Raw genomic sequence first — 69,635 nt, 5'->3', positions numbered from 1 at the left:
CGCCTCATCTAAGGGGTCCTTTTAGGTATATATCCTTGGCGTTTGTCCTACTCGCCCACGGAAATCTTGGAGGTCCCGCAAGGCTAAGGTCACACTCAGGTGTACCACTGAATAGAACCTTAATGCTGCTGAGAGCAGAGGAATCCAGGTTCAAAGAGCAGATCTCTTAACCCCTCACCCATGTCATCATATCTGAGGAGGATCTCAGCTCTCTGCTCTTCACCACGGACACACAGCGATCATAGCAGCTGCCCACATACAACCATTCAGCAACATTTCTATGACCTTAGGACTGATGTGTCTTCTCCATGGATAGATAACACAGAGCTGCTAGGGCAGAGCTGTGCCCTTCTGCATGGACACACGCAGCCCAGCAGAAGCCCCATGTAAAGAGTCAAATTTCCTTAGATGTGGTGTCCTGAAGGGAGAGTCAGCTCCTTCCCCACACACAGCATTTTCCAGAGACCCAACAGTTAGGAGGAAACATGTATGCCTTTTATTCATGGACGTATTGAAGAGATAGGAACATCATCACCAGTTTTTGAGCTGCACACGAATTCTCCTCCCCAAAGCTCTAGTTAGTCAAAAGAAACTCATGACATTATTATTAGATGAGAAAAGAAGCTAAGGAGTTTGTATGAAGAAGGCGTCAGCAGGGCAGGTGCCCAAATCCTCCGTCCCATGTTGCTTCTGGGAGCAGCTCCCACTCACTCCCTGACCAAGGCTCTGCTGCCTGCAGCTGTCCCTGCCTGCAGCTGGGTCTCTGTCCCCACGCCTCCTGCCTGCAGGTCACAGCCCCCATCCCACCCGCTGGGTGCTCAGCTCTGCCCTGCAGACACCTCCTGGCAGCAGGGCTCTGCCCAGGGGCAGCTCGCTGGGGACACGTCCTAGAGACCAGGTCACACAGACCCTGCTGGCATTGCACGTGTGGTGGTGGAGCTTTCTAGGGGTTGAGGAGAAGGAAAGGGACTTGATGGGAGTCCTTGTTACCCTCAGTAGTATGGCTTAGGAGTGTCAGCTTTTCTTGGAAATAACAGTCTCTATTTCCATTCCCACAGAGCCAAAGAAGCAAATAGTCTGGAAAGCTGAGCCTGCAGCATCTAACCGCTGACTGCCTTCTCGCCTTAATACATCCGATGGGTGCTGTGGAGCTGTGAGCAGGCAGCAGCCTCCCGCCAGCAGCAGGACCCTGCCCTGCCGGGGGGGCTCCTTCCACCCGCAGCTTCTCCCCGCAGCCCCTGGGCAGCTCCCCGGGCAGGCTGAGTGCTGAGCCTGGCAGGCGGCAGAGGCCCTGCCCCGCCACACAGACCCTGGGGCACAGCAGGGACCCTGCTCTGCACCACAGCCCTGGGCACCCCTGCCTGCACCCGCGGCTTCTCCTTCCTCCAGGAGCTGCGGCTGCATTGCCCTCCAGCCAGAGACTTACCGGGGTCAGGGCTGGCAAGTGTTCTCCCCCAGCGAGCTCTGTGCATCCTGCCACTTCTGCCTGCCTTTACCCACTCTGTCTCTGCAGGCAGTGCCCCCAGCCCTGCTGCGCTGGGCAGAGGAGCTGCTCCTGGGCAGAGCTGGCTCTCTGCAGCGCTGCCCGCTTGCCAGGAGCTCCCCTTGGGCCCAGGAGCCCGGCCCAGCTCAGCAGCACAGGCCCAGCCCAAGGCCTCCCTTGCTCTGCCCCCCACCAGGCTCCCTGCCCATGGCCCTGGGGCTGCAGGGGAACCTGCTGGGAAACAGCCTCAAGGAATCCCTGGGGTTCCTCCCTCCCCTGGCACACACACTTCTTCACACCAGGGTCATTTCTCCTTACAGAAAACCAATTAAGTGTAACAATCTCATCTTGTTGTCCCAGTATCAGTTTGGACATGAAGTCATGGTCAGGGACTGATTTCCTTCATCCCCACTTGAGGAAGGAATTCAGCAGAGTCAGTCGAGGCATCTCATGCTGCTTGTTATTCCTGGAGCTGGGAGAGGTCTCAGCTCCCTCCCATGTCTGCCAGAGACCCGCAGGAGCTGGGATTCCTCCGGCCTCAGTTCAGGTGTCCACAACATAGGCAGCTTAATGCGAATTACTGAGCCACAATAGCTCCTTAGTGGAAATCGAGGACAGGCAAGAGCTGTTCAGATGCAAACATCTCGTGAAATTTGTAGCTGATCCTCTGCGAGTCAGGTGGAGGCATATGTCCTTTGGGTAACTGAAATGGCAGCAGATGCCACATGTAGGACAACTGAACCTGTCCCTACCCCTTATGTGCAGGGCAGCCTGCAGAGGCTGTCAGCAGAGCAAAAGGAGTCATGTGTCACAGGGAGAGCTAAACCATTTTCTTTGTCTTCTATATGCCCCATGGCTGTAATGGCTGTTGTGTCTCAGACATCTCCACAGGGCCTCAGCTCTCACCAGCAAGGTCTCCCTGCCCTTTGTGCCTTGAGGCAGGACTCTGCAGGGGTACAACAGGCGGTGGGTGGGGACAAAATCAGTGGTTACTTTGCAAACTACACCCTTAACAGTTCATGGGACCTTAGGGCATGCATCCACGGGTACAGGGAGAGTGTTCTGGCCTGGAGGTACTGGTTCCTTATGATCCCAGGAAGGGATCGGACAGCAGCATTCAGATACTGTAAGGGATCATTTAACTGCTCTTAGAACTAAGACTGTAAGGAGAGAAGACTATAGATGACCTACTGAATTTGGTGTGACTTCATTCTAGACACAGTACTCCACTGTTAGTTGCAGCTCTCCACTAGACATTTGCACTGACCCTATGGGATTATTAAAGGGTGAGCGAGTTTTGCTGATCAGTCCTTGGCTCTCCAGTTAATGAATCAGCATATATATGGTAATCAGGGAGTCTCGGATAGTGCCATATTGCCACTGGTGCACCGTTTGGATTTCTAATGGCAATTTGACCCTGAGCAACCCCACAACTGAAGGATCCTGTGAGGGACCGGGCAAGGTAGAAAACTGTTTAATGTGCATAAATCACCATAAATCACCTCCAGCGTGGCCAATTCCATCAGATATGGGCTGCCTCTCTCCCTGGTGGTCCATTTGCCTGGGTGACATGCAACATCTTCCTTGAAGGGATACCTTTCCTTTACACCTGACAGGAGTTGCCTCAAGAGAGTGAGGCTTTGTGCCCCCTTTCCAACTGCTTTGTCAATGCCCCCTTCCCTGGGGAGGGATCCCAGCTGCTTGGCTTCCCTGCCCTCTAATTCCAGGCTACTGGCCCTGTTATCCCCGTATCAGATCAGCGAGGTGACAATGTGCTGGCCTAGATGATGGATGAAATCTTTTCGCACATCTCACAGCTCCCCAAGGAACAGTGATCAGGTGCTTACTGATGATTTTATGTTATCTCACTCTTCATCCATATGTCCCTCTGATGGCCCTGCTTGGGAGTAGCCTGCCTCATCTTCTTCTTCCTCCTTCCCTGTATGAGTAGGAGCTTCTTTCCTTGCTAAACAAGCTGATATTGTTTTTTTCTCACGTATATGTATGACTGATACAGGCACAGTTTGGTTCTGTGGCCCAGTCGCAGGGCTTGGAGTTGTGTAGATTGCAACTCAGTAAGCAAAGGCCAAGCCCCAGCACTTTGCAGTGATTTCTGTCTCTTTGGAATTGCCAGGGTGATGACACTCCTTTTTCAAGCATTCTGTGATATTTTTTTTTAGGATTCTGAACTTGTTCATGGGTGAAGTAACAAAGCATTGCAGGTGCCTACAGTTCTAGGTGCCCGCCCATATCCTCCCACATTCCCTGCCACTCATAATTATCTTGCCTCAAGGCACATCCCTGTGTGGCATTCTAGAAATAGGTTACCCTAACCTTAAACAAAACCTGAAACACGTTCAGGAGAGGTAAGAATAAGAAGAAGTTGGTTTGAACATCCCAAGGACATTCAAAGTTTTGAAGAGCTATTGTAAGTAGCCTGGAGGAGAAAGGGGGAGGTGAAGGAGAAAGGGAAAGGGAAGAAGTGGGGAGAAGAAGTGTCCCCCCTCATCCATCCCATAGATTGGCTCCCCGAGGAGAAAAGGTAACAACTGTTAATTATGAATAGTTTCTGGGAGATGGTTCCTCAAGTATGGAGGTGACAGCAATGCTGAGTACAACTACCAGATTAGTCTCATGACCAGCAATTTTATCACAACATAAGGCAGTGTTAGGCTGTAGAGTAAACTAATAACCATAAGCCAGCCCCCAAAAAGGATAAACAGCACAACAGGGAACACGCACAGTATGTAATGTGCTATCCAACACAATTCTGAGGGCAAACAGAGCTACTACATCGAGATAAAAACAAAATAAACATTGTGGCCAGCAACTATGAAGGTGTTAGAATGCTTATAACAGGTTTATTTTAACATGATCCAGTCATAGCTGTCATTATCTCAATCCTTTGGTCCCCACGCAGGATCCATTTGGGAAGGACGGCATTCCATGGGAGGGACGCAGGGGCAGAGATTGACCGTCAAGGAGTGGTGGAGACAAGTGCCATGGACTGACTGCAATCCCCCTTTCCCTGTTCCACTCAGGGGAAGGAGATAGAAGAGTGTGGATAGGGGGAATGGTGTTTTTAGTTTGCTTGTAATTCCTCACAGTTGTAGTCCACCAGTGATAGGCAATAAATTATATTAGTCTGCCTATGCTAAATCTGTCTTGCCCCGATGATAACTGGTGCCCATGAGGATGTTCGGTGGGTGACCTCCTATTCTACCTGAACCCTTGATCTCTTTTCATCATATTTCTCCCCCTTTTCCTTGTAGGTGTGGAAGTGAAAGAGCAGTTGCTGTGGAGCTCACCTCCACAGCCGGGTAAAACTACCATAGCAGAGATACAGGAAGGGTTCAGCACCAGGATTGTGGCCATTCAGGGATGGCATCTCAGCATCCAGGACATGCTCTGCCAGCCTGGCGGAACAGGAGGGAAGGAACAGAGGTTCCCCTGAAGGAGAGCAGTACAAGGGGAAGGCTTGATTTCCAACTCAGGCATGGCTGGAACATTCCTGAGAGGCCTGTGGGAGCTGCAGGCCACACCAGTCTCTGGGACAACAGAGGTCTTTCCTCCCAGAGACAGATCTCAAAGAGGCACCAGCTCCCAGGAAAACCTGGCCCTGGATTGTCCCCCATCACGACGAGGCTGAGCCATGCCTAGTGGATCCGTGGGGCTCAGGGCAGCCCTAGCATCAGGACCTAGGAGTCGTGGTTGCTGCAACGTCCCCTGAGCCCATTGGAATCCTCAGGCAGGGCTCTTGCAGCAGACACTTGTCCTGCCCAGCTCCCCAAAACAGCCCAGGGCTTGCAGCTTGGGACAGCTGACAGCCCCTGGGACACCCCTTGGGAAGGGGCTCCTGACACCCTCACCTTTGGAGGAGAGCTGCAGGAGCACTGGAAACAGGGAAGTCAGGTTGGAGGTGATGGTCACCCTCCAGCAGCCCTCCATCTCGCTTGCTGCTGGCCCTCAGCTCAGGACAAGGGATGCCCGCCCTGGCTCCTCAACCACAGCTCCTCTGCAAGGTGCCCCTGCTCCTCCGCCCATCAGTGAGGGTTGCCCAGTGCAACCTTGCTGCCTGCTGCCCCCACTCCTGGCCACAGAAGGACAGCGGTGGGGAGCATCCAAGCAGTGCCCAGCAGGGACCAGGCCTTGCAGGGAAGTGCCGGCACTGCCGCTGCTCCAGTGACGATATCCTGGTGATGCAGTGCATCCCCCTGTGACATCAGCACGTGTCATCTGAAGGCCTGGGAGGTCAGCAGCATGGAGATGGCACAGCTTGGGAGAGTGACGAGAGATTTCCCTTCTTGTCCTGAGAAACAGTCACCTCCCTTCTGCCCAGTTCTTTTCCACAGGATCCTGACAAATCCACCAGGAACATCTTGAAATGGTGACAAAGGCCACGGAATAAAGGATGTGGAGCGCTGGAAAAGTCACCCCTGTGTTCCTGCACCAACACGCCTGTGCTCTTGGGAGCTGTCCCCGGAAGGTGGGTTTTCAGGCTTGTCCTGGGCCTGGGCTTTTTTCAAAAGATGGGAGCGAAGGCAGCTCGGTATGCGAAGACAGCCCCTCGGTATGCCTGAACTCCTCTTCAATGCATGTCGCTCACTTGGAGAAGTAGGATGTGTTATATGGAGGGAATTGCAGCACATGCCAGTGCCTTCCTTCCCGGACATCTCACGGGGCTCTGAGATTTGAGAAGGCCTCAGCAACATCCCCCAGTCTGCCATGCAGGAGGCAGAAGTAGTACACGAGGGAATGGCAAACATACTCTCAGCACCTCATGGCAAGGGAGAGGGGTAGGGCAGTGCAGCAGACAAAGGGGAGAGTAGGGAGAACAGCTTGGGACAGATGCAGTGCACTCCTTAAGGCTGACGCAGCTTCCTTACGGTGGGGATTCAGCTCCTCCTGCCTGTGCCCCACGCTGAGGGCATTGGGGCACATCTGGGCTGCAGCACCTCAGCTGTGGCACAAGGGCCAAACTCAGCCTTGTCCCAGATCCTGTGCCCAAGCATGGGCATGCAGAGGCTTTCCTTCAGAGCAGAAACCTGCTGCCGTGGATGGCAGATGGCCATGGGAGGATGAAATGAGGGGCCCGAAGCAGAGCACGCCCTGGTGTTCCTGAGGCCAGAAGGAAACAGGCCTGGGCTGTGGCGCCCTGACAGCAGAGGGCCTTTTGTGGTGTTGGTGCAGCCCTGAGGGCCAGTGCTGGAGCTGGGGCTGATCTCCAGGCAGGAGAAGGGGCTGCTGCCAAAGTCCTTGGCTATGGGCATCCTGTGATCCAGGGACACAGAAAAAATCACTGGGCTGTGTCTTGAGTAAAGCATGGGGGTAAGAAGCAGTAGCAGTGTTTGCAAACACAAGTAGAAACCCCGGTGTGATGTGCCTCATATCCATGCACTGCCTGCCTCTACTGGATAGAGGAGGGCCAGACCTTGGCTTGCTGCAGCCCTGAGAAGCGGCCACTTGCTCATAAGCACCAGATCTGTCGGAGATGCCATCGGGGTTCCCGTTAAGTACCAGCTATGAATGGCCAGAGCTGTCCTGTGGGTCCTGTGCTGCCCGTGTCAGCTGCATGCTCCAGTGGTGCTGGGCAGCGCTGGCATCTCAGGTAGCACTGCAGGCCTGGAACTGGCTATTACATGGAGCAGCTGCCCTGAACGAGGTTAGGCAATGTAGGGATGTCCGTGAGACAAGTGCCGTTACAGTCACCGGAGATGGAGGGAAAACTAAATGGAGAAGAGGGAGAGAGACTCAGGTCTCCCTGTGGCACAGTTCTCCATTGGGTCAGGTGGATGCCTCTACAGGCTGCCCTGAGCCTACTGAGGAGGGACAGGTTTAGTTGTCCTAAATGTGTGCATTTGCTGTCGCTTCAGCTGGCCAAAGGCATTCCCCACCAGCCTCCAAGGGGATGCCCCCAGGTGCTGCCCTGTCCCTCAGGGTTCCTCCATGAGAGCTTGCAGATACCTGCACGTCCCTCTGCCCCCTGACATGTCACCAGGTGTTTTCAGCCCCCTGATTTCCTCCATCTCCATTAATGATGTTGGAGCTGAGAAAAGGAGCTCACCTTCAGGTGCCCATGTGGTGTACATTAAAGGGAGGGCAGAGGAATCCCAGGTCCTGTGGGTCTGGGGCAGGCACGGGTGTGAGCTGAGCCCCGTTCTAGTCCCAGGACTAAAACCCTGAATGAGATGCCTTAACTGACTCTGCTGGATCCCTTCCCTGAACAGGGGATAAAGAAGAAGATTCCCTGACTTTGTCTGGATGCCCAAACTGATAGCGGGACAAGAAGATGTGATTGTTACACTTAATTGGTTTTCTGTAAAGAGAAATGAGCATGCTGTCAAGAAGTGTGTGCGCCCAGGGGAGGGAGGGAACCCCAGGGATCCCTTCGGGCTGTTTCCCAGCAGGTTCCCCTGCAGCCCCAGGGCCATGGGCAGGGAGCCTGGTGGGGGGCAGAGCAAGGGAGGCCTTGGGCTGGGCCTGTGCTGCTGAGCTGGGCCGGGCTCCTGGGCCCAAGGGGAGCTCCTGGCAAGCGGGCAGCGCTGCAGAGAGCCAGCTCTGCCCAGGAGCAGCTCCTCTGCCCAGCGCAGCAGGGCTGGGGGCACTGCCTGCAGAGACAGAGTGGGTAAAGGCAGGCAGAAGTGGCAGGATGCACAGAGCTCGCTGGGGGAGAACACTTGCCAGCCCTGACCCCGGTAAGTCTCTGGCTGGAGGGCAATGCAGCCGCAGCTCCTGGAGGAAGGAGAAGCCGCGGGTGCAGGCAGGGGTGCCCAGGGCTGTGGTGCAGAGCAGGGTCCCTGCTGTGCCCCAGGGTCTGTGTGGCGGGGCAGGGCCTCTGCTGCCTGCCAGGCTCAGCACTCAGCCTGCCCGGGGAGCTGCCCAGGGGCTGCGGGGAGAAGCTGCGGGTGGAAGGAGCCCCCCCGGCAGGGCAGGGTCCTGCTGCTGGCGGGAGGCTGCTGTCTGGGGTAGCCTGCTCTCAGCTCCAAAACACAACTGGGATGTATCTAAGGCGAGAAGAAAATCAGGGGTTAGATACTTTAGGCTCAGCTTTCCAGACTATTTGCTTTCATTTTTTTCTTTTTTGTCTCTGTGGGAATAGAAATAGAGGCTGCTATTTGCAAGAAGAGGCTGATACGCCTAAGCCTTCCCATTGAGGGTTACAAGGACCCCCAACAATTCCCTTGCCTGCCCCTCAGCCCAGAAGAAGCTCCACCACCACACGTGCAGTGCCAGCAGGGTCTGTGTGACCTGGTCTCTCGGACGTGCCCCCAGCGAGCTGCCCCTGGGCAGAGCCCTGCTGCCAGGAGGTGTCTGCAGGGCAGAGCTGAGCACCCGGCGGGTGGGATGGGGGCTGTGACCTGCAGGCAGGAGAACTGAGGACAGAGACCCAGCTGCAGGCAGGGACAGCTGCAGGCAGCAGAGCCATGGGCAGGGAGTGAGAGGGAGCTGCTCCCAGAAACTCCGTGGCAGAGGGGATTCAGGCACCTCCCTGCCATCCCTGCACTGGAGACGCCTTCCCCTGAGCAGCTGCATGGTCTGCTCTCCCATCCAGTAAAGCCCCTACCCCCACAACCATGGAGTCTTTAAACGTTAGCCCCTTGGCTGCCCAATCTTCAGGACAAGAGGTCACCCCAAATGCCCAGCTCTCACTCTCATTCTTGGCTTCTTCAGCAGAAGCAATGGGGCATTTCTTTGTGTTTCCCCTCCCATCCATCCTGCCCTTACTATTCTCCTCAGACTCTGGGCAGTGGGATTAAAGCCAGATCTCAAACACCAGAGTACTGAGTCCTGCTCTGGAGGTGTATCCCTGGGAGCAAAGTGCCCAAGTTGTTCTAGCCAATATGGCTCTGGGCACTGTGGTGCGTAGGGCTGGGAAATGAGCTGGCTCTATTCAGCTCACTCTGGTTTAAGGACATCCAGCGGTGTCCCTGGGGTTATCCTGCTGGAGGTTGTTGAACAGCCACTCTGCGTTACAGGTGCACAGCATCTGAACCAAACTATGAGTTTCAGAATGGGTCACCAGCTTTCCCAGGTACCCACTGCTGCAAAGCAGGGCTGAGTCCTAGAGAACTCATGGGCAGAGGCTGCTGCTCCAAACAGCACTCAGCCAACACGAAGCAGAGCTCCAGCCAGAGAAGAGAATGAAACTGCTGCTGAGAATGCGTTTGTGTAGGTGAGTGAGAAAGGAAGAGTGTTGCTGAAAGTACAGAGCTTTGCTCAGAGAAGTCTGCCCTAAATTCTCTGTGTCCTTTTGTCTTTGGACAGGCTCCAAGGCCAAGAGTCAGCACATGTCCAACAGCAACTCCATCAGTGATTTCCTCCTCCTGCCATTCGCAGACACGCGGGAGCTGCAGCTCCTGCACTTCGCGCTCTTCCTGGCCATCTACCTGGCTGCCCTCCTGGGCAACGGCCTCATCCTCACCGCCGTAGCCTGCGACCACCGCCTCCACACCCCCATGTACTTCTTCCTCCTCAACCTCGCCCTCCTCGACCTGGGCTGCATCTCCACCACTCTCCCCAAAGCCATGGCCAATGCCCTCTGGGACACCAGGGCCATTTCCTATGCAGGTTGTGCTGCACAGGTCTTTTTGTTCCTCTTCTTCATATCAGCAGAATTTTACGTTCTCACCATCATGTCCTACGACCGCTACGTTGCCATCTGCAAGCCCCTGCACTATGGGACCCTCCTGGGCAGCAGAGCTTGTGCCCAGATGGCAGCAGCTGCCTGGGGCAGTGGGATTCTGTATGCTCTGCTGCTCACTGCCAATACATTTTCCCTGCCCCTCTGCCAAGGCAATGCTGTGGACCAGTTCTTTTGTGAAATCCCCCAGATCCTGCAGATATCCTGTGCACACTCCTACCTGAAGAGTTTTTGGGTAGTTGTGACTGGTGTCTTTTTAGCATCTGGATGTTTTGTTTTCATTGTTTTTTCCTATGTGCAGATTTTCAGGGCTGTGCTGAGGATGCCCTCTGAGCAGGGCCGGCACAAAGCCTTCTCCACCTGCCTCCCCCCCCTCTTTGTAGTCTCCCTGTTTATCAGCACTGGCTTTTTTGCTTACCTGAAGCCCCCCTCCATCTCCTCCCCATCCCTGAACCTGGTGGTGGCAGTTCTGTACTCGGTGATACCTCCAACATTGAACCCCCTCATCTACAGCATGAGGAACCAGGAGCTCAAGTGGGCTATTAGGAAAGTGATTTCATGGACGTTTCTGAATAGTGAGAAATTTCCCCTCTTTTTCCAGAAATGACTTAACTTGGTACCTCCCCTCAGGCCTGGTCCTTCTTTCATTATCGTTATTGTTATTCTTATCTTTGGTATCATTTGCATTTATTATGCTCTTAGAGTAATATTTCTTTTTCATCTTACTTCTGCTGAGGATCGACACTGCTCTGTTTGCTCTTGAGGCTCTGTAAATTTGTGTCTAACAGAAGGTCAGAGCTGACTCTTCCATAGCATCTGCAAAATAAAACGGGATCTCCACAGTGCACTGTCTGAAGCCTTGGCTCTTTTTTCAAGGTTGTTGCCAAGCTTTCCAGAAGCTTGTGCCGCTTTCCATCACCTATCAGACGCTTTCCATCATCTGTCAGTGGTCATGGTCATCCAGAGAGGTCCCACATGACTGGTGACTTCCTAATGTGAAGCCCATCTACAAGAAGGTTTGTAAGGAGGACCCGGGGAATTACAGGCCTGTCGGCCTCACCTCAATGCCAGGAAAGGTGATGGAACAGATCATCTTGAATGCAGTCACACAACGTATGTGGGACAACCTGGGGATCAGGCCCAGTCAGCATGGGTTCATGAAAAGCAAGTCCTGCCTGACCAACCTCATCTCCTTCTATGTCTGGGTGACTTGCGTGGTGGATGAGGGAAATCACGTTGATGCAGTCCACCTAGACTTCAGCAAGGCCTTTGACACGGTCTCCCATAGTATTCTCCTGGAGAAGTTGGCAGCCCATGGCTCGGACAGGTACACACTTTGCTGAGTTAAAAACTGGCTGGATGGCTGGGCCCAGAGAGTAGTGGTGAACGGAGTGAAATCCAGCTGGTGACCGGTCACTTGTGGTGTTCCGCAGGGGTTGGTGTTGGGGCCCATCCTCTTTAACAGCTTTATTGATGATTTGGATGAGGGAATTTAGTGCACCCTCAGTAAGTTTGCAGATGACAACAAGCTGGGGGGAAGTGTCAATTTGCTGGAGGATAGGAAGGCTCTGCAGGTGGACCTGGACATGTTGGATCGATGGGCAGAGGCCAATGGGATGAGGTTCACCACGGCTAAGTGCCGCGTCCTGCCCTGTGGCCACAACAACCCCATGCAGTGCTACAGGCTTGGGACAGACTGGCTGGAAAGCTGTGCAGAGGAAAAGGTTGGATGTAATACTTAGGGACATGGTTTAGTGAGTGATGTTGGTGGTAGGGGGATGGTTGGACCAGATGATCTTGGAGGTCTTTTCCAACCTTAATAATTCTATGATTCTGTGCTTCTTACGATACAGAGCCACAAGTCCACGGTTTCCTGGTGCTTCACCAAGCCTAGGAAGTGGCTGAGGAAGAACTGGTGCCCTATATTCTCCAGCCCTTAATGCAACCATCTTTCTTGCTGGGTGCTATCGAAAGCAATGCCTGTGCCCTGTGTCAGGGCTTTGACTGATGGAAACAGGGCCCAGCAGCCATAGCAGTTTGCTGCTGTTCCTCTGGCTGTGTCCAGCACATGGCTGTGAGACAGTCTCCCCCAGTCTGTGTGCTGAACCTGAGCCCAAAAGTCCTCAGCAAGTCCTCAGCTTGGGTCCTCCCCAAGGACTGGAGTGCGGTTGTGACTACAGGAAGGACGATCCCTCTCCTTGGGCCTGTCCATGGCTGGATGCCTTTGCATGCTCCACAGGAAAAGGGAGCATATTGATAACATGCTAACACCCCTTTCACCATCTCTGTGTCTGTGGAAGCATCAGAAAACGTCCCTCAGTCCTAAGATCCAGCAAAGCCCAGCTTCTTCTTTCGTCAGGAACCTGGAGAAATTCTCTCAAAATTTCAGACACTCTTGTGCACACAGGAAAAATACATATGTGCATGCACAAACACACACTCTCATACATGCAAAGATGTGCACACAGGGCATGGACACAGCCGACCACACACAGAGCAACTCCAACAGGGAGCAGCACCTTCACAGCCACCACACCACCAGCAGCACACACAGAGCCATGAGCAACACACCTGGCCCCATCCCATTCCCCACCTCAGTCTGATCTGCTCTGAAGGTCACCAGTGCTCCACGCATCCCCAGCAGCAATTACCCATGGGTGCAGACGCACACATGGCTATGTGGTTCCATGATTGTATGATTCACCCCCAACACACCCAGGAGTGAGCACACTCACACAGGAAATAGCCAGCAACAGACTTGAATAAGAAGGCAGGACAGTGATCAGGCTCAGGGCCTGAGCAGACCAGCCCTGACCAGCCCCATATCCACATGCAGCCGGCCCCTTGCACCCCTCTCCCCTCCTCTTCAACAGCATTCTTCCTCCTTGAGACACTTTAATCCCTTCCTTTCTTACATGCAGTGCCCTGCTCAATTACCAGTTCTCACCAATCACATTTTCCACCACTGATCCCTAGTTTGCTATACCTGTGCCCACATTTGGTAATTCAGATACCATTGCCTACATCATCTGGGCCTCTAACAGGCAGGAGAGGTCGACATGTCACAGATTTGCTCTGCGGCAGGAGTGAGGGGTGGCATGAACAGTCCTGAGCAGGGAGTGTTTTACGGTAAAGGCAGGACTGAAAATCGTCATTTTATGGCTGTAGGCCTGAGTATTGCCTCCACTTTTTTTAACCATTACAAACATTTCACTTCAATCAGCACACTTCAATCAACTGAAATGACTGAACACTTCTAATACAATGTTTGAATTGTCCCATGACATTTTTTTTTCTTGAATGTTTATTACAGCAAAAGAAAAAAATACCAATCTTCCCCTGTACTTGCATTGCCAGAACTCTGTCTCTTATGCACCGCACTTCATCTCCCCAGTCTATCTGGTATTTCCACCTGGCTTTGTGAAACAGACCATGTTGGAAGTCACTTCTCCAGCAGACTCTCTGGACATGTGCAGTTTCCATTCTTCTCCAGATTCCCCTCCCCTCACCCTTTGATCATTCAGATACCTCTCACCTACGCAGTTGGTTCTCAGAACTTGAGGGATCTCAAGCTTGCCCATATTTCAGTTTTCGATCTCATCATCCCTACAGCCAACTCTGTAATTGCATTTCTATTCATTATTTCCTACCCATGTCAAACATTTCTTGTATAGTCATCCCTTGTGGAAGTTGCACCTCATTGGAGGCAACTTGGATTTGGCTCACAGTTGGGGACTGTGGGGTTTGCTTCTTTGTTGTAACATGTTAATAACAACGACATCAAAAACTGTGCCTGTGTGCAGCCAGTTGTCTGAGGAAAAGAGGTGGGACTTGGTGCAAAGTAGCTATAACAACTGTGGACTTAACAGCTATAAGAGCTGTGGACTATAACAGCTATAACAGCTACAACAGCTGTGAACTTAAGTGGAGAAGTTTGGTGTAAGGCAAAGTGATGCAAGTCCCAGGTGCCTGATGAGAGAAGTGCTGGGGATGTAGAGGTGAGCAGCAAGGTTGTCCATACAGTCTAGGACTTCAAGGGACTGCTTTTCCACTTATACAGACCTCCTTAGGAGGCACATTGGATCCATGACAACTAGAGAATGATGCTATCAGTTCTTCTGAAAACTCTAAACTAATGGAAACTAACCTTAAATAAGGAAAATGCTCTTAGTGAAGTGGTCATTGAAAACTTCCTCTTTAAACTGCATTCTTGAAACCTCACTAATTAATTGTACAAGTCTGGGAGACTGGATGAAAATGACTGAATTGTAATGAGCCCCATGGTGCATTTGGTGCTGAGACCATAAACTTCAGGTAGTGATAAGAGAATGATGTAACTGCAGGAGAAGTTAAAGTCAGAAGGAAACCTTGAAGTGTCTAGGAGTATTAATGGGCCCCAGTGAGGGTCATTACTGACAAAGCCTCCCCATGGACTTGTTAGAGCAGACAATTGGAGGCCATGATTGCAGGTAGGCAAAGGCACTGGGCAGGAGCCTCTGATGCTGAGTAAAGGCCTTGGTTTGTTTGGTGAAGCACAAAGGCCAAGCCCGGGCCCCCAGTCCCTGGGAAGGGAGGTTCTGTCACTCACCCATGGCTCAGGGCTCTTCCTGGGGCAGTGGGATGTGGGGTGTGTGATGCTGTGTGAAGGACAATGTTATAACACCTCCTGGCCTCCCCACTGGGTTGCAAGGAGGCAACAAGGCCCCAGTGTCATGAGCACAGTATGTCTCCTCATGAGCCTCAGTAGCAGAGACAACTGCCATCGGCAGGGGGACAAAGACCTTGGATCTGCTGGGGCCTTCCAGCCTTGCCAGTGCTCTCGGTCTTCTCCACCACAGGGCTGTCCTGCGCTGTCCTATCCCTTCCCACTTTTCCCTGAAAGCTGTAGGCACCCACCTTGCTTCTCCACCTTGCTCTCATCCAGGCATTTCCTTACTTTCACTGATGTCTCCCCACCCTCCACGGCAGTTGCTTGAAACACAATGGCATGGGCTGACCACAGACTCCTTCTGGGTGACCTCTGACACCACAGCACTACCCTTTCAGTGACATTTCCTCCTCCTCATGCCCAGTCTTAAACTTCCAAGAAGCACATTGCAGCAGCTTTTACTCTCTCCTGCTGTTTCCCACCACCAGAGAAAGCTCCATCATCCACAAACCGCTTTTTTAGCAGATGTCCCAAGCCATCAGCCTTCTGGAGCCCTATGGCCTGACCAGACAGGAGAAACCTCACCATGGTCTTCCAGGCCATATACCTGCTGCTGGCCTTCCAGCTTCTCAGGTAGATGTGACCAAGTTGTGTGCCTGTTGTGTGACTTTAAGTTTCTGAGGTACAACAGACCACATAAGAACACATTCACCCAGCACCCACTTGTGGGCCAGGACATGAGGACACAAAAAGTAAGCTTTTTAAATGAAATTTATCAATCAAATTTTCTAACACTTTTTTAAATATGGAAACATTCTTCACAGGATCTACTGTGTTCATAGTAAGACACGATGTATCTGTACCTCTGCCTCTCTCTCTTTTCTTCTTCTTCTCCCTATTATGTCTTCAGAGAGCTCTCCAATGGAAAGAGTCATTGAATCGCAAAATAACTCATGTTGGAAGAGACCCCTGAATGGCATCCTCTTCACCTGTCCTGCTCAAGGCAGACTAAACTAGATGCGGTTGGTCAAGGGCTCCTCTGAGCTTGGCACCATCCAGAAAGGATTTGAAAGTGTGCTCCATCCTGTAATTCAGAGAGTTAATAACGACATTCAGCAGTGTTGGCTCAAGTACTGATCACTGAGGGATGGTGCTAGGAACTGCCTGACAGGAGAACTTTGCACCATAGATGACAACTGGGCCTGATTGTCCAGCCAAATTCCCACCCACAGCCTCATCCATTTGTTAAGTCCACATAGCACCAATCAGGCTGTAAGTAGTCTCCAGGAGACAATGTCAACGGCCTTGCTAAAGTGCAGGTAGACAGCATCCCTTTCTTTTCCCTCACCTAAGGGTTCAGCAATCCCACTTTTGTCCTTCAAGTGCCCGGAGGTAGCTGTGGAAAAACTTGCCCCACCACCTTCCCAGGGATGGAGGTGAGGCTGACCAGCCTTAATTCTTCTCACCCTCTTTTTTCCTCTTCTGGAAGACAGGTCTGATGTCATTCCAAGTCTCCAGAAAGCTCTCTGGTCCCCCTGGTACATTTGCTGACACAGTCCAGGAAGGCAGGGGCAGGTGATGCAGGAGACAGGCAAGAACACACAAGTCCTACCCTTGTACACCCAAAGGCAGGGCATTGCAGTGCTTGTGGTGTCCCTCTGGCTCCTGCTGCCTCTCCCAGATTCTGGGAGGCACCTCAGCCCTGCAGTGCATGACCCTGCTCTGCACTTGTCTGAGATACCGTACAGCATGAGGAATGGACACTGGGAGAGGGCATTTGTGCTCACTCATGTTCGCCTCACATGCACATGCACACAATGTGCACACTGAAGCCTCATCTGTACAGGGCACACATATGGACTACTGACTTCTCCATTAAGTGTCCCATTAAGTGTGGGGGCATAAACCACCTCTCTGAGCTGCGTTGAGAGCCAAAAAAAGTCACCCAAGAAGTAACCAGGATAATACTCACCCCTTATTCTGTACCGTTTATACCATGACAGGTTCCAGACTTTCCAATATGTCTTCATTAATCAGCCCCCTGCAATTAGAACACGGATATCATTCCCTTAGTCTATGGGCCACCTCCCAGAAATGTCCATATTAATCAAATATTCAGTGAATCCATTTAGTTCATGAAATGGTTTCTATCTGTTGTTGAGGCCTCACAGGACAGGAGAAGGCAGTTTGGCCCACACTGGCCAAAGGGATATCCCATGCCACATGATTTAATGCTAATCAAGAGTGCTGCGGGAATTGGCCAGGGGTGTCTGGGCATTGGTCAGCAGAGGTCAGCAATAGCATTCTGCATCACTTTTTTTTTTTTTCCCCTTTGTTACAAAACACTTGTTTGTTACACCAACAAGTACCTACACTTTTACCATTTTCAGTCCTCTGCCCTATTGCGCTGGGGCAGGGGATTTGAACCAATGACTGTGTGGTGCTTATCTGCCTGCTGGGTTAAACCACAGCACAGACCAGGCCGCAGAATCTGACCCTGCAATGAACTCCTCCCCTCACCCCTGCTCCAGCCTGGGCTCATCCACTGGCCACAGTCCCTTAGGTGTGTACCTGTTCCAACACATCCTTATCCATGAGCCACAGTCCCTTCAAGGCTCTACCTACTGTGTCGTGGGCTTACCGACAGCCATAGATGGTTGCAGGTGTGCCTTCAGAGGTGTGGACTTATCCATTTGCCACACTCTCTTCAGAGGTGTACCTGCTCTAGTGTGGCCTTTTCCATTCCAGAAGGATTATGTTGAGTTCAGGGCGGCAATGTAGAGATTCAGTCCAATGACAATTCAAGCAACTGTGGGTCTGGGACATACTGGCTGATAGAGTTCCAATAATGTGAGGCTTTGGAAGAATCCTGATGTGTTGTGGGGAAACCACAGGTATTGGTAAATCCTCAGGAAAACACAGGTTTGTGTTTGAAGCCAAAGCTAGTAAGGATGGAGAGAAATTAGGAGAGCTTTGGCAATCATGGGGTCAGAGGGAGGTTGGAATGTGAGTGTGTGGTAAACGTCTGCAGGAATGCAAGCACAGATACAGGAAAATGTAGGACAGGATGTGGAGGGGCATGGCGGAGGGCCAATGTGGGGCTGGAGCCCCCCAATGGAACCGGTGTCTTTAGGGCTACAGATGCAGCCTCTTCCACTGAGGCCCAGCAGAGGACACCGGTCTCTTACAGCCCCTGGGTCTTGTTACCTCCTCAACCCCACAGAGCCTGGCAAGTGTCCTACCAATGTCCTGCACTCGGAATTGCACACCCCCACATCACACTGCCCCTGCCAGAGCCCCGAGCAGCCCAGGAAGTGCAGGATGCCCCTTTCCAGGGGATGCGCTCAGGCCTTGGCCATCCCCCTTGGTGAAACACATCAAGGGCTTTCAGAGCCACATCCCCACTTGATTTTCCACCTGTAACCAGTGCCTCTGATTTTCTCCTTCACCATCTCCCAGGGACAGGCACCTTGTCCGCTTGTTCCCATCGTGGTCTCTTCAGGGATGGCCCTCAGTGGAGCTGGCCAACACCCTCAAACAGTTGGAGGCTTGCTTGTCTTTTACTTCTTCAGAGGCTTGCTCGTCTTTTACTTCTTCAGAGGCTTGCTCCAGCTTTCTGGTTCTGCAGTTCAGGAACTTGGCAGCAGAAGGCCAATCAACATGCAAAACTCCCTCAGAAGCCAAGACTCTGGGCATAACTCTCCTGAAGTCTTCAATTCTTATGGGTTAATTAGGGAGATGCCAGGAGTCTTCTTAAAGGGAAAGAATTCAATAATAATAATAATAATAAACAACCTTCTAGGAAAGAATCTCTTCTTTCTTCCTTTTTTTTTTTTTTTCAGTTGTCCGCCTACAGATAAAATGATATCAGCGACCTCCAACTGATATTAATTCTGAATGTCTTCTAAGGGACTCTGAAAATGTTTTTGTAAAGACAGAAGGTCCCGTGTCATATCTCATAGCCCCAAATGGGTGCTTCAGCTATTCCAGGGTATCCTTGAGGCAGCAGCAACATCTTTGTGGGCAACTGAATCAAGCCCTGAAGGATATTGTAGGCCAAAATGAAATGTATGTGGAAAATTCCTTAATGTAATAAATTTGTAAGAAGACTTCAATTTCAGAATTTTTTATGCTTGTCTACAAGTTATCATTTTTTTAAAAGGTGATGTACATGGAGCAGTGAGTTATGACACTTTCTCCCCCTTTATGTGAAGAAAAAAAAATGTAACTCTCTCCAAAAATATATTTATTCCCAACACTTGAAAGGGAGATTATGTTCCCAGGACATGCACATATTGGCACATTTCACCTTTACATCTCAGGTCTAAGCAGAGCAGAGAGCAATGAAGGTTAGAGAGGTTGGACACATCCTGCTTTTATCTCTTTGCTGTCAAGCAGCGGCCACACCTGTGCTAGGAATTCCCTCACACATCCTTCCTGTTTATGAACCAGCCAAATCTTTATGGCACAAGTGGCAGACTCCAACACCCAGAAGCCCGGAGCACAGAATTATCAGCAAATCACAGAATCATTTAGGTTGGAAACGACCTCTAAGATTATCCAGTCCAACCTTTGACCTAGCACTGCAATGTCCACCATTAAAACATGTCACAAAGCCCTACATCTTCACGTTTTTTAACGACCTCCAAGGATGATGACTCAACTACTTCCCCTGGCAGCCTGTTCCAATACTTCATAACTCTTTCAGAGAAGAAATTATTCTGAATATCAAACCTAAACCTCTCCTGGCACAACTTAAGGCTATTTCCTCTTGTCTCATCACTTGGTCTCCTGGCGCAACTTAAGGCTATTTCCTCTTGTCTTATCACTTGGTACTTTGAGAAGAGACTGATCCCCACTTCACTATAGTCGTTTTAAGGTGATTGTAAAGCATGGTAAGGTCTCCCCTGAGACTCCTTTTTAAGGCCCAGGGCACAGCTGAGGAAAGCAAATGTGACCCCTGTCTTAAAGGAATGCAAGATGAAAGACCCTGGAAACTATAGGCCAGACAGCCTTTCCTCAGTTCCTGGGAATCGGATGGGGTAGCTAAACATGGAAAACATTTCCAAGCACACGGAGGATAACAAAGTGATCAGGAGTCAGCATGGATTCACCAAGAGTTTCTTGAGACTTACCAGCTTGACAGCCAGTGATATCCCTTTTGGGAAACTGGAATTCCTGGGCATCTCCCTGAAGTGCCAGGGCACTGATGTGTATAGTGCATAGAAAAAGAGGAAGAACCAGAGGTCTGTGTGTGGTTACAGAGCTCTCATTTTGGATAGCAGAGATGGTGTGACAGCCCACAACAGGGGTGCGTCCAGGGGTGGAGAGGATTGTAAGGCACGGAGGGAGAGCAGACCTTTCAGGGGGAGAGCAGCGGCAACATAAGGAGCTTTGCCCTGGTTTTGGTGATGAGAATTCATGGGTCTGGATTAGCAGGCACACGAACATGGGTGACCTTGTAGTTGGTGTCACCTAGAGACCTCCTGTAAGGAAGAAGCAGCAGGTATGGCCTTCCTCAGACAACTGGAAAATGCCTCAAGTTTGCAGGAAATGGTCCTCACGGGGGAAGTTGAAACACTCAGATTTCTGCTAGAATACCAGTACAACAGAGCACAAGCCATCTAACGGGTTTCTGGAGGGCATCAATGCTAAATTGATGAGCATGCAAAGATATTGTTAGGACAGCCAAAGCCCTCCTGGAGTTGAATCTGGCAAAGGACGTGAAGAACAACAAGAAGGACTTCTACAAGGACATCAGCATTGAATGGAAGGCTGGATAAAATGCAGACTCACTGCTAAATACAGAGAAGGCCCAGGTGGCAGAGGACATAGAGAAGGCTGAGGCACTGCTCACTGTCCTCTTTGCCGCATTCTTTCCAACCTTGGCCTCTGGAACGGCAAGTCCTTGAGATCAGAACAAAAAAAGCCTGAAGCAAGGAAGTCGTACTTTGTGAGGTGGAGGACCTTGTTAGGGAACCCTTGGGCAAACTGGATTCCAAAGAAGTGGTGGTTAAGAACACGACTGGGAGGAGTAAGTAGGAATTTATAAAGCGGAAAATGTGTTTAACAAACCTGACTGCCTTCCACTAAAAGATGTCCTCAGATCATGGAGGCTTGTGGTTGCTCAGGGAAGTTGTGGAGCCTCCATCCCTGGAGGTATTCAGAACCCATTTGGACATGGACCTGGGCAACCTGCTCAGGCTGATCCTGTTTGAGCAAAGGGGTTGGCCTAGGCAATCTCCAGAGCTCCCTTCCAACCTCAAACATTCTGTCATTCTATGATACCTGGCAGTGTTTCTGGAAACTTTTCCGTGGTACCTCAAACCAGTCTGAGTCCTGGTGCCCATGGAACAGAGTTTGCTTTTAGGATGACCTCACTCACTAGGTAACCCTGATGAGCAGAGATTACAAAAGCAGGCAGTGTCTCAACCCACAGCAGTATTCCCAGGTCCAGACTCCACTGCCTTGAGGATTATGAATTGGAAGAACCTTTTGAGGCCTGTACCTTGGCCTGCCCTCAGCTGGGATAACTTGGCAGCTAGATCACGTTGGTCAGTGCTTGGTTCACCTCTCATGCCCAGAGGTGATTTTTTTTCCTCCTTTCATTTGATATCTTTCTGCTTTTTCTATCTTCTCTGCCCCAATTTGTGCCCCTGCCAGATCACCACACCTACTCAGACCAAGGGCAATCCCAGCCTGCTCTTGAAGCACAGCCTCACCAGGATCCCATTACTCTGCAAGCGGGCTATGAGGGCCTGCTCCAGGAAGAGATGCACTGCATGAGATCAGAGGAGGGCACGTGAGAAACCCAACAGCCAGTGCAGAGGGACAGTGGCAGTAATTGCGAGCTGATGTGGGGCCAGAGCCAGGGGCTGCAGAGATCACCAGTGAAGCCCTCCAGCAGCTCCTTTCCACACCCAGGCAGGGAATAACACACCCAGCGGTGCTCCTGAGAGAGGTCAGGACACGGGACAGGAGGCACTGTGAGCTGTGGTGCCAGGCACTGACGCTCAGCCCTGGCTCTGGGGTCTCCCAGCAGGTGCTGCCAGTGCCTGCAGCCCCCAGAGCCCCCCAGCCCTGTGGGCAGCACTGAGGCCCGTCCTGACCTTTGGGAGCTGCTCTGGCTGCAGAGGGGCTGCCAGGAGCACTGGGGCTGGTGCTGCCCACCCACACATCCTGCCCCAGGTGTCTCTTGGTCCCTGCAGCCATGGCTGTGACTGAGGGGAGAGGCCGGCCTGGCTGGGGCGTGGGGCCTGGCAGTAGTTTGGGGGTGGTGGCCGTGTGAGAACTTGCTGCAGTGCTGTGGCTCCTGTCCACAGGCCTGTCTCTGGGCTGGCCCAGCATCACTGACCCACTCACAGCCCCATGTCCCCTCTGTGTCGGCACTGCTTGGGGCAGAGGGCATCAGGGCCAGGGAAACAACCCCCCTGGCACGGTCCCCACAACAGAGCTTGGTGCCTTGTCCCCCCACAGCCCTCCTGGTCTGGCTACTTTTCCCAGTGCCAGGCCCCAGACCAGCCCTTGCTACGTCTCACACAGGGGCTCGCTGACAGCCCCACTCTAGAGTCTGTAGGGTCTGGGCATGGGTGACAGGGCTGGTTGTTCCTCTAGTGCAGACACAGATCATAGCATGAGGAAGGAGCCAGACATTTCCAGGACCAGTTCCCACCTGGGATTTTATACTTTCCTTTTGGTTGATGCCAGCTCTGCTGAGCTTTGAAAGAAAAGCCCAGCCTTCAGGAAGTGAAAAAATCCCATTTATTATATAGAGAAAGCAATTATGTTGCTATGAGACAGTCTGCACTGCTACACACTTTGAGACTGACTTTTATCCAAGCTTCTGCTGAGACAATGCAGGTTCATTCAGCAATAGCAGTGGGAGGAGTGAATATATATTTTGGGGGGGGGGGGGGGGGGTGGGTGGAGGGGAGAACAGCAGAAGAACAGTTAAAAATAATGAAATTAAAATAATGAAATATGGAAACAAGAAAAAATATAATGGAAAAGAACAAAGCACAAGGCTGGAATGGGATATATTGAGAGTCACCTGTGGAGAGATACGGGAACTTTATGATTCCTAAAAAATATAATTAAAAACACTTTCAAAATAGCATCCTTTAGTGCTTCAATCCTCACACTGTAGATGAGGGGGTTCACTGCTGGGGGAGCTGCTGAATACAGAATTGCAACTGCCATATCTAGGGATGGGGAGGAGATGGAGGGGGGCTTCAGGTAGGCAAATATGGCCATGCTGATAAACAGGGTGACCACAGTCAGGTGAGGGAGGCACGTGGAAAAGGCTTTGTGCCGGCCCTGCTCAGAGGGCATCCTCAGCACTGCCATGAAGATCTGTACATAGGACACCACAATGAAAGAAAAACATCCAAACCCCAAAAAAGCACTGAACATGAGAAATCCAGCTTCCCTGAGATAGGAGTCAGTGCAGGAGAGCTTGAGGATCTGAGGAATTTCACAGAAGAACTGGTCAACAGCATTGCCTTGGCAGAGGGGCAGGGAAAATGTATTGGCGGTGTGCAGCAGAGCATAGAGAACCCCACTGCCCCAGGCAGCTGCTGCCATCTGGGCACAAGCTCTGCTGCCCAGGAGGGTCCCGTAGTGCAGGGGCTTGCAGATGGCAACGTAGCGGTCATAGGACATGACGGTGAGAACATAAAATTCTGCTGATATGAAGAAGAGGAACAAAAAGACCTGTGCAGCACATCCTGCATAGGAAATGGCCCTGGTGTCCCAGAGGGAATTGGCCATGGCTTTGGGGAGAGTGGTGGAGATGCAGCCCAGGTCGAGGAGGGCGAGGTTGAGGAGGAAGAAGTACATGGGGGTGTGGAGGCGGTGGTCGCAGGCTACGGCGGTGAGGATGAGGCCGTTGCCCAGGAGGGCAGCCAGGTAGATGCCCAGGAAGAGCGCGAAGTGCAGGAGCCGCAGCTCCCGCATGTCTGCGAATGGCAGGAGGAGGAACTCGGTGATGGAGCTGCTGTTGGACATCTGGTGCTGCCTCTGGGTATGGAGATCTGGACAGGTCGGAAAACAGCATGACAAGTCAGGGGAGTCTTCTCTGAGTTAAGCCTATGCCATTCCTTGTAGACCCTCCCCCTGCCAGACTCAAATGGTTCTTCTTTCTTTGTTGAAAAATGTCATTCAACTTCATGACATAAGCTTCATTTCTAAAGTTCAGTGTGCCGTGAGAAGCAGGGACCTCTGCTCCTGGACTCTTGAGGGAATCAGTCCTGACTCAGAGCAGTGAGTGCACAGGAACATGACAGCTGGGCAAAGTTTTATTTTCAGATTTTTTTCAGATGAAATCCTTTCTTACACAGAAGGCCATGTCAGCATCTGCATTCACAGTGCTACAGAATTGTTGTGGTTTAACCCGGCTGGCAGCTAAACACCACACAGCCGTTCGCTTACCCTCCCCCCTCCCTCTCTGGGATGGGGGAGAGAAACGGGAAAGTGAAGCCTGTGAGTTGAGATAAAGACAGTTTATTAAAACAGGAATATAATAATAACAATAATAATAATAATAGTGATAATGGTAATAGTATTACCAATAATAATGTGTAAGAAACAAGTGATGCACAACGCAATTGCTCACCACCCGCTGACCGATGCCCAGCCTATTCCCGAGCAGCTGGCCCCCCCACCCCGGCCAGCCACCCCTATATATTGTTTAGCATAACGTCAGATGGTATGGAATACCCCTTTGGCCAGTTGGGGTCAGCTGTCCTGGGTCTGTCCCCTCCCAGCTCCTGCTGCACCCCCAGCCTGCTCGCTGGCAGGACAGAGCAAGAAGCCAAAAAGTCCTTGGCCTGGTGTAAACACTGCTCTGCAACAATTAAAACATCAGCATGTTATCAGCACTCTTCTCATCCTAATCCAAAACATAGAACCCTACCAGCTACTATGAGGAAAAATTAACTTTGTCCTAACTGGAACCAGGACAAGAATGAAGTTGGCAGAAAGGAGTTTTAGAGACATTTTTTTCTACATACCCTTTTCCCCCTCTTCATGTTGAAGCAGTGTTCTCTGAAGTCAGAAATCCTGAGCATTTCTGCTGCACTCACAGGGAATGGTTTTGAGACCTGAGAGGCAAAGGGATTCCCTGTGGCTCAGAGCAGAGTGAGGGAGCTGGCTGGACTTGTTCCCAACTGCCCTGAACCTGCAGCTTTTGGACAGCAATCACATTTCTGTTACCTGAAAAGCTGCCAGACACTGCTGAGAGCAAAGGAATCCACTGCCAGTCACTGAGTGCCCAGCCTTTCTCTAGGTACCTGAGCAAGGTCTCAGCATCACAACTCTAGCCAAGGACACCTATCACTCATTTCACCAACCCAACGGCATGTTCTTGCATGCAGCATCTCTCTGCTTCTTTCCTGGGCTTTCAAATAACATGAAGATGCTATGGAAAATATTTGCATCCTGCAGGGCAGCTCACCACTTGAAAGGACACCTCAAGGAGATAGCCAAGTGTCCTAATGACGGTGTCTCATTAAGGGAAAGTCAACTCATTCCCCAGCCTCACAGAATGCATTGCCCGTGATCCTAGGCAGCCCCCCTGCACCACAAAGGAAAATGGGCACATGGCTGGAGAGATGCGCCTCTGCTCTGCTGGAGGTGTGGCTGCAGAGGACGTGCTTCATGCCTTGGAGCCACGGCCACCAGGGCAGGGGTTTTCCTGGGTGGGAGAGGAGACAAGGGGACTTGCTCAGAGGAAGGGCTCTGCACTGATTCGAAAAAAAATATGGTCGTTTCTGATGAATTCTCCTTCTGACAACGTTTTTGGTTTAATTGCTTATCATTCCTTGATCGTATCCCTGGAGGTTTTATTTCCAGGTTTCCCTGTCTAATATCTGAGTCCTGTTTTTGCTCACAGCCCCAACCCAATCCCTGTGCAGTAAGCTTTGCCCTTCAGAAACTTGCCTGTATGCAGGGCACCAGCTAGGGGCACGTGCATCTTTGAAGGTGTAAAACAACATGTCAGAAAGCACTGATGGGTTCAGCAAACTTGATGCTGAACCTGTCCATGAACAAAATGGAGGTTGAAGGCAATTTATCAGCCCCCTCAAAAACCTTCCGATGATCAAAGTTACAGTTCAGGAATCCCAGAGATGTGTTCAAACCTCACAGTTACTTTTCCATTTCATTCTGCAACCTCTCTCCATCTCGTAAGTGTTGGAAAGTGAAAACAAAGCAGAAAATTCCTGCCTTGAAATTCCTCATGAAAAGTCCCCTTGGATACAACCAAGGGTCAGGAAACCCCCTTGGGTTGTGCTGCGGATCTGTGAGCAGGCTGCCCCAGGCAGCAGCCTCCCGCCAGCAGCAGGACCCTGCCCTGCCGGGGGGCTCCTTCCACCCGCAGCTTCTCCCCGCAGCGCCCTGGGCAGCTCCCCGGGCAGGCTGAGTGCTGAGCCTGGCAGGCGGCAGAGGCCCTGCCCCGCCACACAGACCCTGGGGCACAGCAGGGACCCTGCTCTGCACCACAGCCCTGGGCACCCCTGCCTGCACGCGCGGCTTCTCCTTCCTCCAGGAGCTGCGGCTGCATTGCCCTCCAGCCAGAGACTTACCGGGGTCAGGGCTGGCAAGTGTTCTCCCCCAGCGAGCTCTGTGCATCCTGCCACTTCTGCCTGCCTTTACCCACTCTGTCTCTGCAGGCAGTGCCCCCAGCCCTGCTGCGCTGGGCAGAGGAGCTGCTCCTGGGCAGAGCTGGCTCTCTGCAGCGCTGCGCGCTTGCCAGGAGCTCCCCTTGGGCCCAGGAGCCCGGCCCAGCTCAGCAGCACAGGCCCAGCCCAAGGCCTCCCTTGCTCTGCCCCCCACCAGGCTCCCTGCCCATGGCCCTGGGGCTGCAGGGGAACCTGCTGGGAAACAGCCTGAAGGAATCCCTGGGGTTCCCTCCCTCCCCTGGGCACACACACTTCTTGACAGCAGGCTCATTTCTCCTGGGAAAAAGTGAATTAGCTGTAACAATAACTTCTTCATGTCCCAGTATCAGTTAGGACATGAAGTCATGGTCAGGGACTGATCTTCTTCATCCCCCCTTAAGGAAGGAAGTCAGCAGAGTCAGTCGAGGCATCTCATGCTGCTTGTTATTCCTGGGGTTGGAAGGGGTCTCAGCTCCCTCCCATGTCTGCCACAGATTCACAGGACCCTGGATTCCTCTGGCCTCAGTTCAGGTGTCCACAACATAGGCAGCTTAATGCGAATTACTGAGCCACAATAGCTCCTTAGTGGAGATGGAGGACAGGCAGGAGCTGTTCAGATGCAAATATCTCGTGAAATTTGTAGCTGATGCTCTGCGAGTCAGCTGGAGGCATATGTCCTTTGGGTAACTGAAATGGCAGCAGATGCCACATGTAGGACAACTGAACCTGTCCCTACTCCTTTTGTGCAGGGCAGCCTGCAGAGGCTGTCAGCAGAGCAAAAGGAGTCATGTGTCACAGGGAGAGCTAAACCATTTTCTTCATTTTCTACATGCCCCATGGCTGTAATGGCTGTTGTGTCTCAGACATCTCCACAGGGCCTCAGCTCTCACCAGCAAGGTCTCCCTGCCCTTTGTGCCTTGAGGCAGGACTCTGCAGGGGTACAACAGGTGGTGGGTGGGGACAAAATCACTGGTTACTTTGCAAACTACACCCTTAACAGTTCATGGGACCTTAGGGCGTGCATTCAAGGGTACAGGGAGAGTGTTCTGGCCTGGAGGTACTGGTTCCTTATGATCCCAGGAAGGGATCGGACAGCAGCATTCAGATACTGTAAGGGATCATTTAACTGCTCTTAGAGCTAAGACTGTAAGGAGAGAAGACTATAGATGACCTACTGAATCTGGTGTGACTTCATTCTAGACACAGTACTCCACTGTTAGTTGCAGCTCTCCACTAGATGTTTGCACTGACCCTATGGGATTATTAAAGGGTGAGCGAGTTTTGCTGATCAGTCCTTGGCTCTCCAGTAATGAAGCAGCATGTATATGGTAATCAGGGAGTCTCGGATAGTTCCATATTGCCACTGGTGCACCATTTGGCTAGCTAATGGCACTTTGACCGTGAGCAACTCCGCAACAGAAGGATCCCATGGGGGACCGGGCAAGGTAGAAAACTGTTTAATGTGCATAAACCACCATAAATCACCTCCAGCATGGCCAATTCCATCAGATACGGGCTGCCTCTCTCCCTGGTGGTCCATTTGCCTGGGTGACATACAACATCTTCCTTGAAGGGATACCTTTCCTTTACACCTGACAGGAGTTGCCTCAAGAGAGTGAGGGTGCCCCCTTTCCAACTGCTTTGTCAATGCCCCCTTCCCTGGGGAGGGATCCAGCGGCTTGGCATCCCTGTCCTCTAATTCCAGGCTACTGGCCCTGTTATCCCAGTATCAGATCAGCCAGGTGACAATGTGCTGGCCTAGATGATGGATGAAATCTTTTCGCACATCTCACAGCTCCCCAAGGAACAGTGATCAGGTGCTTACTGATGATTTTATGATATCTCACTCTTCATCCATGTGTTCCACTGATGGCCCTACTTGGGAGTAGCCTGCCTCATCTTCTTCTTCCTCCTTCCCTGTATGAGTAGGAGCTTCTTTCCTTGCTAAACAAGGTGTTTTTTTCTCACGTATACGTATGACTGATACAGGCACAGGTTGGTTTTGTGGCCCAGTCACAGGGATTGGAGTTGTGTAGATTGCAACTCAGTAACTAAAGGCCAAGCCCCAGCACATTGCAGTGATTTCTGGCTCTTTGGAATTGCCAGGGTGATGACACTCCTTTTTCAAGCATTCTGACATTTTTTTAGGTTTCTGCACTTGTTCAGGGGTGACGTTCCAAGGCATTGCAGGTGCCTACAGTTCTAGGTGCCCGCCCATATCCTCCCACATTCCCTGCCACTCACAATTATCCTGCCTCAAGGCACATCCCTGTGTGGCATTCTAGAAATAGGTTACCCTAACCTTAAACAAAACCTGAAACACATTCAGGAGAAATAAGAATAAGAAGAAGTTGGTTTGAACATCCCAAGGATATTGAAAGTTTTGAAGAGCTATTGTAACTAGCCTGGAGGAGAAAGGGGGAGGTGAAGGAGAAAGGGAGAGGGAAGAATTGGGGAGAAGAAGTGTCCCCCCTCATCCCTCCCATAGATGTCTCCCCGAGGAGAAAAGGTGAAGACTGTTAATTATGAATAGTTTCCGAGAGAAGGTTCCTCAAGTATGGAGGTGACAGCAATGCTGAGTACAACTACCAGATTAGTCTCATGACCAGCAATTTCATCATAACATAAGGTAGCGTTACCCAGTAGAGTAAACTAATAACCATAAACCAGCCCCCAGAAAGCCCCCAGCACAACAGGGAATACACCGAGTACGTAATGTGCTATCTAACAGAATTCTGAGGCGAAACACAACTACTACACCGAGATTAAAAAATAAATAAAAAAATACACCTTGTGGTCAGCAGCTATGAAGCAGATATAATGCTTGTAACCATTTTATTTTAACATGATCTGGTCATATCTGTTATTATCTCAACCCTTTGGGCCCCACGCAGGACCCATTCAGGAAGGAGGGCATCCCACAGGAGAGACCCAGAGAGGGCAGAGATGGATTGTCAAGGAGCGGTGGAGACAAGTGTCATGGACTGACTGCAATCCCCATTCCCCTGCACCACTCAGGGGAAGGAGTTACAAGAGGCTGGATGGGGGGAATGGTGTTTTTAGTTTGCTTGTGGTTCCTGATGGTTGTAGTCCACTGGTAATAGGCAATAAATTCTATTAATCTGCCTATGCTAAGTCTGTCTTGCCGGTGATGATAATTGATGCCCATGACGGTATTTGGTGGGTGACCTCGTGCTCTACCCCAACCCCTGAGCTCTTGTAATCATATTTTCTCCCCCTTTTCCTTGTAGGTTGGAAGTGAAAGCACAGTTGCCGTGGAGTTCACCTGCGTAGCTGGATAACACCACCACAGTAATGGACATGGAAAGGCTTCAGCACCAGGACTGTGGCCACCCAGGGATGGCATCTCAACACCCAAGACATGCTCTGCCAGCCTGGCTGCACAGAAGAGAAGGAACAGAGGTTTCCCTGAAGGGAAGAGGAAGGCTTGATTTCCAACACAGGCATTTCTGGCACATCCCTGAGAGGCCTGGGGGAGCTGCAGGCCACACCAGGCTCTGGGACACCAGAGGTCTTTCCTCCCAGAGCCAGATTCCAAAGAGGCACCAGCTCCCAGGGGAACCTGGCCCTGGATTGTCCCCATCAGGAGAAGTCTGAGCCATGCCCAGAGGAGCCCTGGGGCTCAGGGCAGCCCTAGCATCAGGACCCAGGAATCCTGACTGCCACATTGTCTCCTGAGCCCAGAAGGACCCTCAGGCAGGGCTCTTGCAGCAGCCATCAGCCCTATCCAGCCTCCTCCCAAAGCCCTGGACTTGGAGCTCTGGACAGCTGACAGCCCCTCGGCCACCCCTTGGGAAGGGGCTCCTGACACCCTCACCTTTGAAGGAGTGCTGCAGAAGCACTGGGAACATGGAAGTCAGGTCGGAGGTGATGGTCGCATTCCAGCAACCCTCCATCTTGCTTGCTGCTGGCCCGCAGCTCAGGACAAGGGATGCCCGCCCTGGCTCCTCAACCACAGCTCCTCTGCAAGGTGTCCCTGCTCCTCCGCCTGTCAGCGAGGGTCGCCCAGTGCAACCTTGCTGCCTGCTGCCCCCACTCCTGGCCACAGAAGGACAGCGGTGGGGAGCACCCAAGCAGTGCCCAGCAGGGACCAGGCCTTGCAGGGAAGTGCCGGCACTGGCGCTGCTCCAGTGAAGATATCCTGGTGATGCAGTGCATCCACTGTGACATCAGCACGTGTCATTTGAAGGCCTGTGAGGTCAGCAGCAAGGAGATGGCGCAGGTCGGGAGAGAGACGAGAGATTTCCCTTCTTGTCCTGAGAAACTGTCACCTCCCTTCTGCCCAGTTCTTTTCCACAGGATCCTGACAAATCCACCAGGAACATCTCCAAATGGTGACAAAGGCCATTGGATATAGGAAGTGGAGCGCTGGAAAAGTCACCGCTGTGTTCCTGCCCCAACACACCTCTGATCTTGGAAGCCCTTCCAGGAAGGTGGGGTTTGAGGCTTGTCCTGGGCCTGGGCTTTTTTCAAAAGATGGGAGTGAAGGCACCTGGGATGCAGCAGCCCCTCACCACGCCTGAACTCCTTTTCATTGCAAGTCCCTCACTTGTAGAAGTAGGATGTGTTATATGGATGGAATTGCAGTGCATGCCAGGGCCTTCCTCCCTGGACATCCCACAAGGCTCTGTGCTCTGAGAAGGCCTCAGCAACATCTCCCAGTCTGCCATGCAGGAGGCAGAGGTGGTACAAGAGGGAATGGCAAACGTAATCGCTGTTGATCATCCCCACCTGCCTCTTCTGAAGAATCTGCACCCATCCAGCACAGCCCCCCAAGCTGAGGGACCTGTCCCCCCACACCTCAGCAGCTCTTCCATCCATGTCCCAGCCCCGTGACAGCAGGCGGGGATCCAGCTCCTCCTGCCTGTGCCCCACGCTGAGGGCATTGGGGCACATCTGGGCTGCAGCACCTCAGCTGTGGCACAAGGGCCAAACTCAGCCTTGTCCCAGATCTTGTGCCCAAGCATGGGCATGCAGAGGCTTTCCTTCACAGCAGAGACATGCTGCCGTGGATGGCAGATGGCCATGGAAGGATGAATGAGGGGCCCGAAGCAGAGCACGCCCTGGTGTTCCTGAGGCCAGAAGGCAACAGGCCTGGGCTGTGCTGCCCTGACAGCAGAGGGCTTTTTGTGGTGTTGGTGCAGCCCTGAGGGCCAGTGCTGGAGCTGGGGCTGATCTCCAGGCAGGAGAAGGGGCTGCTGCCAAAGTCCTTGGCTATGGGCATCCTGTGATCCAGGGACACAGAAAAAATCACTGGGCTGTGTCTTGAGTAAAGGATGGGGGTAAGAAGCAGCAGCAGTGTTTGCAAACACAAGTGGAAACCCCGGTGTGATGTGCCTCATATCCATGCACTGCCTGCCTCTGCTGGATAGAGGAGGGCCAGACCTTGGCTTGCTGCAGCCCTGAGAAGCAGTCACTTGCTCATAAGCACCAGATCTGTCGGAGATGCCATCAGGGGTGCCCATTAAGTACCAGCTATGAATGGCCAGAGCTGTCCTGTGGGTCCTCTGCTGCCCGTGTCAGCTGCATGCTCCAGTGGTGCTGGGCAGCGCTGGCATCTCAGGTAGCACTGCAGGCCTGGAACTGGCTATTACATGGAGCAGCTGCCCTGAACGAGGTTAGGCAATGTAGGGATGTCCGTGAGACAAGTGCCGTTACAGTCACTGGAGGTGGAGGGAAAACCAGATGGAGAAGAGGGAGAGAGAGACTCAGGTCTCCCTATGGCACAGTTCTCCGTCGGGTCAGGTGGATGCCTCTACAGGCTGCCCTGAGCCTACTGAGGAGGGACAGGTTTAGTTGTCCTAAATGTGTGCATTTGCTGTCACTTCAGCTGGCCAAAAGTATTCCCCACCAGCCTCAGTGGGATTCCTCCAGGGCAATATTATTGCCCTGTCCCTCAGGGTAGAGCAGGGTAGATACCTGCACATCCCTGTGCCCCCTGACACGTCACCAGGTGTTTGCAGCCCCCTGATTTCCTCCATCTCCATTAATGATGCTGGAGCTGAGACAAGGAGCTCACCTTCAGGTGCCCATGTGGTGTACATTAAAGGGAGGGCAGAGGAATCCCAGTTCCTGTGGGTCTGGGGCAGGCATGGGTGTGAGCTGAGCTCCCTTTTGGTCCCAGTCCTAAAATCCAGCATGAGATGTCTCAAGTGACTCTGCAGAATCCCTTCCCTGAACAGGGAATATAGAAGAAGATTCCCTGACTTTGTCTCGATATGCAAACTGATAGTGGGACAAGAAGATGTGATTGTTACATTTAAATGGTTTTCTGTTAGGTGAAATGAGCCTGCTGCCAAGTGTGTGTGCCCAGGGGAGGGAGGGAACCCCAGGGATCCCTTTAGGCTGTTTCCCAGCAGGTTCCCCTGCAGCCCCAGGGCCATGGGCAGGGAGCCTGGTGGGGGGCAGAGCAAGGGAGGCCTTGGGCTGGGCCTGTGCTGCTGAGCTGGGCCGGGCTCCTGGGCCCAAGGGGAGCTCCTGGCAAGCGCGCAGCGCTGCAGAGAGCCAGCTCTGCCCAGGAGCAGCTCCTGTGCCCAGCGCAGCAGGGCTGGGGGCACTGCCTGCAGAGACAGAGTGGGTAAAGGCAGGCAGAAGTGGCAGGATGCACAGAGCTCGCTGGGGGAGAACACTTGCCAGCCCTGACCCCGGTAAGTCTCTGGCTGGAGGGCAAAGCAGCCGCAGCTCCTGGAGGAAGGAGAAGCCGTGGGTGCAGGCAGGGGTGCCCAGGGCTGTGGTGCAGAGCAGGGTCCCTGCTGTGCCCCAGGGGCTGTGTGCCGGGGCAGGGCCTCTGCCGCCTGCCAGGCTCAGCACTCAGCCTGCCCGGGGAGCTGCCCAGGGCGCTGCGGGGAGAAGCTGCGGGTGGAAGGAGCCCCCCCGGCAGGGCAGGGTCCTGCTGCTGGTGGGGGGCTGCTGTCTGGGGCAGCCTGCTCACAGATCCACAGCACTCCCAGGTTGTATCCAAGGGGACTTTGCAACAGCCAGGGTAAGGTAGGGGATTTCAGATTCTGTCACAGCTTTCCTGAGCGTCCTGAGCTTTCAATCTTCTCTACTTGCTTCAGTGGTAATAGAAATATATGCTTTTAATTCCAAGAAGAGGCTGAGGCTCCATGATGGCTGAGAGGTTACAAGGATCTTTCCCTTCCCCTCAGCCCATAGAAAGCTCCACCACCACATGTGGAGCTTACATGCAGTGTCCCCTGCGTGACCTGGTCTCTAGGACATGCCCCCAGCGAGCTGCCCCTGGGCAGAGCCCTGCTGCCAGGAGGTGTCTGCAGGGCAGAGCTGAGCACCCAGCGGGTGGGATGGGGGCTGTGAGCTGCAGGCAGGAGGCGTGGGGACAGAGACCCAGCTGCAGGCAGCAGAGCCTGCAAAGTATTCTGGCACCTCCTCGTCCACCGTCAAGCCCACAGGATTCAGGACATGACTCATAACCTCTCATCAGGAGGACCTGCAGTAGAGCGGACTCTCCTGAGTTCCGGTTGGTCCCTCCCTGGCCTTGCCTCGCCTGGCAGAAGCCCTGTGCTATTTCCCTCTGTTCCTGTACCTACTGTTGCTGTTCTTGTTTTGGGGCTCCCTGCACATCTGGCTTTCAGCTGCAGCTCAGGCTCTGACCCTCTGGGTCCCACCACGCAGACCTGTCCTTAGGGGAAAGGTGCCCAAACCCCCTTCTAAACTCTGAGGCTTGGGACAGTGCAGTCTATGGGGAAGGAAAACACTGAATCATTTTCCCGGATATTCCTGAGACCACAGTCATTGAGCAGCTCGATGTGGGCAACTGGACTGAGCCCTAGAGGAGTCTGGCTGAGACCAGGGTAGATGGACAGACTGGCTATCTTCACTACGCTAAGGACATTCACAAAATCTCACCTGGAATATACGAAAAGTGCCAGGGTTTTCTACCATCAAAAAAAAACTCTTCCGAGTGTCACACATGCAGTTGGAACAAATTAAACCACAAATGCCATTTGGCAGTCTGTAGTGTTGAGAGTGGTAATGCTGGGAAGTCCACATACATCAGAGGTAGATTTAATCAGAGATCACTCCTGATTTCTTTATGCTTAGACCTGTAGGACAGGCGTGACTCCTCCAAAGTGCACAGCAGGGTCCCCTGCTCCCAGCAGCACCTTCCTCCAGCACCATCCAAAACTCAAGCAACAGAGCAGCAGAAAGGTCTTGGAAAGGGGAAAGTCACTGTGGGGGGTTTCACTGAGAAGTGGAGTAGGTTTTTCTCAGAGACGTCTCTCCTAATTATCACTGTCTTTTCTTTCTTGGGTAGTCCCCTTTGTCCAGGAGGATCAGATGTCCAACAGCAGCTCCATCACCGAGTTCCTCCTGCTGGCATTTGCAGACACGCGGGAGCTGCAGCTCCTCCACTTCGCGCTCTTCCTGCCCATCTGCTTGGCTGCCCTCCTGGGCAACGGCCTCATCCTCACCGCCGTAGCCTGCGACCACCGCCTCCACACCCCCATGTACTTCTTCCTCCTCAACCTCGCCCTCCTTGACCTGGGCTGCATCTCCACCACTCTCCCCAAAGCCATGGCCAATTCCCTCTGGGACACCAGGGCCATTTCCTATGCGGGATGTGTTGCACAAGTCTTTTTCTTTCCCTCTCTGATGTCAGCAGATTTGTTTCTTCTCACCGTCATGGCCTACGACCGCTATGTTGCCATCTGCAAGCCCCTGCACTACGGGAGCCTCCTGGGCAGCAGAGCTTGTGCCCAGATGGCAGCAGCTGCCTGGGGCAGTGGGGTTCTCTATGCTCTGCTGCACACTGCCAATACATTTTCCCTGCCCCTCTGCGAAGGCAATGCTGTGGACCAGTTCTTCTGTGAAATCTCCCAGATCCTCAAGCTGTCCTGCTCAGACTCCTACCTCAGGGAAGTTGGGCTTCTCACATTCAGTGGTTTCCTGGTTTTGGGGTGTTTTGTATTCATCGTGCTGTCCTATGTACAGATCTTCAGGGCTGTGCTGAGGATGCCCTCTGAGCAGGGGCAGCACAAAGCCTTTTCCACGTGCCTCCCTCACCTGGTCGTGGTCTCCCTGCTGGTTAGCACTGGTGTATCTGCCTACCTGAAGACTCCCACTATCTCCTCTCCATCCCTGGACATGATAATGGCTGTTCTATATGCAGTCATGCCCCCAGCAGTGAACCCCCTCATCTATAGCATGAGAAACCAGGAGCTCAAGAATGCCATTAGGAAAGTGATGTCATGGATGTTTATCAGGATTTGCTCAGGAAATTGATTGGACCTTTCGGCAGCTATAGACTGCTTCTTGTCTTCTTCTACACTTGAATTGTGGTTTATGTCATGACAGGCTAAGCCTGGTTGTACTTCTAGATGAATTTGGTTTTCTTTTTCATTTTCCCCTTGTGATAATGTTTTCCACAGAGAAATGCCATTCTTCATGACCTTGTACTTAAATAACAACATATCTTTTGTGACCCTGAGGCTCTGCATAAACAAGGAGCCAGCCTCTCTGTGTATTTAAACAAAATAAATGAACCTACAGCAAATTCTTTGTCTGGACCCCACTCTCAGCAGAGCAGGACATAATGGGACCAGCAAACCCCTTTCTGGCTGCAGCAGCTCAGGTCAGGCTGCCCTGGCCCTGGGGCAGCAGGAACTGCCTGAGGACCCCCAGGGATGTCACAGAGGGTCTGCGGGCCTCTGAGGATGTGCTGCAGAGGAGTGCAGGGGACACAGCATGGTACACTGACCTCTGTACGCTTGTTCCATGGATGTTCCCATCTGTGGAGCTGAGTCCTCTGTGCCCTAGGAGCTGCTGTGCCCTTCAGAGGGGCTGGGGCTGTGGTGGCAGTGCCCAGGGCCCTGAAGCAGCCTGTGGTGGGCACTGCCCTGGGGCTGCTGCCACTGGACTGGGATGAGGGCAGGGAGGTGGGCGGAGGGCAAGGATTTGGGAGAGCCAGGCTCGGGGCCTGTGTCGAGGGAACGGCTAGCCCTGTTGGCCTCTGTCCTGGCCCAGAGCCCTGCAGACCTGGAGCAGGATTGTCTGGAGAGCCCTCCATGGGACGTGGCTGGGTCAGGGCAGGGGCCATGGGCTGGAGGAGGCTGCAAAGGCTGGAGGGCCATGGCGGGAAGGGACCCTGAGGGTGCCATTGGGATTGTAACAGGGGGATCTTGACCCAGCCCTGAATGTGCACTGCCATGTGCGGTGCCTTGGCAGCATGGCTGTGGGAGCATGTGTGGGGCAGTGGGACTGGGACGCTGCAGGGACAGGGCGCTGAGAGGGGCCACAAAGGATCTGCCAGGGTGTGGCAGCAAGGACAGGCTCCAAAACAGAAATTTATGGTGGAGGTGGAGGTATGGTTTTAGCAAGGGCAGAGCTCACCTGGAAGTGGTGTTATCGAGAAAAGTCAAGAGCAAAGAGAAGAGCTTTTGCTGGAGCTAAGGCACAGATTTCTCACCCAGCTCGCCCAGGGCTCGTCCTGAGCAAGGCGGCCACGAGCCCTGCCTGCCCTCCTGCCTGCCCCGCGCCGTCAGGTGGCTGTAGCAGAGGGGACCCACAGCCAGCCCCTCGATGGGGCTCTGCCAGCCCCTCGCCCTCCCCTCTGCAGTGACGTCATTTCTGCCCAGGGGCTCTCTGATGCGCGGGATGATGTCATAGTGCCTGCCGGCCAGCCCTTCTGAGGGCCAATCAGGCTGCTGCAGTGGCAGTGACCTCACTCCAGCCCCCTCCCCACGGCCTGCCTCTCCCCTTCCCCTCTCCCCTCTCTGGACCCCGGGGTGTCACGCAGTCGGTGTCACGCAGCAGCTTTGCAGTGGTGGCCTCCGTGGTGGTGTTGCCAGGGAGGACATCTGCCCCTGAGCCAAAAGGACCTACTACTGCCAAGATGCATTTGGTGTTTCAAGCTGTCAGTGGCAGAGGTCTTGCAAAGTCTTTCTGCAGTTGTGCCCAGGGACCTTCACTCCATGGGTCCCGGGCTCTGGCTCTCACTTCAGACGAACCTGCGTCGGTCGTGGCACAAGAAAGACGCCTCTTACAGCTGTGCTTTGCATCCTCCTTCATGGTAGGGCACCACTCGGTGTCCTTCGCTCTGCTCACAGTGTTTGTCTTAGTTTAGTTCATGGATCAACCAGATTTGATCTGCTTGAGTCTTCTGAGGCCCAATCCAAGACATATTGCCTGCTGCACCTACAGCACAAGAACTATTCTCCTACTACTGTTTCTACTACTAACTATTTCCACTACTTCAAATCAGCGTATCCTGCAAGGGCATTTTCCTTTTTGAAGGACCCTCTTTAGGAGTTCTGCAACATACTTTTCTTCCCTAACATATGTATTGGGCTGCATGGGTGGCCTCTGTGAGAAGGGACCAGGAGCTGCCCCAGATGTGGAATAATTGCTGGAGGTGGCTTATTGAGACTAAAGGAGCTGCCCCAGTTCAGATCAGAGCTAGTAGCTCCCTCTCGAAAAGGGATCCGCTGGCTGCAGGTCAAAGCTGAGCCAACGAGTGACACTAGTTGTGCATCTTTGATAATATTTTTTAGAAAATATAAAAAAAAAATCTTTGTGCAACAACAGCTGGCAGAAGAGTGAGAAAATGTGAGAGAAGCAGCCCTGCAGATGCGTGGAGGAGCCCCTGGTGGAGCAGGTGGATGTGGCCTGAAGGAGGCTGCAGCCCATGGAAAGGAGCAACCACAGGAGCAAGATTTCTGGTGGGAGCTGCAGCCCATGGAGAGGAGCAGTCCATTCCTGAAAGACTTTCCCCAGCTTGGTACAGATCCATACTGAAGCTCTTCTTGATGAGCCGCTGTCTGTGGGGAGGTCATGTAGGATCAGTTTGGGAATGGCATCCCATGGGAGTGACCCCACACTGGAGAAGGGAAGAGAGTAACCTGGAAGGAGCAGTGGAGACAAAGCACCATGGACTGAAGCTCTGTCCTGGTTCCAGTTAGGACAGAGTTAAGTAGCTCATAGTAGCTGGTAGGGTGCTATGTTTTGGATTAGGATGAGAAGAGCGCTGATAACATGCTGATGTTTTAATTGTTGCAGAGCAGTGTTTACACCAGGCCAAGGACTTTTCGGCTTCTTGCTCTGTCCTGCCAGCGAGCAGGCTGGGGGTGCAGCAGGAGCTGGGAGGGGACAGACACAGGACAGCTGACCCAAACTGGCCAAAGGGGTATTCCATACCATCTGACGTCATGCTAAACAATATATAGGGGTGGCTGACCGGGGTGGGGGGCCGGCTGCTCGGGAATAGGCTGGGCATCGGTCAGCGGGTGGTGAGCAATTGCATTGTGCATCACTTGTTTTCTTACACATTATTATTGTTAATACTATTATCATTATCACTATTATTATTATTATTGTTATTATTATATTCCTGTCTTAATAAACTGTCTTTATCTCAACTCACCGGCTTCACTTTCCCGTTTCTCTCCCCCATCCCAGAGAGGGAGGGGGGAGGGTGAGCGAACGGCTGTGTGGTGTTTAGCTGCCAGCCGGGTTAAACCACAACAGTCCTTTTGGCGCCCAACGTGGGGCACGAAGGGTTGAGATATCGACAAATCTGACCAGAGTGTGTTAAACTAAAATTGGTATAAGTATTGGACCTGCTTAATAGTTGCTAGTCACGATGTTGATTGCCTTAATCTCCAGTCTGCTGTACCTGTATTCCAAATTGAGTTTTATGGTGCGTTACTTTCTGTATGTGCTCCCTGTTGCACTGTTTATCCTTTCCGGGCCCTGGTTTAAGATTGTTATGGTACTGTGCGGTGTAACAATGGCTTATGAAATGATGAAATATCTGGTCACGACTTTAACCTGGTATTTGTACTCAGCACTGACGTCGACTCTATACTTTGGAAACCATATCTCGGAAACTATTAGCAATTACACCTATTGCCTGTTTTCGTTAGGGAGCCAATCTGTGAAGGGGACAGGGGAAGACATGTTTCCCTACCTGTTCACTCTCCCTTTCGCCTTCACCACCACCCTCTTATCCCCCGAGCTAGTTACGGTGGTTCTCCGAGATGTTGAATATCCTTGGGATACTCAGACCAGCCTGCTCTTGTTGTTATGTCTCCTGAATGCGCTTCAGGTTTTGTGGAGGGTTAAACAACTACTTAGGAATCTCATCCGGAGATCTGTCTTGAGGCGGGATAGTTGCGAGTGGCAGGGAGTGTGGGAGGATATGGGCAGGTTTCTAGAGCAGTGGTCACCTCCAGTGTTTTGGACATTCACCCCTGAACAACTGCAAAATCCTAAAAAGCTGGCGGAATGCTTGAAAAAAAGGTGTCATGACTCTGGCAGTTCCAAAGTGACACAAATCACTGTAGCATGCTGGGGTCTGGCTTGTGCCTATCGAGCTGCAATTGATGCTACTAGCAACCTAGCTCCAGCTCCTGCAGCCGCTCCAGCTCCTGCAGCCGCTCCTGCTCCTGCAGCCATTCCAGTTCCAGCTCCTGCAGCCGCTCCAGCTCCTGCAGCCGCTCCAGCTCCTGCAGCCGCTCCAGCTCCAGCTCCTGCAGCCACTCCAGCTGCAGCTCCTGCAGCCGTTCCAGTTCCAGCTCCTGCAGCCACTCCAGCTGCAGCTCCTGCAGCCATTCCAGTTCCAGCTCCTGCAGCTGCTCCAGCTGCAGCTCCTGCAGCAGCTCCAGCTCCTGCAGCTGCTCCAGCTCCTGCAGCCACTCCAGCTGCAGCTCCTGCAGCCGTTCCAGTTCCAGCTCCTGCAGCCGCTCCAGCTCCTGCAGCCGTTCCAGTTCCAGCTCCTGCAGCTGCTCCAGCTGCAGCTCCTGCAGCCGTTCCAGTTCCAGCTCCTGCAGCCACTCCAGCTGCAGCTCCTGCAGCCGTTCCAGTTCCAGCTCCTGCAGCTGCTCCAGCTGCAGCTCCTGCAGCAGCTCCAGCTCCTGCAGCTGCTCCAGCTCCTGCAGCCACTCCAGCTGCAGCTCCTGCAGCCGTTCCAGTTCCAGCTCCTGCAGCCGCGCCAGCTGCAGCTCCTGCAGCCGTTCCAGTTCCAGCTCCTGCAGCCGCGCCAGCTGCAGCTCCTGCAGCCGTTCCAGTTCCAGCTCCTGCAGCCGCGCCAGCTGCAGCTCCTGCAGCCGTTCCAGTTCCAGCTCCTGCAGCTGCTCCAGCTGCAGCTCCTGCAGCAGCTCCAGCTCCTGCAGCCGCTCCAGCTCCTGCAGCCACTCCAGCTGCAGCTCCTGCAGCCGTTCCAGTTCCAGCTCCTGCAGCCGCTCCAGCTGCAGCTCCTGCAGCCGTTCCAGTTCCAGCTCCTGCAGCCGCTCCAGCTCCAGCTCCTGCATCCGTTCTAGTTCCAGCTCCTGCAGCCGCTCCAGCTCCTGCAGCCGCTCCAGTTCCAGCTCCTGCAGCCGCTCCAGTTCCAGCTCCTGCAGCCGCTCCAGCTCCTGCAGCCGCTCCAGTTCCAGCTCCTGCAGCCGCTCCAGTTCCAGCTCCTGCAGCTGCTCCAGCTCCTGCAGCTGCTCCCACTCCTGTGTCTGGGTCAGAGAAACGAGGTGTAGCAGTGCAAGTTGACCCCGCAGAGGGTATTCCAACCCCTGTGGCAGACCCTGTGTCTGGGTTAGAGAAACGAGCTGTAGCAGTGCAAGTTGCCCCTGTAGACAAGGTGAAGAAATGGTGTAGAGGCTCAGGTCGTTTAGAACGCAAACAGTCTTCTGCTAAGTCTGGGCATAGTGAAGACGAGGCTGGGCCATCAAAGGTGCAGGAGACTGAAGATGAGGATGGGGATGTCGAAAAATCAACAGTAACTACCCGGACTCTATACCAGCGTGAGCTACGAGATGTGCGAAAAGATTTTGGTCGCTGTATAGGTGAGCAGCTTGTCACCTGGCTGCTCCGGTGCTGGGACACTGGAGCCAATTGTGTGGAATTAGAGGGCAAGGAAGCCAGGCGGCTGGGATCCCTTGCTAGGGACGCATGCATTGACAAAGCAATTGGTGATGGAGCACGATCTCGCAGCCTCTGGAGGCGTCTCCTGTCAGCTGTGCAGGAAAGGTATCCCTTCAAGGAAGAACTTGTATGTCTACCAGGCAAATGGACCACCATGGAGAAGGGAATTCAGTACCTGAGGGAATTGGCCGTACGGGAAGTAATTTATAAGGACCTAGACGACGCACAAACATCCGCAGATCCAGATGCAGTCCAGTGTACACCACCTATGTGGCGGAAGTTTGTACGGAGTGCACCATCATCATATGCCAGCTCATTGGCAATAATAGCCTGGAAAGCGGAGGAGAATCCCACAGTGAATGAAGTGGCTAAATTACTCCGGCAGTACGAAGGAAATCTCTCCTCTTCCCTACAGGCCTGTGTCTCAGCTGTGGAGAAACTCTCTGAAGAGGTCCACCAACTTAAAGAGAATTTATCTTCCCCTCCACCTGAACGAACCAGTGTCCACCAGCTAAAAGAGAATGCTTTGGAGAAACTTTCTGAAAAGATCCACCAACTTGAAGAAAGATTATCCTCCCCTCCACCTGAACGAAACAGTGTCCACCAGCTAAAAGAGAATACTTTGGAGAAACTTTCTGAAAAGATCCACCAACTTGAAGAGAGATTATTTTCCTCCCCACCTGTACAAACCAGTGTCTCAGCTATTAGGGGTAAATGTTCATCTATGCAAGGAAGACAATATAGTGGGCACACACACCGCGCCACCCTGTGGTTTTACCTACGTGACCATGGAGAGGACATGAGAAAATGGGATGGAAAATCTACTGCGACCCTAGAGGCACGGGTACGTGAATTGCAAAGGAAAACAATTGGGAAAAAGGAATTCTCTGAAAGGTTTGCTGCTCCAACTTCCAGCAGGCAGTCCTTTAAACACAGAAATGAAGATTCTGACCAGGACTAGAGGGGCCCTGCCTCCAGCCAGGGGGAGGAAAGGGACAATCGAGTTTATTGGACTGTGTGGATTCGATGGCCTGGCACGTCAGACGCACAGAAGTATAAGGCTTTGGTAGACACCGGTGCACAATGTACTCTAATGCCATCAAGCTATAAAGGGCCAGAGCCCATCTGTATTTATGGTGTGACGGGGGGATCCCAGCAGTTAACTGTATTGGAGGCTGAAGTGAGTCTAACCGGTAATGAGTGGCAAAAGCACTGTATTGTGACTGGCCCAGATGCTCCGTGCATCCTTTGTATAGACTATCTTAGAAGAGGATATTTCAAGGACCCAAAAGGGTTCCGCTGGGCTTTTGGCATAGCTGCCTTGGAGACAGAGGACATTAAACAGTTGTCTACCTTGCCTGGTCTCTCAGAAGACCCTTCTGTTGTGGGGTTGCTGAGGGTTGAAGAACAGCAAGTGCCGATCGCTACCACAACTGTGCACCGGCGGCAATATCGCACCAACCGAGACTCCCTGAGTCCCATCCATAAGCTAATTCGTCAACTGGAGAGCCAAGGAGTGATCAGCAAGACTCATTCACCTTTTAATAGTCCCATATGGCCAGTGCGAAAGTCTAATGGTGAGTGGAGACTAACAGTGGACTATCGTGGCCTGAACGAAGTCACGCCACCACTGAGTACTGCAGTGCCGGACATGCTAGAACTCCAATATGAACTGGAATCAAAGGCAGCCAAGTGGTATGCCACAACTGATATCACTAATGCATTTTTCTCCATCCCTCTAGCAGCACAGTGCAGGCCACAGTTTGCTTTCACTTGGAGGGGAGTCCAATATACTTGGAATCGGCTGCCCCAGGGGTGGAAACACAGCCCTACCATTTGCCATGGACTGATCCAGTCTGCGCTGGAGCAGGGGGAAGCTCCTGAACACCTGCAGTACATCGATGACATCATTGTGTGGGGTGACACTGCAGAAGAAGTTTTCGAGAAAGGGAAGAAAATAGTCCAAATCCTTCTGAAGGCCGGTTTTGCCATAAAACAGAATAAAGTTAAAGGACCTGCACGAGAGATCCAGTTTTTAGGAATTAAATGGCAAGATGGACGTCGTCAAATCCCAATGGATGTGATCAACAAGATAACAGCTATGTCTCCACCAACTAGCAAAAAAGAAACACAAACTTTCCTAGGTGTCGTGGGGTTTTGGAGAATGCATATTCCAAATTACAGTCTGATTGTAAACCCGCTCTACCAAGTAACCCGTAAGAAGAATGCTTTTGAATGGGGCCCTGAGCAACGACAAGCCTTTGAACAAATTAAGCAGGAAATAGTTCATGCAGTAGCCCTCGGGCCAGTCCGAACAGGACCAGATGTAAAGAATGTGCTCTACACCGCGGCCGGGGAGAATGGTCCCACCTGGAGCCTCTGGCAGAAAGAACCTGGGGAAACTCGAGGTCGACCCCTGGGATTTTGGAGTCGGGGATACAGAGGATCTGAAGCCCGCTATACTCCAACTGAAAAGGAGATATTGGCAGCATATGAAGGAGTTCGATCTGCTTCGGAAGTGGTCGGTACTGAAGCGCAGCTCCTCCTGGCACCCCGACTGCCGGTACTAGGCTGGATGTTCAAAGGAAGGGTCCCCTCTATGCATCATGCAACTGATGCTACATGGAGCAAGTAGGTTGCACTGATTACTCAGCGGGCTCGAATAGGAAACCCCAGTCGCCCAGGAATCTTGGAGGTGATTATGGACTGGCCAGAAGGCAAATACTTTGGGATATCATCAGAGGAGGAGGTGGTTCGTGCTGAAGAAGCCCCCCTGTACAACAAGCTACCGGAAAATGAGAAGAAATATGCCTTGTTCACTGACGGGTCCTGTCGTATTGTGGGAAAGCATCGGAGATGGAAAGCTGCTGTATGGAGTCCTACACGACGAGTTGCAGAAGCTGCTGAGGGAGAAGGTGAATCGAGTCAGTTTGCAGAAGTAAAAGCCATTCAGCTGGCTTTAGATATTGCTGAACGAGAAAAGTGGCCAGTTCTCTATCTCTATACTGATTCATGGATGGTAGCAAATGCCCTGTGGGGGTGGTTACAGCAATGGAAGCAGAACAACTGGCAGCACAGGGGCAAGCCCATCTGGGCTGCGGCATTGTGGCAAGATATTGCTGCCCGGGTAGAGAACCTGGTTGTAAAGGTACGCCATGTAGATGCTCATGTGCCCAAGAATCGGGCTACTGAAGAACACCAAAACAACCAGCAGGTGGATCAGGCTGCTAAGATTGAAGTGGCTCAGGTGGACCTGGACTGGCAACATAAAGGTGAATTATTTATAGCCCGATGGGCCCATGACACCTCAGGCCATCAAGGTAGAGATGCAACCTACAGATGGGCTCGTGATCGAGGGGTGGACCTGACCATGGACACTATAGCACAGGTTATTCATGACTGTGAAACATGTGCTGCAATCAAGCAAGCCAAACGGTCAAAACCTCTTTGGTATGGAGGACGATGGCTGAAATATAAATATGGAGAGGCCTGGCAGATTGATTACATCACACTCCCTCAAACCCGCAACGGCAAGCGCCACGTACTTACAATGGTGGAAGCAACCACCGGATGGCTGGAAACATATCCTGTGCCCCATGCCACCGCCCGGAACACTATCCTGGGCCTTGAAAAGCAAGTCTTATGGCGACATGGCACCCCAGAGAGAATTGAGTCAGACAACGGGACTCATTTCCGAAACAACCTTATAGACACTTGGGCCAAAGAACATGGTATTGAGTGGGTGTATCACATCCCCTATCATGCACCAGCCTCTGGAAAAGTTGAACGATACAATGGACTGTTGAAGACTACACTGAAAGCAATGGGTGCTGGGACATTCAAAAATTGGGATACACATTTGGCAAAGGCCACCTGGTTAGTCAATACCAGGGGATCTGCCAACCGAGCTGGACCTGCCCAATCAAACCTGTTACGCACTGTAGAAGGGGATAAAGTTCCTGTAGTGCACGTAAGAAACATGCTGGGTAAAACAGTCTGGGCTACTCCTGCCTCAGGAAAAGGCAAACCCATTCGTGGAATTGCTTTTGCTCAGGGACCTGGATGCACTTGGTGGGTAATGCAAAAGAATGGGGAGGTCCGGTGTGTACCTCAAGGGGATTTGATACTGGGTGAGAATAGCCCATGAGTTGAATTGTAGTATGTTAATTATTATATAATACTGTATGTCATCACTACCATGATTGCTATATATCATAGATGAAAATGGTGATTAATTAGAATGTATTGGACAGAGTGTAACCTGAGCATGACATAAATGGTATGGAATAAGGGGTGGATATCTGTCCTGGTTCCAGTTAGGACAGAGTTAAGTAGCTCATAGTAGCTGGTAGGGTGCTATGTTTTGGATTAGGATGAGAAGAGCGCTGATAACATGCTGATGTTTTAATTGTTGCAGAGCAGTGTTTACACCAGGCCAAGGACTTTTCGGCTTCTCGCTCTGTCCTGCCAGCGAGCAGGCTAGGGGTGCAGCAGGAGCTGGGAGGGGACAGACCCAGGACAGCTGACCCAAACTGGCCAAAGGGGTATTCCATACCATCTGACGTCATGCTAAACAATATATAGGGGTGGCTGACCGGGGTGGGGGGCCGGCTGCTCGGGGATAGGCTGGGCATCGGTCAGCGGGTGGTGAGCAATTGCATTGTGCATCACTTGTTTCTTACACATTATTATTATTAATACTATTATCATTATCACTATTATTATTATTGTTGTTATTATTTTATTCCTGTCTTAATAAACTGTCTTTATCTCAACTCACCGGCTTCACTTTCCCGTTTCTCTCCCCCATCCCAGAGAGGGAGGGGGGAGGGTGAGCGAACGGCTGTGTGGTGTTTAGCTGCCAGCCGGGTTAAACCACAACACACTCACAGACATTGCCTGGGTGACATGTGGCAGCGATAGCTCCTGCCGAGAGGCAAAACCCCTCTCTCAACAGAAGGGATGAGGAACAAAGCCTTCATCCCATTTGGCTGATCTCACAGTGATACCCAGGCACAAAACTGCCAGGCTGTCACCATGACTGTGGCAGCGTTCCGCTCTGTCAAGGAACTAGTAACATTTCAGGAGAATTCAGCCCTGGTGCTTATTCTGCAACTAAATGTTGCTTTTCTAACCCTGTCAGGCTTGTCATGCATACCACCTTTTCTTTGTAGTGTCTCCTTCCTATGGAGGAATAACACCAAGCACCTGTACAGGCTGAGTAGAGGGGGAAGATCACCTCCCTTGGCCTGCTGGCATCACCCTTCCTAATGCACCCCAGGATCCCGTCGGCCTTCTTGGCCACAAGGGCACACTGCTGACTCATGCTCAGCCTGCTGTCCACCAGGACTCCCAGGTCCTTCTTTGCAGAGCTGCTTTCCAGCAGGTCATTCCCAGCCTGTACTGGTGCTGGGGGTTATTCCACCCTAGGAAGGAGACAGGACCCTGCACTTGCCCTTGTTGAACTTCACGGGGTTCCTCTCAGCCTATCTCTCCAGCCTGTTGAGGTCCCTCTGTGGTATCAGCCACTCCTCCCAGCTCTGTGTCATCAGCAAAGTTTGTGAGGGTGCACTCTGTTACATCATTCACTTCACTGACGAGTAAGTTGAACAACAGAGAGGAACTTTGGCATGTCCTGCAGCCCTGCACACCCTGGTAGGGCAATTCCTGCTGCGGGAATCAGTCAGCGCAGTGTTTAGAGAGGGCCAGCCAGTGTTTGCTTTGTCTGCTTCCAAGTGTGTTCCCCAGGAGGAACCCTGCTGCCTTCCAGGAGCTGTGAGCCCAGGAGCCCCAGGGGCACATGAAGGGAGCCTGGTGGGGGGCAGAGCAAGGGAGGCCTTGGGCTGGGCCTGTGCTGCTGAGCTGGGCCGGGCTCCTGGGCCCAAGGGGAGCTCCTGGCAAGCGGGCAGCGCTGCAGAGAGCCAGCTCTGCCCAGGAGCAGCTCCTCTGCCCAGCGCAGCAGGGCTGGGGGCACTGCCTGCAGAGGCAGAGTGGGTAAAGGCAGGCAGAAGTGGCAGGATGCACAGAGCTCGCTGGGGGAGAACACTTGCCAGCCCTGACCCCGGTAAGTCTCTGGCTGGAGGGCAATGCAGCCGCAGCTCCTGGAGGAAGGAGAAGCCGCGGGTGCAGGCAGGGGTGCCCAGGGCTGTGGTGCAGAGCAGGGTCCCTGCTGTGCCCCGGGGCTGTGTGCCGGGGCAGGGCCTCTGCCGCCTGCCAGGCTCAGCACTCAGCCTGCCCGGGGAGCTGCCCAGGGCGCTGCGGGGAGAAGCTGCGGGTGGAAGGAGCCCCCCCCGGCAGGGCAGGGTCCTGCTGCTGGTGGGAGGCTGCTGCCTGGGGCAGCCTGCTCATGGCTCCACAGCACTGCAAGGGCATTTCCCAAGCATTTTTTTCAGAAGATAGGTCAAAGCAGGGATTTTCTACCGTATTTTCAGTTACCTACTCTACTTGATGGGGGGAGGGGCGGGAGGGGTGGGAACAGGGAGAAATGGAAAAGGAGACCTGAGCAATTCTGTCAGTTGTGAGCAATTATGAGCATATTGCCCAGACTCCTGAACTGTAACTTTTATGATCAGTATGTTTGTGAGCAAGCCCTGAGAATGCCTGCAACCTCTGCTCTTCCTATCAAAAGCAACAGCATCAACTTTGCTGAACCTGTCAGAGCTTTCTGACAGGTCCTTTTCTACCTGCAAAGATATACAGGCATCTAGGCTCTGTCAGACAAACAGGCAGGTTTCTGAAAAGCAAATGTTACTTCATGGAGTTTAGCATGAGTCTGTGAGCACAGACAGGGAAACAATATGAGACAAGGAAACGGTTTCCTGGAGTAAAATGTTAAGGCAGGAGGGACGGGATCAGGGAATGAGAGGAAAGTAAAGCCAGAAATGTGGGAGGGAGAATTCATCAGAAAACTGTATTATTCCCTTCAATGAAGGCACTTTCCTGTGAACAAGCTCCCTTGCCTCTTCTCCCACACAGAAAAGCCTCTGCCCTCACAGCCATGGGTCCAAGGCATGAAGCACGTCCTCTGCAGCCACAGCTCTGGCAGAGCAGAGGTGCATCTCTCCAGCCATGTGCCCATTTCCCTCTGTGGTGCAAGGGGGCTGAGAGCAACAGCCCGGTGTGTGGGCAACGCATTCTGTGAGGCTGGGGAAGGAGTTGACTTTCTCTTAATGAGAAACTGTCATTAGGACACTTGGGGTGTCCTCTTGAGCAGTGAGCTGCCCTGCAGGGTAGAAGTCTCTCCCATGCTATGATTGCATTATCTGAAAGCCACATGTAGTAGTGGAGATGCTACAGGGAAGCACATGCTGTTGGGCTTGAGAAATGAATGATAGGTGTCCTTGGCTAGAAGTGTGATGCTGAGACCTTGCTTAGATACCTTAAGAAAGGCTGGTCACTGAGGGATGGACAGCGGGTTCCTCTGCTCTTACCAGTGTCTGGCTTCCAGGGTAACCTGGGATTGTGATGGCCCTCCATCAGCAAAAGCTACAACCTCAGGGCAGTTGGGATCAAGCCCAGCTAGCTCCCATCACCTTACACCAAACTGCAGAGAATCTCTTTAACTCTCAGGCCTCGCAGCCATTCAGAAATGCTGCAGAATTTGTCACTGTCTTTTATTTCTTCAGCAGGTACTGATGTTCAGGAGCAGCACCAGATGTCCAACAGCAGCTACATCAGCGAGTTCCTCCTCCTGCCATTCGCAGACACGCGGGAGCTGCAGCTCCTGCACTTTGTGCTCTTCCTGGCCATCTACCTGGCTGCCCTCCTGGGCAACGGCCTCATCCTCACCGCCGTAGCCTGCGACCACCGCCTCCACACCCCCATGTACTTCTTCCTCCTCAACCTCGCCCTCCTTGACTTGGGCTGCCTCTCTATCACCGTCCCCAAAGCCATGGCCAATTCCCTTCATGATACCAGGGCCATTTCCTATGCAGGATGTGTTGCCCAGGTCTTTCTGATTGTCTTCTTGTTTTCAGCAGAATATTCTCTTCTCACTATCATGGCCTACGACCGTTATGTTGCCATCTGCAAGCCCCTGCACTACGGGACCCTTCTGGGCATCAGAGCTTGTGCCCAGATGGCAGCAGCTGCATGGGGCAGTGGGGTTCTCTATGCTCTGCTGCACACTGCCAATATATTTTCCCTGCCCCTCTGCCAAGGCAATGCTGTGGACCAGTTCTTCTGTGAAATCCCCCAGATCCTCAAGCTCTCCTGTTCACAGTCCTTCCTCAGTGAAGTTTGGGTTCTTGTGGGTAATGTTTTCATCGACTTTGGGTGTTTTGTATTCATTGTGCTCTCCTATGTTCAGATCATCAGGGCCGTGCTGAGGATGCCCTCTGAGCAGGGGCGGCACAAAGCCTTCTCCATGTCCTCCCTCACCTGGCTGTGGTCTCTCTCTTTATCAGCACTGTCATGTTTACCTACCTGAAGCCCCCCTCCATCTCCTCCACATCCCTAGACCTGGTTGTGGCAATTCTGTACTCGGTGGTACCCCCAGCAGTGAACCCCTTCATCTACAGCATGAGAAACCAGGAGCTGAAAGTTGCACTGAACAAAGTGATTTCATTGACATTTTTCACTGGTGGTAAACTTCTCATCTGTCTCCACAAATGACTCACAGTATATTCATTGTATATTCAGTACATTCCTGTGTGTTGTATTATTATTGTTATTGTTATTATTATATTATATTATTTTTGTTGTTGTTGTTAAGTATCATTGTGATGTTCCTACACACATTTGGCTTTGTCTCATTTCATCTGAAACATCAACCTGCTCTCTTTCTCTGTAGCCCCTATAAAATATGTGTGCCACTGGGACTGAGCTGACTCTCCCATAGTGTCTGTTTGATATCTCGGCTTCTACAGGCAAATGAGATGCCTGCAGTCTCCATGGAGGAAATGTGGACCCAGCGGGCACAGGGAAGGTGGGTCTGGAAAAGGATTCATGTCATCCTCAGGCACAAAGGCATGGTACAAAGCTGCACCAGGGGAGGTTCAGACTGGACATCAGGAAAAATTTCCTTACTATGAGGGTGGTCAGACAGTAAAGACTATCCCCACACCCACAGGGCCCTCAAGCCAGGTGTGTCAGGGCACAGATTCAGCCCAGCTTGTAGCATGAACAAAAAGGAGAAACTGCCCGAGAAAGCTACCACCAGCCCCCGCCCCTCACAGTTCCCAGCACCAGCCTTCCACCACGGTTTGGGGAGGGCCGGTTGCTGAAATGTGAGCACCTCCATCCTCCTGCTGGGCTCAGGGCCTGTACCGGGGGAACGGCCAGCCCAGCCTGGTCCCTCTCTGGGCCCAGAGCCCAGCCAGCCCCAGGGCAGGGCTGTCTGCGAACCCCTGTGTGGGACATGCTGGGGCTGGGACAAGGCTGGGTGAAGGGGGGGAGGCTGCTAAAGCAGAAGGGCAGTGGGGGGCTGGGGCAGTGAGGGCTGGCAGGGGGCTGTGCTGGGGGAACATTTCCTTATAGACAGGGTGAGAGAATACAATTAAACAACTTGTGGGTTGAGGTAAGGGGCAGGAAACCGTTCACAATTACTGTCACAGCAAGACAGACTTGGCTTGAGGAGAATTAATGTCATTTAATGCGAATTAGTAAGAGTCTAGAGCAGTGACAACTAAGAGCCAACAAAAAACAACTTCACCCCCCACTGCACTTCCTTAACCTCCTCCCCGCCGAGTGATGCATGGGGATGAGGAATGAGGGTTGTGGTCAGTCCATAACACTTCATCTCCATCCTCACCCTCTTCCGCTGCTCCAGGGTAGGGCAGGGTGGGGTCTCTCCCTCCCATGGGATGCAGTTCTTCCCAAACCGATCCAAGATGACTTTTCCACAGACTGCAGTTCTTAAGACGTTAGCCAACATGGATCCGTACAGAGCTGGGGAAAGTCCTTCGGAAGTGGTCCGCTCCAGTGTCAGCTCCTCCATATGGGCTGCAGCTCCCGCCAGAAATCTTGGTCCCGTGTGGGCTCCTCTCCAATGGCTGCAGCCTCCTTCAGGCCACATCCACCTGCTCCACATGGGCTCCTCCACGGGCTGCAGGGGAACTTCTGCTCTGGTGCCTGGAGCACCTCCTGCCCTCCTTCTGCGCTGACCTTGGTGTCTGCAGGGCTGCTTCTCTTACATTTTCTCACTCCTCTGCCAGCTGCTGCTGCACAGAGTATTTTTACACTTTCAAAAAAATTTTATCACAGAGGCACAACCAGCATCGCTCATTGGCTCAGCTTTTGGCCAGCAGCCGGCAGGTTCCTTTTCAAGCTGGAGGAACTGGCTCTGATCTGAACTGGGGCAGCTCGTCCTTAAACAAGGGAAATGCCCTTGCAGGATAGGCTGCTTTGAAGTAGCAGGTCCCACCATTGCAGCCTGGGAACTGTACATTACTAATTATAACTAGAAAAGAGAAAAGGCAGTAAGAAGGAAGCTTGTGCCATTTGAACCACGTGGTCTGCCTGATGTGATTCACAGGATCACCTAGAGAAACAGATGAGAAGGTAAAGAATGCACAGAGGTATGCGTTTGGCCATGTTCATGCCTTGTGTACACATCTGTGTGTGTATGAGATGGTGTTTGTGTGCTTGTGCATACACTTGTGTGTATTTGCCTGTGTGCAGAACAGGGCTGAGACTTCTGGGGCAATGTCTCCAGGCTCCTGATGCAAGAAGATGCTGGGCCTGATTTCAGGACTGAGGGTCATTTCTTGAGGGCCCCACAGACACAGAGAAGGTGAAAGGGGCCTTAACATATTAGTAATACACTCCCTTTTCCTGGGCGGCATGCAGAGGCATCCAGCCATGGACAGGCCCAAGGAGAGGGATCGTCCTTCCTGTGGTCGCAGCTGCACTCCAGTCCCTGGGGTGGACCCGAGCTGAGGACTTGCTGAGGACTTTTGGGCTCAGGTTCAGCACACAGGTTGGAGGAGACTGTCACATGGACATGTGCTAGACTCAGACTGAGGAACAGAAGCAAACTGGTATGGCTGCTGTGTCGTGCTTCCATCCCTAGAAGCCCTGGCACAGGGCCCCAGACTTGGCTTTCGATGCCACCATTCAGGAAAGATTATGGAGTTATGAGATGCAGAGCAGAGGACACCAGTCCTTCTTCAGCCACTTCCCAACCTAGTGCAGCACCAGGAAAACTGGATTTCTGGCTCATCTACCCTAACTCATGAGCATGCATTGGGGTACCCACAGTCCAGACCTTGTCTTGATTAGGTGAACACCAGTATTTGAGACAACTTCCAGCCAAGGTCAGCTCCCATCTGATCTCTCCCCATCCCTCCTCTCACCTCTCCAGATGTCTCTGGCCACCTCCCCATGCTCCCCACAGGGCCCTGAGCTGGTGGTGCTCTGAGCAGACCAAGCAGGCTGTGGTGCCCAAGAGGTGACCGCACGCTGGCTGAGCTGCACACGGCGGGAAGTAGACCCAGATGGGTTGGGATCACTGTTGCTAATCCTGCTTTTTATGGTGTGTAGTTCTGGCAGGTGCTCAGAAAGAGCAAGGGACATTGCCAAGGACCTAGGGGGTTTCCAGGTGTCTTTCTAAATCCAGCTGGTGGTACTTTGTGAGGGTGACAGGAATCCCTCTCCATCCTCCCTTCCCTGTGCATGCTGGTTCTTCACTGAATTGCCCAGGAACTGCGATGCTCTTCTTTGCCTGAGGACATCAAAAGCTATGTAAGAGTGAGCTCTGACCTGTTGTTAGACATATGTTTATTGAACGTCAAGAGTAAACAGAGCAATGTAATTCCTCAGGAGAAGTAGGATATTTTTCTAAGAGTGTAATAAATGCAAATGATACCAAAGTTAACAATTACAATAATGATATGAAAGAAGGACCAGGCCTGCATGGAGATACTAAATTAAGTCATTTCTGGAAAAAGAAGGGAAATTTTTCACTATTGAGAACTATCCATAAAATCACTTTCCTAATGTCACCCTTGAGCTCCTGGTTCTTTATGCTGTAGATGAAGGGGTTCAGTGTTGGAGGCACCACGGAGTACAGAACTGCTACCACCAGGTTCAGGGATGGAGAAGAGATGGAGGGGGGCTTCAGGTAGGCAAACACAGCTGTGCTGAGAAACAAGGAGACCACAGCCAGGTGAGGGAGGCACATGGAAAAGGCTTTGTGCCGTCCCTGCTGAGAGGGGATCCTCAGCACAGCCCTGAAGATCTGTACATAGGAGAAAAGAATGAAAACAAAACACCCCAAAAAGAGAACAACACTAAATGTGAGAAGCTGAATTTCCCTGAGGTAGGAATGTGAACATGAGAGCTTGAGGATGGAGGGGATTTCACAGAAGAATTGGTCCACAGCATTGCCCTGGCAGAGGGGCAGCGAAAATGTATTGGCAGTGTGCAGCAGAGCATTGAGAACCCCACTGCCCCAGGCAGCTGCTGCCATCTGGGCACAAGCTCTGCTGCCCAGGAGGCTCCCGTAGTGCAGGGGCTTGCAGATGGCAACGTAGCGGTCATAGGACATGATGGTGAGAATAAAATACTCTGCTGACATAAGACAGGGAAAAAGAAAGATCTGAGCAACACATCCTGCATAGGAGATGGCCCTGGTGTCCCAGAGGGAATTGGCCATGGCTTTGGGGAGAGTGGTGGAGATGCAGCCCAGGTCGAGGAGGGCGAGGTTGAGGAGGAAGAAGTACATGGGGGTGTGGAGGCGGTGGTCGCAGGCTACGGCGGTGAGGATGAGGCCGTTGCCCAGGAGGGCAGCCAGGTAGATGGCCAGGAAGAGCGCGAAGTGCAGGAGCTGCAGCTCCCGCGTGTCTGCGAATGGCAGGAGGAGGAACTCGCTGATGGAGCTGCTGTTGGGCATCTGATCCTCCTGGGAATGGGGATTTGCTGCCTCTGAATAGGGAGGCCTGTCGAAGGAGAAAAAAGAATTAAAATGCTATGGTAGACCTCTGTAAGGAAAACCTTCTGCATTTCTTGTAGAAACCTGAAAAAAATTGCCTCTTCACTTTCGGGAAGACTGGTCCTCTGTTTGATCTCAAATTGGTGCTTCAGGACTCAAGGCACCCTGCAGGAGATGGTCCTGCCGTAGGGCAATATATAAATGGAACATGGGGTGGTCTCAGATGAAGTGTGCTTGGCAAAATTAGGAGTTTGTCAGCATTCTTTCTCAAAATTCATTCTACCGCAGAGCAAGGATTTTTGCATAATGTTTTGCTCTGCTTCTTTATACTTGTCCTCCCACACCTGAGAGGTGTATTTAAGGCATAAACCCTTGGCAATTGTACTGCCTAACAAAGGAAATCTTGTGGTCCTGAAGAGGGAAAGGGACTGTCCTTCAAGGCAGAGTGAGGACAGCTGGTGTGTCTATCACTCCTGGTCTCAGCTGCCCTGTGCAGGCACCTCTGGAGGATGGTCGCACTCAGGTGTTCCCCTGAAAAGAACCTGAATGCTGCTGAGAGCAGAGGAATCCAGGTTCAAAGTGCAGATCTCCAAACCCCTCACCCATCTCATTGCACCTGAGGAGGATCTCAGCTCTCTGCTCTTCTCCAGGGACAGGGAGGGATCATAACAGCTGCCCACATACAGCCATCCACCAGCATTTCTATGGCCTTAGGGCTGACGTGTCTTCTCCATGGGGATGCTAGATAACACAGAGCTGCTAGAGCACAGCTGTGGTCTTGTGCATGGCAGCCTGCAGCCCAGCCAAAGCCCCATGTAAAGAGTCAAATTTCCTTAGATGTGGTCTCCTGAAGGGAGAGTCAGCTCCTTCCCCACACACAGCATTTCCCAGAGACCCAACAGTTAGGAGGGAACGTGGAAGCCTTTTATTCATGGACATACTGAAGAGATAGGAACATCATCACCAGTTTTTGAGCTGCACACGAATTCTCATCCCCAAAACTCTAGTGAATCAAAAGAAACTCATGACATTATGTCCTGGTTCCAGTTAGGACAGAGTTAATTTTTCCTCATAGTAGCTGGTAGGGTGCTATGTTTTGGATTAGGATGAGAAGAGCGCTGATAACATGCTGATGTTTTAATTGTTGCAGAGCAGTGTTTACACCAGGCCAAGGACTTTTCGGCTTCTCGCTCTGTCCTGCCAGCGAGCAGGCTAGGGGTGCAGCAGGAGCTGGGAGGGGACAGACCCAGGACAGCTGACCCAAACTGGCCAAAGGGGTATTCCATACCATCTGACGTCATGCTAAACAATATATAGGGGTGGCTGGCCGGGGTGGGGGGGCCGGCTGCTCGGGGATAGGCTGGGCATCGGTCAGCGGGTGGTGAGCAATTGCATTGTGCATCACTTGTTTCTTACACATTATTATTATTAATACTATTATCATTATCACTATTATTATTATTGTTGTTATTATTTTATTCCTGTCTTAATAAACTGTCTTTATCTCAACTCACCGGCTTCACTTTCCCGTTTCTCTCCCCCATCCCAGAGAGGGAGGGGGGAGGGTGAGCGAACGGCTGTGTGGTGTTTAGCTGCCGGCCGGGTTAAACCACAACACATTATTATTAGATGAGAAAAGAAGCTAAGGAGTTTGTATGAAGAAGGCGTCGGCAGGGCAGGTGCCCAAATCCCCTGTCCCATGTTGCTTCTGGGAGCAGCTCCCGCTCACTCCCTGCTCATGGCTCTACTGCCTGCAGCTGTCCCTGCCTGCAGCTGGGTCTCTGTCCCCACGCCTCCTGCCTGCAGGTCACAGCCCCCATCCCACCCGCTGGGTGCTCAGCTCTGCCCTGCAGACACCTCCTGGCAGCAGGGCTCTGCCCAGGGGCAGCTCGCTGGGGGCACGTCCCAGAGACCAGGTCACACAGACCCTGCTGACACTGCACGTGTGGTGGTGGAGCTTTTTCTGGGCTGAGGGGCAGGCAAGGGAATTGTTGGGGGTCTTGTAACCCTCAGTGGGAAGGCTTAGGCGTATAAGACTCTTCTTGGAAAAAGCAGCCTCTATATCTACTCCCACAGAGACAAAAAAGAAAAAACTGAAAGCAAATAGTCTGGAAAGCTGAGCCTAAAGTATCTAACCCCTTAATGTCTTCTCACCTTAGATATATCCCAGTTGTGCTGTGGAACTGAAAGCAGCCTGCCCCAGGCAGCAGCCTCCCGCCAGCAGCAGGACCCTGCCCTGCCCTGCCGGGGGGGCTCCTTCCACCCGCAGCTTCTCCCCGCAGCGCCCTGGGCAGCTCCCCGGGCAGGCTGAGTGCGGAGCCTGGCAGGCGGCAGAGGCCCTGCCCCGGCACACAGCCCCTGGGGCACAGCAGGGACCCTGCTCTGCACCACAGCCCTGGGCACCCCTGCCTGCACCCGCGGCTTCTCCTTCCTCCAGGAGCTGCGGCTGCATTGCCCTCCAGCCAGAGACTTACCGGGGTCAGGGCTGGCAAGTGTTCTCCCCCAGCGAGCTCTGTGCATCCTGCCACTTCTGCCTGCCTTTACCCACTCTGTCTCTGCAGGCAGTGCCCCCAGCCCTGCTGCGCTGGGCAGAGGAGCTGCTCCTGGGCAGAGCTGGCTCTCTGCAGCGCTGCGCGCTTGCCAGGAGCTCCCCTTGGGCCCAGGAGCCCGGCCCAGCTCAGCAGCACAGGCCCAGCCCAAGGCCTCCCTTGCTCTGCCCCCCACCAGGCTCCCTGCACATGGCCCTGAGGCTCCTGGGCTCACAGCTCCTGGAAGGCAGCAGTGCCCCTCCTGGGGAACACACTTGGAAGCAGACAAAGCAAACACTGACTGGCCCTCTCTAAGCATCATACTGACTTATTCCTGCAGCAGGAATTGCCCTGCCAGGGTGCGCAGGGCTGCGGGACGTGCCAAAGTTCAACTCTGTTGTTCAACTTACTCATCAGTGAAGTCAATGATGTAACAGAGTGCACCCTCAGCAACATTGCTGATGACACAAAGCTGGGAGGAGTGGCTGATACCACAGAGGGACCTGGACATTCTGGAGAGATTGTCTGAGAGGAACCCCACGAAGTTCAACAAGGGCAAGTGCAGGGTCCTGTCTCCTTCCTAGGGCGGAATAACCCCCAGCGCCAGTACAGGCTGGGAATGACCTGCTGGAAAGCAGCTCTGCAAAGAAGGATCTGGGAGTCCTGGTGGACAGCAGGCTGAGCATGAGTCAGCAGTGTGCCCTTGTGGCCAAGAAGGCCGACGGGATCCTGGGGTGCATTAGGAACAGTGTCACCAGCAGGCCAAGGGAGGTGATCCTCCCCCTCTACTCAGCCTGTACAGGTGCTTGGTGTTATTCCTCCCTAGGAAGGAGACACCACAAAGAAAAGGTGGTATGCATGAGAAGCCTGACAGGGTTAGAAAAGCAGCGTTTAGTTGCAGAATAAGCACTAGGGCTGGATTCCCCTGAAAAGCTACCAGTTCCTTGACAGAGCGGCACACTGCCACAGTCATGGTAACAGCCTGGCAGCTTTGCGCATGGGTATTATTGAGATCAGTCAAATGGGATGAAGGCTTTGTTCCTCATCCCTTCTGTTGAGAGAGGGGTTTTGCCTCTCGGCAGGAGCTAGCGCTGCCACATGTCACCCAGGCAATGTCTCTGAGTGGCATCTGCCCTTGGGGCCCAGAGATGTGCAAAGCCTTGTTTGTCTTGCTTTCCAATATCCACTGGCATTCCATCCAAGCTAAGCAACCCAAGGCCTTCTCCAGAGCTGGTCATCACGGAAAGGCACTTCTGGGACTCCTTGCAACAGCCTGCAGTAATGCTGCCATTGCTTATGTCAATTGTGGGTGCCTGGAGTGTTTTGGACTCTTCTAGAGGTGAGTTTGAAGTATGGGAATGCTTTATACAAACACAAAAGAGCTTTGACATGTTGGCTTGTGCTCAGTGACTTCTGAGCTAGAGCACTGCAGGTTATTGAATCAAAGACTGGAGTGTGTGGAGTGCATCCAGTGTCCTAGAGCCACTCACACACTGGCTGATACTGACTTGGTTACTGAAAATACAGTCTGGTTGGGGTCTTCAGCTTCCCAGATGTCTGCCGGAAAGACAACACAGCAGAGAGGAAATAGTCTAGGAGGTCTCTGGAGTGTGTGGAAGATGAGCAGGGGAGGTCCCAGTCAACTGTGGGTTAGCAAATGTGACGCCCAAGTTCCAGTGGATTCCTGGAGATAACTACACTTGAAATGGCCATTGAGACCCCCAAGAAAATCATGTTGGTCCATCTGCGATAAACTCAGGCTGAAAGACTCAAGAGCAGGTGAATTTGAGTGGCTGTGGCAGAGCCCAGCAGCCTGCCCCAGTCTGGGAATATGTCCCCTTCCAACTAGGGAAATTAAAAGGGATTAATATGAACAGACCCATCAGGTCAATCTGCATAATACGGAGAAGTAATAGTTCTTGTGCTGTAGGTGCAGCAGGCAGGAGGCCTTGGATTGGGCCTCAGAAGACTCAAGCAGATCTCATGCAGTTCATCCATGAGCTAAGACAAACAGTGTGAGCAGAGCGAAGGACACCGAGTGGTGCCCTACCATGAAGGAAGATGCAGAGCACAGCTGTAAGAGGCGTCTTTCTTCTGCCACGACCGACGCAGGTTCGTCTGAAGTGAAAGCCCCAGCCCAGGACCCATGGAGTGAAGGTCCCTGGGCACAACTGCAGAAAGACTTTGCAAGACCTCTGCCAGTGACAGCTTGAAACACCAAATGCATCTTGGCAGTAGTACGTCCTTTTGGCACAGGGGCAGATGTCCTCCCTGGCAACACCAACACCGAGGCCACCACTGCAAAGCTGCTGCGTGACACCGAATGCGTGACACCCCGGGGTCCAGAGAGGGGAGAGGGGAAGGGGAGAGGCAGGCTGTGGGGAGGGGGCTGGAGTGAGGTCACTGCCACTGCAGCAGCCTGACTGGCCCTCAGAAGGGCTGGCCGGCAGGCACTATGACATCATCCCGCGCATCAGAGAGCCCCTGGGCAGAAATGACGTCACTGCAGAGGGGAGGGCGAGGGGCTGGCAGAGCCCCATCGAGGGGCTGGCTGTGGGTCCCCGCTGCTACAGCCACCTGACGGCGCGGGGCAGGCAGGAGGGCAGGCAGGGCTCGTGGCCGCCTTGCTCAGGACGAGCCCTGGGCGAGCTGTGTGGGAAATCTGTGCCTTAGCTCCAGCAAAAGCTCTTCTCTTTGCTCTTGACTTTTCTCAATAACACCACTTCCAGGTGAGCTCTGCCCTTGCTAAAACCATACCTCCACCTCCACCATAAATTTCTGTTTTGGAGCCTGTCCTTGCTGCCAAACCCTGGCAGATCCTTTGTGGCCCCTCTCAGCACCCTGTTACTGTAACGTCCCAGTCCCACTGCCCCACACATGCTCCCACAGCCGTGCTGCCAAGGCACCGCACATGGCAGTGCACATTCAGGGCTGGGTCAAGCTCCCCCTGTTACAATCCCAATGGCACCCTCAGGGTCCCTTCCTGCCATGGCCCTCCTGCCTTTGCAACCTCCTCCAGCCCATGGCCCCTGCCCTGCCCCAGCCACATCCCATGGGGGCCTCTGCAGACAGGCCTGCTCCAGGTCTGCAGGGCTCTGGGCCAGGACAGAGGCCAGCACAGCTGGCCGTTCCCCCAACACAGACCCTGAGCACGGTTCTCCCACCTCCCTGATCTCTGCCCACCTCCCTGCCTTCATCCCAGTCCAGTGGCAGCAGCCCCAGGGCAGTGCCCACCGCAGGCTGCTTCAGGGCCCTGGGCACTGCCACCACAGCCCCAGCCCCTCTGAAGGGCACAGAAGCTCTTGGGGGCACAGAGGGCTCAGCCCCGCAGATGGGTATTTCATGGCACAAGCGTACAGAGGTCAGTGTCCCCTGCTGTGTCCCCTGCTCTCTTCTGCAACAGATCCCCAAGAGGCCTGCAGACCTTCCTGCTCAGAAGGCATCCTCAGCACAGCCCTAAAGATCTGCACATAGCTGATGGACTCTCCAGGCAGCTTCACATTTATGTCCTGGAGGATGTCCTCTGCCCTGCCCCATGTGGGACAATCATGCCTATGTACCTCAGTGACCATCTCTGCTGTCATTAGACACCAACACGTTGCTCTTAAATCCTATGCTTGGTCTCTCCCAAATCCATGCAGCAACAGGCCTGCCGGGGAGCAAGTGCACAGCCCTGATTTTGGCACAAGCTGTGAAAGAAGAGTGAAGTGTTCAGACTGCACTATTAAGATCCTGTTTTATTAAGCAGATACTAAAACAGTCAGTGCTGACCTTCTGTAAGACACATTTATAGAGCCTCCAGAGTAAACAGAGCAGTGTCATTCCTCATTAGAAATGAGACATCTGCAAACATTTCTCTAAGAACATAAATGCTAATGATACTAAAAATAACAATGAAAATATACATATGAAACAAGGCTGAGGCCTTCATGGGGATAGGAAAGTCACTTGTGTAGAAAGAGGGAAAATCTATCACTACTCAGAAAGATCCATGAAATCATTTGTCTAATGGCACCCTTGAGCTCCTGGCTTCTCATGCTGTAGATGAGGGGGTTCAGTGTTGGGGGCATGACCGAGTACAGAACTGCCACCACCAGGTCAGAGGACGGGGAGGAGATGGAGGGGGGCTTCAGGTAGGCAAAAATGGCTGTGCTGAGAAAAAGAGAGACCACAGCCAGGTGAGGGAGGCACGTGGAAAAGGCTTTGTGCCGGCCCTGCTCAGAGGGCATCCTCAGCACGGCCCTGAAGATCTGCACGTAGGAAAAAACAATGAAAACAAAACATCCAGATGTCAAACAAGCACTAAACAGAAGCACCCAGACTTCCCCGAGGTAGGAGTTAGTGCAGGAGAGCTTGAGGATCTGGGGAATTTCACAGAAGAACTGGTTCAAGGCATTGCCTTGGCAGAGGGGCAGAGAAAATGTACTGGCAGTATGCAACAGAGCATAGAGAACCCCATTGCCCCAGGCAGCTGCTGCCATCTGGGCACAAGCTCTGCTGCCGAGGAGGCTCCCGTAGTGCAGGGGCTTGCAGATGGCAACGTAGCGGTCATAGGCCATGATGGTGAGAACTGAAAATTCAGTTCCAATAAAGAAGACAAACAGAAAGACCTGTGCAGCACATCCTGCATAGGAAATGGCCCTGGTGTCCCAGAGGGAATTGGCCATGGCCTTGGGGAGAGTGGTGGAGATGCAGCCCAGGTCGAGGAGGGCGAGGTTGAGGGGGAAGAAGTACATGGGGGTGTGGAGGCGGTGGTCGCAGGCTACGGCGGTGAGGATGAGGCCGTTGCCCAGGAGGGCAGCCAGGTAGATGGCCAGGAAGAGCGCGAAGTGCAGGAGCTGCAGCTCCCCCGTGTCTGCGAATGGCAGGAGGAGGAACTCACTGATGGAGCTGCTGTTGGACATATGCTGCCTGTTGGGTATGGGGATCTGTACAGGTAGTAAAAGACAATGAAAAGTTAGGACAGGCTTCTCCAAGTGAAACCTATACCATTTCTTGTAGACCCTCCCCCTGCCATACTTAAAGGCTTTTCCTTTCTCTACTGGAATCTTTCATTCAGCTCCACGACATGAGCTTCATTTTAAAGGTTCAGTGCGCCATGAGGAGCAGGGGCCTTTGCTCCTGGGCTCTTGAGAGAATCAGTCCTTACTCAGTGCAGCGAGTACACGGCAACATGGCAGCTGGGAAAGGTTTTATTTTCAGAGTTTGTCAGATGAAATCCTTTCTTACACAGAAGGCCATGTCAGCATCTGCATTCCAGTGCTACAGAATGTAGTTGACAGAAAGGAGTTTCAGGGGCAATTTTTTCTACATATCCTTTTCCCTCTCTTCACGCCCAAGCAGTGTTCTCTACAGTCAGAAATACTGAGGATTTCTGCTGCACTCACCATGAACGGTTGTGAGACCTGAGAGGCAAAGTATTCCCTTTGGCTCAGAGCAGGGTGAGGGGAGTTGGCTGGGCTTGTTCCCACCTGCCCTGAGTGTGCAGCTTTTGCAGATGGAGGACAATCACATTTCTGTTACCCAGAAAGACGCCAGACGCTGCTGAGAGAAGAGGAATCCACTGCCAATTCCTCAATGCCCAGCCTTTGTCAAGGTACCTGAGCAAGGTCTCAGCACCACACCTCCTGCCCAGGACACCTAACGTTCATTTCACCAGCCCAATAGTATGTCCTTGCATTTAGCATCTCCTCTACTACGTATGCCTTCCAGATTGTCCTGGTTCCATTTAGGACAGAGTTAATTTTTCCTCATAGTAGCTGGTAGGGTGCTATGTTTTGGATTAGGATGAGAAGAGCGCTGATAACATGCTGATGTTTTAATTGTTGCAGAGCAGTGCTTACACTAAGCCAAGGACTTTTAAGCTCCTCGCTCTGTCCTGCCAGCGAGCAGGCTGGGAGTGCAGCAGGAGCTGGGAGGGGACAGACTCAGGACAGCTGACCCAAACTGGCCAAAGGGGTATTCCATACCATCTGACGTCATGCTAAACAATATATAGGGGTGGCTGGCCGGGGTGGGGGGCGCCGGCTGCTCGGGGATAGGCTGGGCATCGGTCAGCGGGTGGTGAGCAATTGCATTGTGCATCACTTGTTTCTTACACATTATTATTATTAATACTATTATCATTATCATTATTATTATTATTATTGTTATTATTATATTCCTGTCTTAATAAACTGTCTTTATCTCAACTCACCAGCTTCACTTTCCTGTTTCTCTCCCCCATCCCAGAGAGGGAGGGGGGGAGGGTGAGCGAACGGCTGTGTGGTGTTTAGCTGCCAGCCGGGTTAAACCACAACACAGATATTACAAACATACTATGGGAAAGATTTCTATCCTGCAGGGCAGCTCACAGCTCGAAAGACCAAGAGGGCAGCGACATTTTTTTTAGGTGTGAGAGGAGGCTAGGAGGTAGGATCACAGGAAGCAGTCTTTACTGAATGGAAAAATATGGAGTTTTCTGATGAATTAGCCCTGTGACAGGTTTTACGATTTACCTTTCTCTCATTCCTTGATCATATCCCTGATGACTGAAGGTTTTATTTCTGGGAGCTGTTTCCTTGTCTCAAGTGTTATTCCTGTTTCTGCTCAAAGCCTCAACCCAATCTCTGTGCAGTAATCTTTGCCCTTCGGCGAATTCCTGTATGCAGGGGACTGGCTAGTTGCATATGCATGTTTACAGGTGGAAAAGAACCTGTAGAAATGCCTGGATGGGTTCAGCAAAGATGATGCTGTTGCTATTGATAGGAAGAGGAAAGGCTGAAGGCAGTTCCGGGGCAGCTCACAAACCTACTGATCATCAGTATCACAGTTCAGGAATCTCAGCAATATGCTCATACTTGACAGCTCCTTTCCCATTTCTCCCTGTTTCCCGTCCCCATCCAGTAGAGTAGGTAACTGACAAGAGGGCAGAATATTCCTAATTGGACTTTTCTTGTGAAAAACTTAACTGGAAAATGCCACTGTGTGCTGTATAACTGTGAGCAGGCTGCCCCAGGCAGCCACCTCCCGCCAGCAGCAGGACCCTGCCCTGCCGGGGGGCTCCTTCCACCCGCAGCTTCTCCCCGCAGCGCCCTGGGCAGCTCCCCGGGCAGGCTGAGTGCTGAGCCTGGCAGGCGGCAGAGGCCCTGCCCCGGCACACAGCCCCTGGGGCACAGCAGGGACCCTGCTCTGCACCACAGCCCTGGGCACCCCTGCCTGCACCCGCGGCTTCTCCTTCCTCCAGGAGCTGCGGCTGCATTGCCCTCCAGCCAGAGACTTACCGGGGTCAGGGCTGGCAAGTGTTCTCCCCCAGCGAGCTCTGTGCATCCTGCCACTTCTGCCTGCCTTTACCCACTCTGTCTCTGCAGGCAGTGCCCCCAGCCCTGCTGCGCTGGGCACAGGAGCTGCTCCTGGGCAGAGCTGGCTCTCTGCAGCGCTGCGCGCTTGCCAGGAGCTCCCCTTGGGCCCAGGAGCCCGGCCCAGCTCAGCAGCACAGGCCCAGCCCAAGGCCTCCCTTGCTCTGCCCCCCACCAGGCTCCCTGCCCATGGCCCTGGGGCTGCAGGGGAACCTGCTGGGAAACAGCCTGAAGGGATCCCTGGGCTTCCCTCCCTCCCCTGGGCACACACACTTCACAACAGAGTCATTTCTCCTAGCAGAAAATGAATTAGCTGTAACAATAACTTCTTTATGTCCCAGTATCAGTTTGGACATGAAGTCATGGTGGGGGACATTTCTTCCTCCTCGTGGCCACTTCCAACCTTCCGAGATGCACTTTGTGCTGTGTTTTTTGCTTTTTTTCTGTTTTTTTTTTTTTTTTCCTCCTGCTGTTCCCTACTACCAAAGAAAGCTCCATCAAGGTTGAAACCTCTCCTAAAGTAGGCATCCCAACATATCAGCATAATTGCTGCCTGTCAACCAACCAGACACGAGTCACCTCACCAGCATCTTCCAAGAAATGGAGCTGTTGCTGTCCTTGCACTTCTTGGCTGGACACACCCAAGCCTTGTGCCTCCTGCTGTCCAGTCATGGACTCAAGCAGAAGGGACAGCACAACCCATATGCGGGCCTTCTTTCTGCCTGGGTCCTCCTGGCTATGTAGGCAGAGGGGATCGCACAGTCAGCAAGCCAACCAGGTGCCTTCTGCTGGCCTACCAGGGCCACTGGCAGATGTCAGCCAAAAAGTACAGATCCCAGGGAGAAGGCAAGGGTGACCTGTCAGCTACTTCAGACAGAAGTGACCTCACAGTCCCTTTCCGTGACACGTTCCTGCTGCTGCCCTATCATCTGCAGAGACAGAAGTGACCTCACAGTCACTGTCCCAGTCACATTCCTCCTGCTGGGGCAGGGGATCCTGAGGCAGAGCTGAGCTCATCAGAGCATTCCCACCCATCTCCTCCTTGTGTTTGACGAGCTGATCAGATCCACGGCCCCTCACATTCATCTTTGAATGCCATGTGAGTGCACAGCAACCTCACGGCTCCTGCCCTGCCCCAAGGGGGTAAGCGCCTAAAGTTAAGGGTTAGGAGAGGGGTTGAAGGTGAGGAGGTTAATGCACAGGAACAGGGGCTTTGGGTGTTAGTTGTTCATGTATGGCATTAGGGACTAGAGCTCACTTTTCTGGGTTAGAGATTAAGGAAAATCTAGTGGAAGGGTTTGGTGTTCTGCTTGTGGTGTGACCTCTGTGGTTAGGGTATGGACAAGCTTTGCGGTTTAGGGTTTTGTTTAGGTCTGTTAAGAAGTTGTCCAGGGTTAAACAGAGCATTTCAGTGCTGATATTAAGGGCAGGGATCAAGGTAAGCATGAGAAAAAGCATAAGGGAAAGAGGCTAAGGGGTGAGTTTTGGCTTCAAGGGATACTTTGAGGTCTGGCATTAGAGTAGTGTATTCCTCTCAGGGTGTGGAGTAGCATTTAGGTTTAGGGATTAAGGTTACTGGTTGAGACATGGGAAGGGCCTCACATGAATTTTTGAAGTTAGTGTGAGAGCAGCATTAACATTACCTGAACTCTTTTCCTCTTCAAAATCATTAATTTCTGCTGCCCTAGGTCCTCTTCCCTCCCCTAAATCTCACATTGCTCCTAGCCAGGGTTTAGCTGACCTGCCCATAGCAGTAATCTTGTTGGGATCAGCTTTCTGATGGCTTTCATGATCTCAGAGTATCTGTCTCACCTCTGTTGGCTACTCCGTTCCTAAAACAGAAGTGTCACCTAAGGCTAAATGGAAGAGGACACAAACATGTCTGGGAGCACCTTGCACAATGTGCCCAGCAGCTCTGCACCACCACAAAAGTGAGCTTCTTGCTCTTAAGTTTTGGTTCCAGAATGGCTCCTATGGATTCAAGCTAACTATTCCCAGGCCCTCATGCATGCTTCAGTTTCCCCCAAGGATCATGGAGGCACTGGCTGACTCTGTGTAGAAAACTGAAAGCAGCCGTGGAGGATGACTTTAGGCCAAAGTTGAAATCTCTGACATGACAGCCAGAGGTGCTGCTCTGCAGAGAGAGGGGGCTGTGGTGCCTGGGGCATGGGGGCACTCTGCAGGACTGTGTTGGGAAGGCTGGGAGGCAGACCCAGCTCATGGGGTCACTGCCGTTGCCCCAGGGCTGCAACGAATCACTCACCAGACTCCTTTGCTGGGGCTGCTGCATGCCCTGGGGCTGCAGAGCTCTCCTCTGCCTGCTCACACCAGATTGAGCACTTGAGCTCTGGTCAGTCCACTTTGGACATAACATGGTGCTCAGCAGGAAATACTGGGGTCATCTTTCCAAGACAAGGTGGCAGTTTCTCAGAGATTGGCAGCACAGCGGTCTGCTTGTGGGAACTGATGAGTTACTAAATATTCATCATGTTTGGGGTTGGAATTTCTTTTTCTTTAATTTCTCTTTTCCTTTCCCTTCCTTATGTGTCTATCTCTCTGTGAGTTTTTATGTTCTTTCCCTTCTCTCTCGAGATGTGTTTCCTCCTCTTCCTCTAGAGGAGGAGGAAGCAGGCAGCTCATGCATGTGTAGTTGCTGGTTGGGGTGAGCAAGGAGGAGGCTGGCTATGGTGCAAGGAAATGGAGGTCGGTGAAGCTGCAGGAGCCCTGGTCTCTTGCCTGGGAGATCCCCAGCACAGAGTGCCTGTGCCCCGCAGGGCCAGCCCCGCTCCCCAGGCCAGCACAAGAGGCCTGCCCCAGGCACAGAGCTGCCTGCCCCAAGCAGGTGCCTGCAAAAAGAGCTTTCCCTTTCTCCTTTACCCATCTGTGCAGGCCCAGAAATGCTGCCCTACTCTTCCCCAGGGCCATCCCTGCTCCCAGAGAGCCTTGCCCAGGGCAGTGTGTCTGTGATGGCCTGGCTGGCTGTTGCTGCTTCCCTCCCCGTGCTCCCTGCAGGGCCCCAGCTGGTGGTGCTGCTGCAGGGGCTGTTGTGCCCTGGGACCCCCGGGGGTCTCCCCCCTGCCTGTGCTGCTCAGGGTGGGCAGCAGACCCAATTCCATGGGGATCTCTGCTGCTGAACCCATTTCCATCTCCCCTGATGGCTCAGCAGCACAGGACAGTGCTTGGCAGGGCCACGGGGTGTCTCTAAGGGCACAAAGGGCAAGCGAGTGCTGCACCAGACCTCGCCCACAGCACTTCAAAATGGTTATCCTCAATTAATCTGCAGTCTTATGGGCCTTTGCCTGCTGGCTCTTCACCACCTCTTCTGGCATTGCAGAGCCCTCCTTTAGCCCATGGACTCCTCAGATTTGCCTTTTCCTTTACCAGACCCTTCTTTGGATGGTCACTCATTTTATGAGGTTCTAATCACTGCCCACTGAGCACATTGTCCCTGCAGATCCCCTGACATCTGCTGGAAGCTTCAGATTCCTCTCCAGGCTGGCATTGGACATCTACCCCACTTCAGGGGACAGTGTTGTCTATTTGGGCATGTGCTGCCACAAAAGGAGTTCTTGGCCCAGCCCTTGGTTCCTCACAAACCACACTGGGACTTTCAGCCCGTGTCCTTCATTCCATGAAGAACCCCAAAAAATCAGAAGAGCAGGGAGCAACCCCTTGGCTCTATTCCTGATAACACATTTGGAAGAGGTGTCCAGGCTTCTGGATTTGCCCTGAGCAGCCCCTTTTGTTATTTTGGAGCTAGCAGGGAGGCCAGCTGTGACCCAGGGCTGCACAGTGCCTGCTGCTGCCTGCAGGGACAGGGATGTCACTGTAGGGACAACAGGACTGTCACCAAGGTACATGAGATCTCACGGATTATCCAAATGCAAGAAGCACAATGAGGAAGCCAAAATAGAGCAGCAGTGAAAAGACCAGGTCCTGCTGCTGGCCATGGCCATGGCTCCAGGGAAGCAGCAGCCCCAACCTGAAGGCAGCAGAGAGGCAGAGCCCAGTGGGCAGTGAGGGGCGGCCCCGAGGGCCAGCAGGACTGCTCCTCCATGTGGCAGCTGGACTCTTGGCTCCGAGCCCCTCCTGCATGCTGGGGCAGCTCTCCAAGCTGCAGAGGAGGTGGGAAGAGCGGGATACTGAGACCAATCAGGTTCTGACAGCTTCTCAATTGTCATTATCTACAAGGCAAGCATGGTTCTACAGGTACATGAGACATTTATGTGAAAAAAAAAAGAATAATTAAGAGATATGAAAATAAAAATACCATTATTAAATGAAAATCTAAAGATGCAGTATAATATATTATAAAAGAAATAACAAAAGACTATCCTAACAATTTTATAGAAAAACAGTGAGTTCTGATTGGATTGTGGGCTTCAGTATTACTGATGAAGAAGCATGTATCCAAAGAGTATCCTCACTGCGTCCTTGAGCTCCTGGTTCCTCATGCTGTAGATGAGGGGGTTCAGAGCTGCAGGAAAGACTGAGTACACAAGTGCCACCACCAGATCCAGGGACGGGGAGGAGAGGGAGGGGGGCTTCAGGTAGGAAAACATGCAAGTGCTGAGAAACAGGGAGACCACAAAGAGGTGGGGGAGGCACGTGGAAAAGGCTTTGTGCCGGCCTTGCTCAGAGGGGATCCTTAGCACTGCCCTGAAGATCTGCACATAGGAGAAAACGATGAAAACAAAACAAAGAAAGACTAAAGAAACACTAACTACAATAAGCCCAAACTCCCTGAGGAATGACTTTGAGCAGGAGAGCTTGAGAATGTGGGGGATTTCACAGAAGAACTGGTCCACGGCATTGCCTTGGCAGAGGGGCAGGGAAAATGTATTGGCAGTGTGCAGGACAGTATACAGAAAGCCACTGCTCCAGGCAGCTGCTGCCATCTGGGCACAAGCTCTGCTGCCCAGGAGGCTCCTATAGTGCAGGGGCTTGCAGATGGCAACGTAGCGGTCATAGGCCATGATGGTGAGAAGGAAATACTCTGCTGATATGAAGAAGAGAAAGAAAAAGACCTGTGCAGCACACCCTTGATAGGAGATGGCCCTGGTGTTCCTGATGGCATTGGCCATGGCTTTGGGGAGAGTGGTGGAGATGCAGCCCAGGTCGAGGAGGGCGAGGTTGAGGAGGAAGAAGTACATGGGGGTGTGGAGGCGGTGGTCGCAGGCTACGGCGGTGAGGATGAGGCCGTTGCCCAGGAGGGCAGCCAGGTAGATGGCCAGGAAGAGCGCGAAGTGCAGGAGCTGCAGCTCCCGCGTGTCTGCGAATGGCAGGAGGAGGAACTCGGTGATGGAGCTGCTGTTGGGCATTTGATGAGCTTGGACACAGTTGTCTGTTGAAGAGGAGAAGGCAGAATGAACAGATTCCTAAGAAGAAAACCTATTGCAAGACTTAGAGCACCCCCAGCCTGAGCCTCTCTCTTTGCAAAGAACCTTTCTGCAGCTCTCTTGAGCTGTGGCTGGTGCTGGCTGAGAGTGGCACTGGGAGCTGGGGCTGCTGTGGGCTCCAGAGGAGTCCCTCCTGCTTTGCAGCAGGAGGAAAGCAGGAACATGGGGGAAACTCAAGT

The 69,635-nt window shown here is 52.6% G+C and overlaps 5 protein-coding genes across 5 annotated transcripts; 2 read left to right on the top strand and 3 right to left on the bottom strand.

Annotated features, from left to right (window-relative positions):
* The first annotated feature begins 9,630 nt into the window (after positions 1–9,630).
* LOC136787037 (olfactory receptor 14C36-like) lies at positions 9,631–10,837 on the top strand. Its single transcript, XM_066984144.1, has one exon. It carries the CDS (start codon positions 9,772–9,774, stop codon positions 10,729–10,731), a length of 960 nt encoding a protein of 319 aa, XP_066840245.1. The 5' UTR covers positions 9,631–9,771; the 3' UTR covers positions 10,732–10,837.
* An 11,981-nt stretch (positions 10,838–22,818) lies between these two features.
* Positions 22,819–23,944, bottom strand: LOC136787315 (olfactory receptor 14C36-like). The gene has a single exon (XM_066984474.1). It carries the CDS (start codon positions 23,776–23,778, stop codon positions 22,819–22,821), a length of 960 nt encoding a protein of 319 aa, XP_066840575.1. The 5' UTR covers positions 23,779–23,944.
* Positions 23,945–34,748: 10,804 nt separating this feature from the next.
* Positions 34,749–35,958, top strand: LOC136787222 (olfactory receptor 14C36-like). The gene has a single exon (XM_066984355.1). It carries the CDS (start codon positions 34,749–34,751, stop codon positions 35,691–35,693), a length of 945 nt encoding a protein of 314 aa, XP_066840456.1. The 3' UTR covers positions 35,694–35,958.
* Positions 35,959–52,134: 16,176 nt separating this feature from the next.
* Positions 52,135–54,194, bottom strand: LOC136787307 (olfactory receptor 14A16-like). Its single transcript, XM_066984467.1, has one exon. The coding sequence runs from the start codon at positions 54,151–54,153 to the stop codon at positions 53,194–53,196; it is 960 nt and encodes a 319-aa protein (XP_066840568.1). The 5' UTR covers positions 54,154–54,194; the 3' UTR covers positions 52,135–53,193.
* Positions 54,195–60,661: 6,467 nt separating this feature from the next.
* On the bottom strand, positions 60,662–69,378 carry LOC136787308 (olfactory receptor 14C36-like). The gene is made up of 2 exons (XM_066984468.1): positions 68,874–69,378; positions 60,662–61,119 (listed from the first exon to the last, which is right to left on the bottom strand). The coding sequence occupies exons 1-2, from the start codon at positions 69,376–69,378 to the stop codon at positions 60,665–60,667; spliced, it is 960 nt and encodes a 319-aa protein (XP_066840569.1). The 3' UTR covers positions 60,662–60,664.
* Between the last annotated feature and the right edge of the window lie 257 nt (positions 69,379–69,635).

This window comes from Anser cygnoides, chromosome 28 (genome assembly GCF_040182565.1).
Source record: "Anser cygnoides isolate HZ-2024a breed goose chromosome 28, Taihu_goose_T2T_genome, whole genome shotgun sequence".
Classification (NCBI taxonomy): Eukaryota; Metazoa; Chordata; class Aves; order Anseriformes; family Anatidae; genus Anser; species Anser cygnoides.
The sequence above is the reverse complement of the archived record's forward strand: the minus strand, read 5'-3'. Positions and strand labels throughout refer to the sequence as shown.

Coding starts and splice junctions, on each gene's coding strand:
- LOC136787222 (XM_066984355.1), top strand. CDS start 34,749: ATGTCCAACAGCAGCTCCATCACCGAGTTCCTCCTGCTGGCATTTGCA.
- LOC136787308 (XM_066984468.1), bottom strand. CDS start 69,378: ATGCCCAACAGCAGCTCCATCACCGAGTTCCTCCTCCTGCCATTCGCA. Junction 61,120..68,873: donor TTCCCTGCCCCTCTGCCAAG/GCAATGCCGTGG, acceptor CCCTCTGCCAAG/GCAATGCCTTGAACCAGTTC.
- LOC136787315 (XM_066984474.1), bottom strand. CDS start 23,778: ATGTCCAACAGCAGCTCCATCACCGAGTTCCTCCTCCTGCCATTCGCA.
- LOC136787037 (XM_066984144.1), top strand. CDS start 9,772: ATGTCCAACAGCAACTCCATCAGTGATTTCCTCCTCCTGCCATTCGCA.
- LOC136787307 (XM_066984467.1), bottom strand. CDS start 54,153: ATGCCCAACAGCAGCTCCATCAGCGAGTTCCTCCTCCTGCCATTCGCA.